Source organism: Phodopus roborovskii, unplaced genomic scaffold, assembly GCF_943737965.1.
Source record: "Phodopus roborovskii unplaced genomic scaffold, PHOROB, whole genome shotgun sequence".
In the NCBI taxonomy this organism is placed as follows: Eukaryota; Metazoa; Chordata; class Mammalia; order Rodentia; family Cricetidae; genus Phodopus; species Phodopus roborovskii.
In genome coordinates this window covers 50415183-50487271 of record NW_026126517.1, presented here as the reverse complement: position 1 = coordinate 50487271, position 72089 = coordinate 50415183, and the positions used below count along the sequence as shown (strand labels likewise).

Sequence of the window (72089 nt, the reverse complement as noted above, 5' to 3'; positions counted from 1 at the left end):
AAACACTGTCTTGGGACTGGAGAGGTGGCTCAGTGGTTAAGAGCGCTGCTGCTTTTCCAGAGGACCTGGGTTTGATTCCCAGCACCCACATGGCAGCTCACAACTTTCAGGAGATCTGGTACTTTATGCCAAAACAGTCTTAATGCCACCCACCCCCAATCCACAGAGCATGCAAGCTACCAAGTGTCAGACAAAGGACTTAACCTTAACCTAGCTAGCATCTTGGGTAAATTCATTACTGCTCACAAAGCAAGAACACTTTGCAAGCTCTTGTCTTTTTCTAGGAGACTCATGCTGTCACTAAGGAGGCCTCATCAAGTTAAGTAGGGCCAGCTGAACCTAACTCTGGGGGTAAGTCACAGCTTGTTTCTGTTGTTTTTGTTTGTGGGTTTGAGATGGAACCTCACACAAGCTGAATGAGTGCTCCTACCACTGAGCTACACTCTCAGCCCTGAAACGCATTTTAATAGGAGTGCACGTGCTGACTTACTGCACTGATTTCTTCTGTTTCTCATTTCTGTACCCCACCCAGATGACTTCGTTCTTTCCGCCACTGAACTGGAAGGCAGGGCGGTGAAATGTAAGCCCACAGCCTCTACTCAGAGCCCCAAGCTTCTCCCAGAGTGACCTCCATCACCAAGCCTCAAACCAAACAAACAAAAAGGGAAATCTATTTAAAGACATCCTTTCTGCCACTCCTAATCCACAGGCTACTGCTTAGTGGTGGAGGGGCATCGCTGCCTGCTCAGAGAATCGTCAGCAACACTGGAACACTCAGCTATTTCCCACTCACTTCCCAGCACCATGCAACACCCCCCCCCCAAAAAAAAAAAAAAAAAAACCTGGAAGGAAAGGCTGAGGACCCAGCCTCTGAGTCAGCCAGGGTATCTGGGGCCCAAGCTTGGGAGACTTGAGGCCAGACCGGGGGGGGGGGGGGGAGGGTAATTTGTTTTTGTTTCTATTGCTTTCATTCGAGATAGAGTCTCACTATATAGGTTAAACTGGAACTTAACTATTCAAGCCTGAGTTGGCTTCCAATTCTGAGTTTTCCTGCCTTGGCCTCAAAGCGCTGGCATTTTAGGTGTGCTAGACCACAGCCAGCAGAGATGGACTTTTTGGATTTGTTTAATCAGTTGTTTCTTGGTTCATGTTGAGAACACCCAGAGCCACTGTCTCCCTGTGAATCTCAAGATTTGTTCCAAACTGCACGGTCCAAGAAGCTGGGGCCCCAGTTCGTACATGTTCCCCGGCTGAGGTACTCATTAGTGGTTACAGGCACGGCTCTGAGGTTGTACATCTGGAGGAACTAAAGGCCCTGGAGACTTCCTCCACCTTCCCGCCCACAGGTGAGGCCTTTGGTAATGTTAACTCAGGACTTCCTGCTACCTATGAAGCAGGTCCCCCGGACTCTAGAGGCCTGGAGCACATGATGCAAACAAGGGTGTGCCTGCCTTTCCTGCTGTTTCAGAGTGCCTTGCCATATCTCCCGTGAGTGTGCTGGGATGTGGGTAAGAGGGTTCCAAACTGTGGTGCAAGAAGCCTGCTTTTGCGTAATGCAGGCCCTGCCTATGCCTGCTGATTGTGCAGAGCTCACAGCTCCCAGAGGCAGCACAGGAGAGGGGTGCGTGCGTGCGTGCGTGCGTGCGTGCGTGCGTGTGTGTGTGTGCATGTGTGTACTCATGTGTCCACAAACATTTCAATTTGCTCTTCTTTCTCCCCACAGATCTGTCCCCACGTGTCAGTAACGCCACCTGCTTTCAAGTAGCCAGAACAAAAATGAGCCTGCAGCATAGACACGCCTACCTTTGTCACCTTCCCTTTAAAGGCTGAAAATTCCAGGGAAAGAGAAAAAAAAAAGTTATGTTTTAAAAACTCAGTGCACATCTTTTAGAAATAAAAACACTTTTAAAGACAAAGTATCACCTCTCACAATTGACCAAACTTAAATGTATAATTATATCCTCAATACTATATAATTTGCAGTAAATGCTAAAGTCCCCCAAATTATCCCTAAAAAAAAATGTAGTGAGTTTGTGAAAACTAGGATCCCTAGGGAACCATACAATGTGCCTGTTTTTTAAATATATACCTGTAAACCTTTATGTCCATCTCAAACCACAAAGCTCCCTTTCGTCATGTTCTGACCCCAGAGGGTGCCAGGCCGCCTACCTGGCTGTGTTCAGCAGCTTCTCTGTATTGCTTAGCTTGCTTTCTCTGTTGATTTCCTGCATGCTGGAAGTTCTGTCTATACGTCCAGGTTAAGTATTTCTGAAGTGCTCCAATTTTAAGCCTTAAGACAGGATCTCATTTATGCCAGGCCAAGAAAACACGCCATGCAGCCAAGGCTGACCGTGGTCTTTGGGTTCGCCTAGCTCCACCTCCTGAGTGCGAGGATTGCAGGTGTGCAGGAATTTAATTTGTTATGGGTACAACATTCTGCCTCCATGTATGCCTGCTGCCCAGAAGAAGGCACCAGATGTCATTACATGGTTGCTGGGAATTGAACTCAGGACCTCTGGAAGAATAGCCAGAGTTCTTAACCCCTGAGCCATCTCTCCAGCCCTAAGAATGTTTTATGAGTGGAAGGCACTACACAGAAAAGCTGACCTTCATAAATGACAAATACCTAAAGTGTCACCCACGCACATGCTGCTAAGTGAGACTACATTTATAGCCCTACTCGTGGACTGTTCAGAGAGGAGCCTACTTATGACTACATTCAGAACATAGCAAGTCACGATTGTAGTCTGATATGATTTGGAAGAAATCTACACAAAAGCTACCAGAATATTTGAAACCATCTACAAGAATCCTCCTGCTTTTTCTTGGATTCAGCTGTGTGTGTGTGTGTGTTTATCTGTCTGCCTGTGTGTCTCTCGTCTGTCTGTCTGAGGAGGTAAATGTAGACTTGAATCTAAGTTTTTCAATACCAGGGATTGAAACACATGTTAGGCTACTGGTCTGTCACTGAACTACAGCCCCAGCCCTGGGTGTCTACTTTTTTGACTCACAGCCTTGACTCCACTCCTAGTACTGCTCCTGGGTTAACGTGTGACACGCCCACAAACCTGTGACATACCAGATGTGAGAGAATGCAGTAGGTGCTACTGATAAGACTTTATGGTAGTCTGAATGTAATTGGCCCTCATTATCTCCCAGGGAGTGGCGCTATTAGGAGGTGTGGCTTTGTTGAAGTGGGCGTGGCCTTGTTGGAGGAAGTGTGTCACTGTAGGGGTGGGCTTTGAGGTTCACCATGCTCAGGATACTGCCCAGTGTCTCAGTTGATTTCCTGCTGCCTGAAAAATGCCACACTCTCATCTCCAGAACCACATCTACCCGCACACCACCATGTTCCCCTTCATGATGATAATGGACTCAACCTCTGAAACTGTATGCAAGCCACTCCAATCACATGGTTTTGTGTGTGTTTTTTTTTTTTTTTTTTTTGTTTTTTTGTTTTAAGAGTTTCTGTGTTCATGGTGTCCCTTCACAGCAATAGTAAACGTATTCTCCCCATTTACAAAGTTTCTAGTGTATTTCTTCTTTTGGTGGTGCTGGGGTATAAAACCCAGGACCTTGCACACACTAAACATACACTCTGCTCCTGAGCTACATGCATGGCTTCAATAGCCTCCAATACCCAAGGTTAGTATGAAACCAGTTAAAAATATTTGACCACATTTTAGGGAATAAACGATCTGTTTGTGAGTCTGTATTGTTCCTAACACAGGCCACCTTACTGTAACCTCAGCACCTTGGAGCACAAAAGCTGGAAGCCCCCTTTGTTTCCAGAGTCATCCCCGAGCTAGGCCAGCCTCCGTACTGAGTAGTGAGCAGGGAACCAGGCAATGCTGGAGTCTCCAAGCACACGGTGTCCTCTGAGCAAATGGAGATAAGGGGTGGGGATATTCTCACACATGGACTAAACAGGGAGGGCAAGGACAGCGAGCATGTGCCACACATGTGCCTGAACATAGGTACAGCATTTCTGGGAGTGAGCTATGTAATGAGTGTAGGTAAAAGTGCTTGCCCTGCAAGCATGGGGACCTGAGTGTGCATCCCCGGCAATCTCACAGAAGGCTAAACAAGTGGCCCATACCCATAAATCCCAGGGCTGGCAAAGTGGAAATAATAGGCTCCATGGCCGCTTACTGATTGGCTAGTCCAGCCAATTGGTGGGCTCCAGGTTCAGTGAGTGGCAGTGTCTCAGTAAGGCAGAAAGGCTCAACAGTTAAGGGTGTTTGCTTTTCTTCCAGGCAACAAAACTTTAGTTCCCAGCACCCATATTAGGGGGTTCACAACCTGCCGCGACTCCAGCGTCAGGGGATTCACTGCCCCCTTCTGGTCTCTACGGATATTACACATAAATAAAAATAAAATATTTTTTTAAAAAAGAAGATGGAGAATGATATTGGTAGATACTAAATGTCACCCTAGATGACAACTAGATGTTACTAGATTTCAACTGAATGATACTAGATGTCCATCACACAGAGAATACTTCTGGGAGGTTCTATATGATTCTGATGACTGGTGGGAAGAGTGAGGGAGTAACTGGGACCTTAGTGGATGGATTAGGAAGATGGATTTTAATGAATAACTGTAAGGATTCAGGCATTATGCTGGCCTGCCCCTGTCACCTTCCAGAATGCACTCAGGCAGTACCCTGGTCAGCCTAGGATTCCATGAGTACTAGTTTTCACGCAGGTACAAAGGACCCCTTTAAAAAAAAAGACTCCCACCCATTTTACTCTCTTTCCTGCTATTCCCTTCGGGCAGACAGGACTTTTCCTGTCTCCCTCCTCTCTCTCTCTCTCTCTCTCTCTCTCTCTCTCTCTCTCTCTCTCTCTCTCTCTCTCTCTCTCCCCTTCTCTCCCTTCCTCCCTCCCTCCCCCTCCTCTCATTACCTTATTTTCTTACCTCCCCCTCAACAAAACTTTCAATACGAGTCACCTCTACAGGTCTTTGTTTCGCCATCATCCCGGGACTGAGATCTTCGAGGTCCCAGCGCAGGAGTGCAGACCTGCCACTCGACGTCCCAGCCCTCTCTGCATTATTCCTAACAATAATCTTTGGTACTGTTGGAATATTTTTTACTGTGTACATACACTGTGGTTTTTGGAAAATGACAAGTTTGGAAAACGACTTAAGGAACAAATGAGAAAAGATGATGTGGTGTGTAGTTCCTTGAACTTAAACATTTGGGGGTACCCTTTGCTACGTTTTTAGCAGTGTGACCATATGCACTTCGGAGGAGCCCTGCCTGGACTGCAAGAGGAGGAAGAGTGGGAATGGGTGGGGTGGATAATGAAGCCTATGAACTTTAACATCACTGTTTACTGGCTCATTCTTCTGTACCTTGTCACTTTAATGTCCATAAAGAGGACATCTCCTGGTAGTGATTATACATCACACAGTGATGTCACTTGCTCCAGTGTGAGCCTGAGCTATCTCATTGTTTTAAAGCTCTCTATTTGATCCCTGGTTCCTCCCAGTTTTGCTGACAAGCATGCGATCAAGTGCTGCCATCTAGTGGTCAAAATACATATAACTATGGAGAAGAAGGGCCCAGGTATGTCTAGCCATTAGACCCTGCACATGTGGTCATCTACAAAGTTCACGCTGGAGAGCGCCCAATCGAGTTCTAAAGACAGACAGACAGACAGACATGAATCACAGAATTCAATATTTTTACTGTGTTCCCCTTTCTTTCTTTTCTCCTTCCTTTCCTAGTTTCTCGAGTCAGGGTTTCTCTGTGTAATCACCATGGCTGTCTTGGAACTCACTCATGTAGACCAGGCTAGCCTTGAACTCATAAAGATCCACCTGCCTCTGCCTCCAGAGACCTGGGAGTGTGGTGCACTACTACCTGGTCTGTGTTTCCAGTTTTCATTCATTGCTATCTTGGGCTTATTCCCCCCACCCCGCCTTTTTTTTTTTTTTTTAAATCTAAAAATTTTCTCTTTCTTTTTTATTTATTCTTCTCTTATATATTACATCCCAAAGGCAGTTCCCCCCCCCTCCCAGTCCTTGAGCCACCTCCCTCACATCTCCCTCTTCCCAGATCTAGTCCTCTTCCTTTCCCTTTGGAAAAGGACAGGCCTTCCGGGGATAGCAACCAAATATGGCCTAACAAGTTACAGTAAGACTAGGCAACTCCCCTCATAAAGCTGGACAAGAAAGTCCAGTAAGAGGAAAAAGGTCCCAGAAGCAGGCAAGAGTCAGAGACAGCCCCCACTCCTACTGTTGGTAGTGCAACAAGGACATCTGTTGTAATTTTAAAGAGGGATGAGCGAAAAAGACGCTAAGTGACAGAGTTCAGGTGGAGGGGTTTTTATTAGGGGAAAGGAAAGGGGAGAGATGTCTCTGGGGATAGGAGCAGTGGCAGAGAGGAAGAGGTGGGGGGGGACAGGCAGACAGAGAGGGAGAGAGAGGGGGATGGCAGGTGGGGAGGGCCCTTTTTAAAAGGGAACATAATGAATAGGCATAGGTGCTGCTCTTAGTGGCTGCAGCTGAGGGCGTATCTTGTCAGAACTCCAAAGGCAGGTCAGTACAGACGCCTAAATCCTAACAACACCAGGCTACACAACCATAACATATGCAGAGGACACAGGACAGACCCAAACAGGCTCCCTGACTGTCAGTTCAGTGACAGTGTGAGCCCCTATGAGCCCTGGTTAGTTGATTCTGTGGGCCATTTTCTTACAGTGTCCTTGACCCCTCTGGCTCCTACAATCCTTCCCTTTTTGATTATTATAACCAACACTGTCAGAAGCATTTGTGCACTTACCTTTGTGTGACTGGGCCGCTTTTGTTCTTTTACTTGCCAGCGCAAATGGAAATATTTTGAGAAACTGTCCAGTTGGTTTCTAAGGGGCCTGAACTTTTTTATGTTCCTGTCAGTGACATAAGAAAACTAAAACTTATTGGAGGCCAGAAACAATGGCTCGGTAGTTAAGAATACTAGCTGGTTGGTACACGCAGAGGCAGGCAGATTTCTGTAAGTTCGAGGCCAGCTTGGTCTACAGAGCTAGTTCCAGGACAGGCTCCAAAGCAATAGAGAAACCCCTGTCTCGAAAAACCAAAAATAAATAAATAAATAAAAATAAAAAATAGAGAGAGAGGAGAGAGAAGAGAGAGAGAAGAGAGAGAGAGAGAGAGAGAGAGAGAGAGAGAGAGAGAGAATATTAGCTGGTCTTCCAGAGGTCCTGAATTCAATTCCCAGCAAATACATTATGGATCCCAACCATCTCTAATGAGATCTGGTGCCCTCTTCTGGCCTGCAAACAGAACACTGTATACAAAATACATAAAATCTTAAAAAATAAAACTACAAAAAAAAAAAAAAAAACAAACAAACCACAAAACCTTAAACTTCTTTAAGTAGTCTCCAATGTGTTAGTTCTGGCATTTTCTATTTCTCACCTATCTATCTATCTATCTATCTATCTATCAATCAAAATCTTGCTAAGTAACTATGGATGGTCTTGAACTTGCTATGTAGACCAGGCTGGCCTCAAATTTGTGGGGATCCTCCCACCTGTGCTTCCCCAGGGCTGTACCACAGGCATATGCCACAAAGCTTGACTTTTTTTTTAAATTTCTATTCTATTGGGCAGAAAGTGATGCTTCACTATAGTTTTGATTTTCATTTCACTAATGACTTACTGTGTTAAGCATATTTTATGTGCTTCCTGCCCATTTGTTTGTCTTATCTTGAGGAAATATCTACTCAGGTTGTCTGGCCATTTATAAACTAGTATTTGTATTTCTGAGTTGTTTTCTATATATGTTGTGCTGTTGGAGCCACTGTGTTCTCTACAATGTGACTTGGTTGTCTCCTGCTGGCTGGACTGTCTTTTCCTGTTGCAGTGGTGTCTTTTAAAGTGATGTGTAAGTTACTTTTCCTGTAGTTGTGAAACACTTATCTAATTATTCTTTTATCAATTAAAACTCAGGCATCAGAGACTGGGGTAAAAACCGGATTAATCAGAGAAGCGGTAGAGAATCGATCGGTGACCTCCTTTCTCTAAGCCCCTCCCTACTACTTCCTCTGTCTCTCTATATGTCCTGGGTCCTCCAAAACCTCTATGGCTAATTTGGTCAGCTAGTAGGAAGCTCTGCCCTCTGATTCAAGGCAAACTTTACTGGTGGTTTTGGGAGTGTCAGGGTGCGACCAAAATATCCCACAACACAGTTGAGATATAATATCTGGGTAAAAGCAACCGAAAGGAGAAAACATGTATTACAGTTGCAGGGCACCATCATATTGGGGACATGAAGGCAACAGAAGAGAGGCAACTGGTTACATTGTATCCACAGTCAGGAAGCAGGGAGATAGGAGTACATGGGAGCTCACAGACGTGCCTAGACACTTGTATCCTAGGTGTTTCCAGGTCCTTTCAAGTTCCCATCACACCAGTATGGAGGTCTTCACTTTTGTCAAAGCTGAATTCTCCCAGCTCAACTCCAATTCCTGTTCAGTTGAGCACTCAACCATGAGTTGTGTTTTCTCCATGTGATCATCATTCATAATTTGTGAGCATCAGTCAGTAAGTGAAGTTATTCTCTGTGGATGCTTGTCCAGATTCCCAGCAATGTCCTGGAACTTTCCAAGGCCGCTATGAATGTCATATTTGCCTTCCCCTTTTAGTTTTTAACTCGGCTTTATGGGCTCTCAGTGTGGCCACTGCCTCGGGCAGCTGTGATATTAAACTCTTTTCACTGTTCCTGACAAATGCCCCTAGGACATCAGGGTGAGCTCTGAGTTGGGCCAAATAAATACAATTCCTGTGAACAGAGATCTCTGGGGAATATCCAGAGTGGTCAGATAATGGCATCTCACAGAGATCTGCACTTTGGGAGTGACCAATAGCCTACTGCCCTCCCGCCAGGGTTAGGAAATTGGTTTTCACTGACTGTGGAGCTATTGGTTCTGAAGGCTACTGGAGAGATGGAGTTGGGAGATTAAGTCATTTAGTGCACATCAAAGAATCACAAAGCTGGTTGTTGAGCTAGCTGTCCTCATGCATTCATGTATGGATATGGGTGCATGTGTAACAGTTGTATGTGAAGTTCAGAAAACACCCTTGGTGCTGTCTACCTTTTCTGAGACAGGGTCTCACTGGCTTGAAATTCTCTGATTCCGCTAGGCTGTCCAGAGAGCCTGAGGGACCTCTGTCTCTGCCTGCCCAGTGATAAGCTTACAAACAGTCACCACCATGCCCAGCATATTGACACTGCTCTGGGAATTAAACTAGGGTTCTTGTTTGTGCAAGACAAAGGTTTTGCTGACTGGGTCTCTCCCCAGCCCTCTGGTATTCTTAAACACATTACTCAGAGCATGGCAAACCTGTAACTAATTTCTATCATTGACCTAATTGTTTGGATTGTTTCTGCCAGTGTCTGTTGCCATTTAGCCATGGGTGCTATGTAGAGTGAGAAATCCACAGATTCTTGGGAAGAAGACTGATTTATTAAGGGATGAAATAGGAAACACACACATTCACGCATACAGTGGGAAGCCATGCCATTGCCTCCTCGACACCAGGGAAGGATGGAGAAAGCTCCAGACCAGGTCACTGAATGGTGTGTTGTGTCAGGAAGCCTTCCATGCCCAAGTGAGAGTGCTCCCCCACCTCGGTTTTCATCAGGTCACTTATCAGAGAAGACCATGCCCATGACTAGTCACCCCAAACGTCATTGGCTAAATGGACTGAGCTCCACAAGTGTCCTTGTTGCTTTTGTAGAGGACAGACTCTGGGGCGCATCTCTACCTTCCCTGGTACAGCCGTCCAAGCTGCAGTGGAGCCCGGCTGCAGAGAACAGTGATTCTTCCAAGGCTATGTCACTTGTCCACAGCTCCATTCCTCATGTCTTTCTGCTGGAACAGAACACAAGGGTCTTGGTGTGACTGTGCAACCCAGCGGTGTGTGGGGGAAGGGATTCCACACACCCTTTCCTGAGTTCACTCCTTGTGACCATCATGGCTGTCTGTCCAGAGAGAGCTGTGCAGAGATTCTGAGATCACCTGGTCCATTCATTCTAGATAAAGCCTTGTAAGTGTCAGATCCAAGTCAGCAAAGCAAGCTGTTGGCTGCTCTCTGGCGAAGAAGTCCTCACAGGATGTCTGTCTGGATGACTCACTAAAGGGAGTTGTGGTGTGTGGGAGGTGTGTGCATCTGTGTGCATATGTTATAAGGGCATAGACCTGTGTGCATGCATTAACAGATGTGCTTAATATAAGCGAGGGGTGGCATGTTGTGCTGGACAACCACAGAGAGGGAATGGGAAACTTCCTACCTCAGAGATGGGGCATTGGGGCCAGCTGTTTTACAGTTGTTTTCATTGTGGCTATGCCAGGGATTGAATGGGACGGAAAAGACAAACCAAACCTGCTTTTATCAGATAAACTAAGAGCCATTGAGGACTTAAATGCCAGACACTGTGCTAAAGTCTGCGTTCTTTTAACCCCCATAACAACCTTGCAACCTCAGGCCCATGGTACAGAGTGGAAACTGAGACTGTGGGAACGCTTCGCCGAAGCTCACACCCCTGGATAGCACAAACTGGGCTATTACAAATAAAAAATAGAAAGATGGAGAGGTGGAGTGGTGGGTGCGTATTGGTATTGATGGAGTGGTGGGTGCATATTGGTATTGATGGAGTGGTGAGTGCGTATGCATATTGCCCTGGGAGGACTTACGGGCAGAGTAGGGTGTGAATATGGTTGAAATACATTGTAAAGATACATTTGAAACTCTGTTTTCTTAATCAAGCACAGCATTGGTTCCTGTTGCTGCGGGCCTGCTGCCTTCACCTCTACCCATCCTCCAGAGAAAATCCACGGGCTGCTCACTCAGCACTGCAGGTGGAAAAAGAAAAGAAAAGAAGAAACAAAAGAAGGCAAGGAGTGTCTAAATTTAAAGTGCTGGAAAATCCAACATTTTATTCACTACATTTCGGTGACTACACAAATGCGGAAACATTGTAACACTGGCAGCGTGATGACGTCACCACTTGCTTTTTTTTTTTTTTTTCTTTTTCTTTCTTTTCTCTTTTTCTTTAGCAAACACAGCAGATGATATTGCACGGCATAAAGAGAGAACAGTATTGAAGCTCAAAAAGATTATTAAAAAAAATAAAAGGAAAGAAAGAAAGGAACCTTAAATGCAGTACAGACCAGAAGAATGCCTAACACACGACACATTTTGTCGCTACGCACGAAAAATACAGAAGGGTCAACAGCGAGAAAGACGACGAAGTATCAGCAAATGACTGTAACTGGGTACAATAATCATTTCATCTGACATGTTGATGCAGTGTAGAAACTACCACCGTTTTCTAATTGTCAAAGAAAAGGACAGTAACATTTGTTTGTCTCCTATCAAAAATCTCCTAAGCCCCTCAAGGTTAGGTGTGTAGTTAAATAATCATGTATTCACCATTTCTGTTGATTTCTTTTTTTCTTTTTTTATTCACTGCTAAGGAAGAACTCCCCCTGCCCTTGGGAATTTTTCTACTCTACTGATCTTTTACTCAATTTTTACCTGATGATTGTCTTAGGCACCCTCCTTACATAATAAACCATCAAGCTAACTTGAACAGGGAAACTTGAGTCACACTCTTACAATAGCTGAGGTCAAGTGTGCTGAAAATAGAAAAGGGGGGGGGAAGGGACAGGTCTCAGTGAGTGACACGTGGGCTGGTTCTCATGGGACAGCAAACGAGGGGGCGAGATATGACACCAGCTAGCAAAACAAGTGGAAGGCAGTGTTTGAAAGTTTATTATTGTGATTAATTGTCAGTTCAGACGGCAATTCTGAAATGAGCCCACAATGATTATGTAATAAACGCAGAACATACTATAAAAAAAAATCAACACTAACACAGAAACGGAAGTGTGACCTTGTAAAGATAATTCTGCTGTGAGCTTCACTGCTGACCTCTCAAAACCTACCCTCAACATCCTGACTCCAGAGCACTGCCACCCCTGGCTCAGCATCCTGACTCTGACTCCCCCACCCCAGGCTCAGAGCAGACTTACTAACCTATTCACATACATAATCCATATAAAACTGTTCCTCTTGACCCTCGACCTGCACCCTCCCCTCTCCTTCCCCACCCCAAACATGCCTACAAAAGAAAAGAAGGCCAAATGCCTGTGTTGAGAGGGATGTTGGGTATGCCGAGTCTATGCAACCTATGTCGGTAAAGCTGACTGACAGAGTGATGACTCCTGTGAGGGTGGCCCAGGTCCTTTAGGGTTCTGTGTGTGCTGATCAAGGACCAGACCTGCCTTGGCTAAGGGGCCTGGCCAAGGCTCATGTCTGTGAGATGGAGAGTGAGAAAACACAAATTGAAATTGCTCTGCAGTATACTCTCCCCCTAGGACCCTTAGAGCCCTTCTCATTTGGGTAGGGTGCACATGAGAAGCCAGGATGGGGCAGCTGGAGGAGCAGGCCTGTGGTGCTCTCAACTGAATTTCCTAGATTAGAGTGATCATTAAGCCAAGTGAATTTGGTTTGCTTCTTGCATGGGCTGCTGGGGGTTGGTGCCCCCCAGCCCTGTCTTTCTCTCAAAGACAGCTTGGCGGCTGTGCGGAAGTGCGGAAAGAAGGCAGGCATTAAGAGGGTTTCCAGATTCAAGTTAGCTTGTCTCTTTAGGTTTTTATACTTTGACTTCTTATACCCATGCTTGGATAGTTAAAAAACAAACAAACAAGCAAACAAACAAAGAAACAAACACAGCGCTGGAGCAAAGTATCCCACAGACACAGGTGCTTCGAGACATTGGGAACGATCTTGAGCTGTTTTGAAATTTCAGGTCTTACCTGCATAGTAATTTTAAGAAATAAATAAATGAAAGGAAAACCACAGGTAATGCCTTCCATCCTTCTACCTTGGTACTCTCGTTTGGCATGTACAAGTTTTTGAGGGGGAGCTGGCAGTGTTCAGAGCACGTGTGGGTGTGCTCACCAAGAACAAACTAAATAGAACAGACACTCTGAAGGCAAGAGACACTCTTTCTTCAGCTTAGCATCAAGAACAAAAGAGATTGTAACATAGAGTTTTGGCCATTTCATTGTACTATATACACTGTAAAAACTACACAGTCATAAATTAACAAAGTGATTAAATAAGTTCATATAAAATGTAATTAAATTAAAACAAATCACAGCACATTATAGAGAAAAATAGGAACCAGTTTCACAAAAAAGATCATATATATATAATTTTTTTTTTACCCTGTGGAAACAAATTTTCTACAAAACACAAACTTCCATAAGTAATGATCAAAATGAATATCATTTCTTATTCCATTCTTGCATTTTTACACAACCCTTAACTTTTAACCCACTTGGGGAACATTCCCAAAAATTAACTCTTCCTTGAGCAACTGAGCAGTTCAGTCAAGAAAACAAACCCCAAACCAAAAAGGGATGGGAACACCCAAACACACAGCTACAAAATAAATAAGAATTATAAAGGTTTTGTTTTTGTTTTTTCTTTAAAGTAACCTTAACAATTAACAAACTAGTAAGTTCTGCCTTATCACATAGACTCTCTATACAACATAACCCTAAAGCTTTATTACTATGAGGTATTTGGAGGAATTGGTAAAAGTGACACACGGCCTGCCTGTGGAAGGGACTCCGTGAAGGAGTGGGGGGACTTGGGGAAGACTAGGAGGAGGAGCTTTGGTTTATCAGCAAGAATTGGGGGTGGGGGAAGTCATCCTTTGGTATCAAAGAAAGTTTCATTGCATGGTTGCGCAGAAAAAGCACCACGGTGAATAATTATTCCTTTTTTTTTTTTCATTAGTGGCCTTTCTAAGAGGCTGAGGTATTCAAAGAGTCTAAGGTGAGAGAGGTTAACAGCGGTTTAACACTTTGGTTCAAGCAAGGCACTCGTCCTAGGAGTTTACAAACTTTGCAACGTGTTTGCCTAGAGATTTACAAGAAGAAGTAGCAGTAATAAGAGTAGGCGTTCCTAATGTTGTTGTTATCGGTATTGTATTGTTATTAAGAATGAAGACAACTTTACACACTGAGTGAAGAGGGAGAAGGTGGGAAGGGAAGGGGCGGAGTTCCCTCTGCAGACCATGGCCGTGCATGAAAATATCTTTGGTATTCTTTGGTATATCAATGTGATTAAAATCACCAATGGAAATTGAGTGAGGTAGCGTCTTTGGTTCACACTATAAATAGTAGATCTTTACACTTTTTTTCTTTTTTTCTCTTTTTTTTTTTTTTTTTTTTTTTTTTTCTCTCTTTTTTTTTTTTTTTTTTTAAACACATGGAAGTAGCTATTTCTTACCTTCTGCTTCTTTGTCCACGCTATTTGGGAAGTAGTTACCAAATGCACTGTAGAGCAAACCCACACCACAGTTATAATCCAGAAGGCCAAGTGCATCCCCCCCAACAGCCTCTGGTATTTGAATGCACCCTAAACAACTAGATAGAGAAGGGAGAAGTGCTTTCTCTTTGTTTGCTAAATGCATAGTTTCATCCTGTATGTACAGAGGAGGGAGGGTGGACCATAGGGAAAACGTCCTTAGACTCTTTGGTATAGCAAAGTTGCATTTAATCTGCAAAGACGGGTTCTTCACCTGGGGTAGCAATGGGAGTTGGGTGGGTCCAAATGTAGCAAGCACTTTTATGTTGTTCTGGGAAAATAATTAAGGTTTTTTTTGTTGTTGTTGTTGTTTGTTTCTGGGGGTTGAGGGGCATGATGAGCCCTGTCAGAACTTGTGAACCTCCCCATACATTTTCTTTGGTCTTTGGAATCAATTCCCAAGGGGCTCAGAGACAGGAGTACTCAGACCCAGGCATCCAGAATTCCTCTATCTGGATAGTTACTGAGATCTAAGTTTTACAGTCTCCAGACTCCAAACATCCCTGCTGGCTTTCAGCAGAAGCTTCCTGTTTTTGGAGGATCTGACTGACTTACGGCCAAAAACACTATATGAGAGAGAGAGAGAGAGAGAGAGAGAGAGAGAGAGAGAGAGAGAGAGTAAGGAAAGAAAAAAGTATTTGAAGTCTGATAAGCTCTTGTGGTGAATGGTAGGAAAGGACTGAGAAATGCCAAATGATACCATCCATTCTGTAGAGCATGAGAGCAGCCAACAGTTAGTGTTACATGAATCAGGAAAGGAAACGTGGTCTCTGAAAGTCATTTCCAAAGCAAAGAAAGCGCTGTTCCTACAGGGTGTGAGAAGATATTGCTTAGGAAAGCTGAGTGTATCTGCTATGGTTTCTAAGAAGCAAACGTTTGGAATATGCTCAGTCAAGTAAGAAAATTGCTTTACAGGCTCTGCCTTGTGCCTCTGTTTATGAGAAAATATGTCTCTAGGCCCTGAAATTGTGTGATTGGTGCAAATTTAATGCTGGTATGAAATCATCTTTGGTGTCAGCAAGTAGGGTAACTGGTTATTTCTCAGATAACCATCATGGTGGGATTTTTAAAATGTGGAGATATATATATATATATATATATATATATATATATATATATATATGACTGTGCCTCCACAGTACCAAAATGATTGGCTTGAAAAAAAATCAGTTGGGTTAATTATGAAAATAACATAAAAGCAAAGCCAAGACACAAGTTGACTGGATCTTTTTTTCTTCTTTTCTTGGAGTATTGAAAGTTGGTGAGACTGTGTATAGACACAGTTAGGTTTCCCCTGAATTTTTAATTTCTTGCTTTAAATAATAAGGCTATCCCTCCTCTTATACTATAAATGCACCTATACTCCCCAGCCCCTCCACTATGAAGAGAGAAAATAAAGTTTCTACTTTTAGCTCTTGTTTACAATACTGGAAACTTCAGCAAATCTCGGAGGATGGCGATTTACTGGTTCTTCATGATTGAACTAGAATTGTGCCGTATTTAGAGGGAAAAAAAAAAAAAACCTTTTAAGTTGGAATGCTAGGTGAACTTTTAAACATACTACAACAAAACATGTCAAGGCGTATGCTTGGCTTAGGGGCGCCTCTCTCTGGGTTTGATCCCCAGGAGTGAGATTTTGTGTTATAAAATTTTAATCTTTTTTTTTCTTCTGGCATTTTAGTGAATCTCAATGAACAGTTTACTGTTAGGGTAACGTTTGGGGTTATATTTCTAGTTGGCTGTGATTTCAATTGAGGGTACCCCGTTTTTTACTTCCCTGTGCAGCGGGTGTCTGTTCATGTTCGCTGTAGTTCAGCCGAGTTCAGAGTGTTTCTGGATGTCAATTGATTTCTAGAACTTTGTTTTCGCTTCTTGCCTTGGTCTGCGCAGCCCCAGTTAAATGATTTGGAAAGAGTCAAAACTTTGGGCAGGAAGCTTGGGTCTTATTTTTAGTCTTTCCCTGTTAGGGAGTGGAAGCCTTGAGATAAAATTTCCAGGTTGGCTAATAGCCAGAGGGAATGTTAAAGTTCGTCTTCTAATGCTGAGAGAACCGGGAGTCTCTTGTGAGACTGGAGCTCTGGCTTTTCTATGCACTTCTTCTATTCTGCCATCTCTCAGTGGCACTTGCTATTTTTCTGATGTCTACCTGACAGGACATCTGAAGTTGGCAATGAAGTCAGTTCAATTGCTTTTTAGGATAGTTGCAAAATATGGGGTAACTAATTGTTATTAATATTGAGCTACTTGCTTCATTAGTGCTTGGGAAGGATTTAAAAAAATATTTGGTGCCAAATTCATAAAGTAAATTTAAGCAAAATTAGTCTTTTTTTTTTTTTAGAGACATTTACTAAAAATGATCAGTTTGGACAATTTCTCTAATTTAGTTATCGGCCCTGTTAAGCTTATTTTCCTAATGTTTATGTGGGGACCAACTTTGAAAGGGACTTCACATCCTCTTGGCTATGTGTAGATTACGCATTATGTCTTTTCTCTATGTAAATGACATTTATGGATCCTGTGTACACCTCCTCGACCTCTCTGTCATGGTGGTAACTGCTTCCCTGAAGCTACATTCTTCCTTGCCAGTTCTGAAAACTCATATTTCAAATGCTTCAAGAGTCATAAATAATAGTCCTGAATCTACGTGACATGTGGATTACAGCTAGATCAGTTCATATGTATAACTTTACATAGTATCTTGTGTAAAAATAGCTTTGGTTATTAAAATCATTGCAATAAAATACCTGCACTATAATATTGTGTGTTCTTTGGTACCTGGGTGATATTTTTTTTTAATGGATGGACTCTTGTTTCATTTTTTTTTAAAAAATATCTGAACATTTCTTAACAAACAAAGAGAGTGCACTGGTTTAGGCGCCATTCAAATTTTCTTTGCTGGGTTTGAATCTGCATTTAGGTTGTGGGCCTGGCAGGTTCAAACGCTAGGCTAGATGAGAGAAATCACACCTTAAATCCAACGAATTTAGAAAACCCCACTCTGTTGGTCACACTCCTACGGTGCAACCCTTCCTGAAGACCAGCCCTGCCTGAGTCCCTGATCACTGGTGGTGGTGGGTGGGTGTGTTTGTAAGGCACACCCGCCCACCCGTGATATTGAGACACTATACACCTTTGTGGTGTGGTGGAAGAGATGATCTTAAGAGACGACCGCCCGATGGCTCAGACATTACTGTGCTTGGAGCCACCAAGCAGCCAAACACAGTGAGGCGCAGGGGGTTGAAGGCGTGAGATCCAATGTTTTCCCGATCATTTTTCTTGCCAAGTCTTGCCCCGCTGAAGTATGCATCTCGGAACAAAGTCAGAATGCAGGTGAGCTTTAAGTCTTTGGTTTCTTTGGACTATAAATACCACTTTTATTTCTTCAAATATTTCTAAGTATAAACCTGCTATGTCGAGGTCCTGGTCTTTAAAAACTTTTTTTTTAATTAATTAAATTTAAAGCTTTTCCACCGAGGTTCTAGTCCGTGGTTCTTCCTTCTTCATGCTTTGGTACAGGTGCTTGATGAAGATGATGAATTGCCTGAATTGGAGCTTCCCTCATCCTGCCACTTGTCCAGACTCCTCCTCCTTGCATTCATGAAGAAGTTGCTGACAGTGCTCAGCTCCAACCCCAGCTGCTGGGAAATGGTGATTTGTAATTCTTTGGACGGACGCTTATTTTCCTTGAATATTGCATGTAGAGTTCGACGTTGGACGTCTGTGAAGACCAGCCTGGGCTTTTTGGGGGTGTTGCCTCTGTCCTTCCCATGTTCTTGCTCTTTCCTTTTGCAAGCTGCAAAGACACATGGAAGATGTTTAGGACAGATTCCCTGTGGGGGATTGGCCGGCCGTTCCTCACGGCCTACATTTTATCTGATGACCCCTGACTGAAGTATCGAGGATGGCTGGGAAGGAGTGTAATAAAGGTACAGAAAGCTGAGGTTTGGTGGAATTTTGTACACCGTGGGTGGGTCCTGGCATCTATCAGTTTCTGCACTCTGTCCTAGGCTCCACCAGGCTTGAATGAACTGGTAGGTTTGAGTTTTTCTACCAAAATGACATTTAATTCTTTAAAACTTCTATGTGTGTCTGTGTGTGGGTATGTACACATGAGTGCAGATGCCAATCGAGGCCAGAAGAGGGCGGCAGATCCCCCAGAGCTGGAGTTAACAGGCAGTTGTGAACCACTTGACATGCTCTCAACCACTGAGTCATTTCCCTAGCTCCTAATTTGTACTTTAGTTTTTTTAATTACATTTATTAATTTACTTGTGTGTATGTGTGTGGCCTGTGTGTGTGTGTGGCCCTACCTCACTCTGCTAACTTCACACTTCCCCCGCAGTAGGTACTTTTAAAGGTACTCCCCATCTCCTCCCAGCATGCAATTCTCTGAAACAGAGTCTGTCTCCCAGAAACTCTGAGCAGAGACAGAAGCCAGGTGACAAACTCTGTAGGGAAGACCCAGAGTTACACGGTGGCAGCTGAGGAGTGGAATACACTTCTCAGGAGGAGGAATCCGGAGAACTGACAACCTGGCCTGGTGTGTGTGTGTGTGTGTGTGTGTGTGTGTGTGTGTGTGTAATGAGGGAGTGGTGGGCTCAGTAGAAAAAGTTTAGAATACTTTCAGGTTTCTGGTTAACTGGTGGCACACAGAAAATGGAGTTTTATGATGGTGTAATTACTTGTATATAGGACAAAGCACACTGGAAGTGCTGGCTGGGCACTCTGCTAAAGATCTCCGATAGGTAACTTGTTCAGAAGACAGCAGGATGTATGGAGCCCTGAGCTCAGGGGAGAGGTCTGAGCTAGAAATACAGCCTGGGAAGTCATTAGGGCTGTGGATGATAAATTATACAAGGAATACTTATAGAAAAGTAAATAACAGTATTGGGTGAAGTCTCAACTTATCTATCATTCAAAAGGCAGAGCGAAGGAAAATCTCTGCAAAGAGATGTCCATTTTTCCAGCTATTTGGGAAGTGCATTTGAAGGACTTTATGAGGTCCTGGGTACCTGGCAGGATTCTGTGGACTGAAGCTACCCACAGTCAGTGTTTTCCAAGAGGCATCAGGGCAGCAGGAACCTCTTCCATAGAGGTTCTTTGAAAGGAGGGTTTACAGGACAAGGGCACCTAGAGAAACCTTTCCTAGATAGCCTCTCCCTCAAGATTCACAATGTATGTTAGCATACCCAACTATTTACCAAATCCATTCAACCTCAAACCCTTTGTGGTGGAGTATGTCTATTCATAAATCATAAGCTACTCATATCAGGGAAATATAGGCTAGCATAGTTTGCCTCAAGGGTTCAAGTGCTGTAGATACTGCAAGGTCAGAAACCTGGAGGTGAAACCTTGCTGGGACAAGGACCTGGCTAGCCTCTTTCTCCCCCACCACCCCTGCCCCAGGGCATCCTGAAAAGTGCAGGATGGAAGGGGAACTCAGAGTCTGTGTGGCTATTAGAGATGGTACCCTTAGGTGCATGTGGTTTGAGAGAACACAGCAAAAGCCGGAACCGTCAAATATGAAGGCCATGGTATCAATAGACTAGAGAACAGACAAGCTCATTTAGGATCATGAGGTTACCTGCAGAAAGGAAGCCATACATCTGGAAGTTTACATAGAATTGTTGCTGTTAGAGTTCTTGAGGCACATATGAATGAGAAAAATGCTTTGGGATGTCTGTGGGAGACATTGTAGCATAAAGACTCCCCAGGCCAAGGTAGGAAAGCAGAGGTCTAAGTCTCCACACCTGTATGGGGGGGGGGCATTGGGGAGAGGCCTGTGAACCGGGAACAAGGGCCAGCAGTCACTGCAGTGCAGGAAGTCCTCAGACATGAAGGCACACACATGATATGTACTGGTGGTGGGAGGGAAGGAGGGAGGTAGAACTGGGTTTGGAGGTTACTGCAGATACATGAGACCCCCCACTATGAGTCCCCTTCAGGAAGGAGGTCAGCCAACATGCTTTCAGGATTCTGTGGCAAATTGTAGTGAGAGATGCCTCAGCCATATGGGTAGCTTTGGTCTGCAAGGGTGTGGTCATTCATATGAGTACTGGGCAGGAGGCAGAAGTAGGCATGGATTATACGTGTTGGAGAGAAAGGAAGAAAGAGAAAAGAGCCAGGTGGCAGGTGGCCTGTATCTGCAACTACGGCACCCAGAGAATGAAGGCAGGAGGACTGGGAGCTCAAGGTAGGGAAAGGCCAGAGACATAATGCCTGGGGTATTGCCTTACAATATGCAAAGCAGAACCAAATGTGTTTTGAAAAACATGAGTCTTCCCGGTGTTTAAAAAAAAAAAAAAAGATTCTGTGAAGAGAGTTATGAAGTCAGGTCAGTTTGGAAATGCTAGTTGATCAGTGCAGTTATTTAATTCAGACACCACCATCTTCCCAAGCCTGTGATTTGGGAATGTGCCACAGCTCAGTTCCAGGAAGCACTCTCTGCAGGGAATGTTAGGACTTGTTTCCCTTGGAGGGGTGGTTCTCAACATGTGATTTGCTGCCCTCGAGCTGGTCTGTGAGCTGTCACTGATCTACAACAAGATCACAGCAGGAAACGGAGAGTGACCAGGAAGAACTGTCTGTCTATAAATACTTGACATTGCTGGGGTATTCAAGCATGACTGTATTCCTACCAGTACATTATTTCCTTATTATATTCTAGAACTGCAGGTACACATGCAGATTAAAAATAAGCCAGCAAGTAGTGCTCTACTAGCTAGATTTCAAAGTGCTTTTCCCTGGAATACGCTTTATAAGCATGGTGTGTGGTGATATTCCAGAACCAACTCTGAGTCAGTGTCTGAACACAACCTTGTCCATCTTCTTTCCTTAATGATACAAAGCTCTATCCAGCATCGAAAATGTTGACTAATGGGGCTGAGAGATGGCTCGGGGTTAAGAGCTCTTACTGCTCTTACAGGGGCTGGGAGTTTGGCTCTCAGAACTTTGGGTGAGGATTGCCTTTAACTCCATCTCCAGGTGATCTCTTTTGGCCTCTGCAGGCACTGTACTCAAGCATGTATACCTACACAATACACACATTTATCACAAGAATTAAAAATAAAGTAAGTCTGAAGCATTGGCTGAGTGGGGCAAAAGTTTACCAGGAATCTGTCTGGTAATACACGGGCATGGATATGTTGGCCTAGGAGACGTTTACAAAGCCAGATGGACTTGCTAGATAAATCTGGGCTTAGGATATACAGTGGATAGTCCTGGCACCACTAGAGAGATGCAATTCTGTGCAAGTCTCTTACCAATTTTTTTTTTTTTTTTTTAGCTTAATGTTTCCAGTTACAATGGGTTTTTTACTTCCCGGGATGGTAATAAGTTTTAAATAAGAACACACGTATAGATGTGATTAAAACCTTAAGTTCTTCAACAGTGCAGGAGTTTGCAAATTAGGGACTAGACATGTATAGCTCAGTGGCAAATACAAGGCCCATCACTTTTGCCTGTGAATTTACCAAGCTTTCCTTCCTCTTTTGGTCCGTATGGAAGTCAGACACTAGGCTCAGGTCTTTGCTGACTTGGACTTCTGTTATGAAGCTGACAGACCCTAGGGACCTCTTTAACTAGGCAGAGAGCATTGCAAGGCCTCTGAGGACCCTGAAACTCCCACTCAGAGCTGAAGCTCCTCTTCTGGTCTCCAAAGTCTATTATGACCTTAATTACATAATGTCCAACGTAATCCTTCTCTCTGTCAGGTGTATAGCTACTCCATTGACTTCCATTGTACCATCTCTGACCTGTATGGATTTTTAGTCTTTATTCTTATTGTTTGCTTGTTTGTTTGGGACAGGATTTAATTTCTCAGGCTGACCTGGAATTCACTGTGTAACTGAGAATGAGGATCAGGGGGCCCCTTACTTCTACCTCTCAAGGGTGGGGTTCACAGGCACATCGCATCTGATTTATATGATTCTGGACATTGAACCTAGCTTCATGAATGCTAGACAAACACTCTACCCACTGACTACATCCCCAGACTCCATTGTGGTTTTTGAAAAAGAGAAAACAAGCCATGAGTTCTGTGGTACACATCTACAGTCTATCCAAGGCCATACTGGGCTATGAAGGGAAATCCTGTCCCCTCTGATGAACAAATGACAATAGGGACAACAAAGTAAACCAATGATGGTTCTGCAATCAACGAGTCCAGATTCAATCTCATCCAGATGAAGGTGATGAAACAAACTCTTGCTCCTCGTGAATCATGAATAGAAAAGCTTAACTCAATGACAAGTCCCACAGACTCCATTAACAGTTCAACATTGTGTCTCCCTAGACCTCTGAACCATTAAAAATAGAGGCTGGAGAAATGACTCAGCAGTTAAGGGCACATGCTGCATTTGTAGACAACCTGGGTTCGATTCCCATTGTTCACACCTGCAAGTTTAGCTCTAGGACAACTACACCTACACATAGACATACATGTAAACCTAATTAAAGTACACAGGTATGTGTGTGCACTTGCTTTTTGAAGCTCAGTTTCTACATTTGCATTACAATTGTCTGAGCTTGCTGGCTGGTGTTCTTAGTGTATCTGTCCCAGGGCTGGCTGCTTCACACAGAGAAGTTGTAAGTAGAGAGGAGCTCTTTCTAAGTCGTAGGAGCATGGGAGGTCACATCACAAGAAAGCATCACTCTGACAATAGCTTTGATTTTTCTGCAGAGCTAATAAAATCCTTCCACCAACCTGGGCCAAGTTCTTCAAGGGAAAAAATGAAGTGTAGCTCCATAGCCTGATGAGGCCAACAACAACTATGATCTCAGGGCATGGTAGGCAGGGCAGACCCTGCCTATGACTGTCAACCTCTGTGTAAGATTTGGACAGCTTGAGCCAGGCCTGGTGGCACATGCCTGGAATTACAGCTCTTAAGAAGCTGGGGTATGGAGATTGCTGAGAGAGGCAAGACTGGGTTACATTACAAGATCCTGTCTCGATCCTGTCCCCAACCCAAAAAAGAAATGGACTCCTCAAGAAGTGTGGGTTGAACTGTCATCTCTCAGGTCAGCTGGTCAGACTCTCTGTTTCATATCCCCTTGTCTCACTGTTCACGTAACTCAATTTCCTCCTTAGCCCGATAAGTAGAGATGAGCATGAAATGGGAGGCCCCCTTAGCTTCCATGTGGAATAGGAGAGATGGGGAACTAAGGGCTTCATGTGGACATGTCCACACACATATGCATAATTAAAAAGTATTAAAAAGCCCTTTGATCACATGGAGTCCAATAATTGGTATGGTTCTACAGTTAATGATGTTTGTTCTACAAGCAAGTCAAGATATATAGCTGATCTGATGAACTACATGCTTAGTTTGCATTTTAGCTCATGTAGGCCTATTGTGAATTGTAAAATTTATTGATCCACCTTTTTTTTATAACAGCCATATATCTTATAGTATTCATAACAACTAAAAGTTATAAAAATAAAAACACCAGAACTATAAAAATCACAGTTACCTGGGAAGGGAGATGACTCAGAAGGTAAGAGCCCTTGCTCTACAAACATGTGGACCTGAGCTTGAAGCCCCAGCACTCACATAAAAAGATGAATGTGGCTGCATATACCGGAAACTCCAATGCTGTGGAGTCAGGGGGATTGCTGGGGCTTACTGGTTGCCAAGTCTAGCTCTAGGTTCAGTGAGAGACTGTCTCAAGGGAATAAAGAGTGATACAGCTGGGCACCTGATGTCTTCTTCTGGCTGTGCAGACACATACAGAAAGGCATACACCATATACACAAAATGTAAATTAAAATAGTTTCCTATAGTGAATTTCAAATGAGTGATGTCTGCCTTGTTTGTATTTCTGGAAAAATGCTTATATAGCCATATTGATCATTTCTATAACATGCCAGTAAAGTACAGTAAAAATGAACTTCACAGAGGTCTCCTGAAGCCCAAGACGAAGGATCAATGGCTGCTCTACCTCAGCATCCAAGGATCATGATATGCTGACCGCAACTACTCTTCATCTTTCTCCCCACTATTGCTCACCACTCTCCACCTACCATGCCCACCACACCCACTGCACTGCTAGCAGGCCTTGCCTAAATGCACTGAGCACATTCATGCTTCTACATCATATTTACCCACACTATTTCCTCCACCCAGAATGCCATTCCTTCCTTCTTTCCATATAAAGAATTCCTTATACAGTTAAGACCAAGTTCCAGCATTTCCCTTTCTCCTGTGCCTTCTCTGTCCCAGGGAAGTTTTGTTCATTCCTGTGACGACAGAGCACCTCCCATCAATCTTTCCCACTAGAGTGGAGACAATCTTTTCCATGGTGGGGGGGGGGACAAAGAAAGAAAGAAGGAAGGAAGGGAATAAAGAAAATAAAAAGACTAGACCACAGATTTTAATTTTTTTCAGCATTCTTGTTATATAAATGAGCTAGATATGGGCCTGTACAAAGTAGAGACACGCAAGATAAATTTTAGTATCAAATTACAAAAATTCCTTTTTCCGGGCACAGGGAACACTACTAAGGAGCTATTTTTAAAGTGGCGTTGGAAAGTCAGTCGGGGGGGGGTGGGGCTGGAACATTGTCTCAGTGCTCAGAGCACATGCTGCTCTTGGAGAGGACCTGAGTTTGAATCCCAGCACCCTAGTGGTGACAAAACTGTCTGAAACTCCAGTCCCCTCTGACTTTCGACCATCCTCTGGCCTCTGCAGGCACCAAATGCATATATATACACACATGCAGGAGAAATACTCATACACATAAACTAATAAAATAAGTTGGAAGATGGAAGAAAAAGCAATCAATGGAAGTCAGCTGAGTCCTTGTGGGAAGGAAGTTGTGATACTCTGACTCAGAAGGTGATACAGGGCCAGGCAGGGAGCAAGTTGGAAGGATAGAGCTTGAAAAGCAGAAAATGCAGAGGAAATTAAGTTGGTCTGAGACTTGAAAATGAGTTGAGAGCCAAGTACCCACACCTCTCATGGACAATTGCTGTGCAAGTTGAAGCTCTGTGCCCTAGAAGGCTAAGATACATTGTGCTCTTCCTTACTGAGTCTGGAGTGTAACTGATCAATATATCCCTAGTTGAGGGTATAGAAGAAAATAATTGGATTTTTTTTTCTCCTAAGCCAGGGACTTGTAGCTCGGTCTGACCTCAAGCTTGCTATGCATCTAGAATGACCCTGAACTTCTGATCTTCCTGCCTCTACCTCCCTAGTGTTGGAACTACCATGCCCAGTTTATGTGGTGCTAGGAAACAAACCCAGCACTCTACCAACTGAGACCTATCTTTAGCCCAAGAGTTGGGATTGGGCATGTGGACAGCACACATCTACCTCCTTCATAGTGGAAACCATAACAATAAATTCATGATACGGTCCCTGGAAAGGAGTCTGGGAGAAATTCAGTCTCTGGGACTGAAGTGCTCACATGGACCATGTGCTGGAAACAGGTGAAGATGTCATTTTGCCTCTTCCCTGACAGCTACATGTCACCAAACATTTTACCATTTGGGTCTCTCTGGCTACTGATGCCCCATATCCATCGTTGATAGTATCATGTTTGTCTCCTGAGCCCTAGGACTAGTTTGCAGTAAGAAAGGATAGAGGAACCCTCTGGAGCCCTTAGTGGTGGCTAGAATTTGCAACCAACTGAGAAGCATTGGAAGCTGGTACTCAGGACCCAGCTGTAGGATGCACAATGTATTCAGTACACCGAGGACCCAGGTGATTCAGTCACATGGCTATTGCTCAGATGCTCTAAGCCAGTATTTAGACTTGAGTTATGTGAAGATTCTGCCTGAGCAGGTCATGATGTGACCTGAGATTCTGAATGCCACCCTGGACCAGGTGCTTCTGATGAGAGTGAAAGCTAGGATGCTCAGATCCACAGCTTGGAGCTGTGCTGGCTTTTGATCCTGGGTATCAAACCCAAGGTACACCATGCTGACAATGTACTCTATCTTTGACCCAGAGTCCAGCCCATGGCTGTGAGGCTTTCATCACTAACTAATGGAGCCTCCCCCACCTTGCCAAGCACCTAAGGAAGAGAGAGAGCAGGGAGACTAGAAAGGAGCTTCTTGTGTGGGTGCATATTTCAGGACCAGAGGAGCAAAGAACAGTTTCAGAGTGACTATCATTTACCAGGCTGGCACCAGAAGAACACGATGAGTCCACATTACAATCTTGAGCTGTGCTCCTCCAAGTTTAGCATATGTTATGGTCACCTTGAAGCTTGTTAAAATGTGGGTGAGTAGGATCTTTCTCAGAGCCTCTGGTTCAGTGGGGTTTATAAGAAGCCAAGTGATGTGGGACGTGTGCTTAAAGGAAGAGCTGGGAGTTATTCCTATCAAAAAAACAGTTAAGCCAGTATGTTTGCAGAACTGCTACAGGACTGAGCAAGTGTGTGTGTGTGTGTGTGTGTGTGTGTGTGTGTGTGTGTGTGTGTATGCGCATGCTTGCATGAGAGAGAGAATGATCACTGATTACTGGGTGCTAGGCTTCTGACTGCAGACTGAAGGATATACAAATAGGGTATGAGGAAAGGCAAAAAAAATATCCATGGGAATATTTCACAATTGTGTGCATACAGGTATTAGTACAAACTTCTGATTTTACACACACACACACACACACACACTTGCTCAGTTCATGAGTACCAGCACATACACATAAAAATAAATAAATGTAACACAAATGTAAATATTAAGCATGTTCATGAATGTGCCTATGCATATCTGTGTGTAAATATTTATGTATATGTTTCCCAGATTTTTCTAAGTGAGTGGAAAAGCAAAGCCATGCTAAAAGCACATGCATACATGGTACCCAGCTCTTCTCTGTCTCTAATGCCTTATCCATCAGCATAAGCCACGGCTCACCAGGGAAGGGGCAAATCCAAGGCGTGGTCAGGGAGGGTACCAGATGAACTTGGAATATCTTTTCATGTTGGAAAAAATGTTTTAAAATAGGGTAACATGTCATGGGACATAGAAGGGGCTCCTATCACCCAAGGATGTTAAAGAGCCTCTCATCAGCCATGTCTGGGACAACTTGAGCTCCAAATACTTAAAGCAAGTAACACATTGCAAATGGTTGATTGAAAAAGAAAAAGAAATGTGTGAGTCCACACCAAAACTAAGTGGCTAAGTAAATAAGTGAGAAGGAGAGAGAAGGCTGAGGACAGCCCTCCAATGTGGAGAAATGCTGAGGATGGAAAATTAGACCAGGCAGAGATCAACAGGTGCTAAATGGATAGGGGATTTTGAGGAGAAGTAGAGTAAATGCATGGTCTTAAAATATCTCCCATGGATTGCTGTTTTGTTGGAAGGAAAGGGAAAATGACTGATGATTACACAGCATAGTAATTAGACAACACTTTGGGTAAACAAAACACTCACCAGGTAAGTGAGGAACAGACAGTTGGGGGCCTCCAGATGAGATCCTCAGAGAAGGCACACTGCCACCCATGCCGCTTTCTGGGTAAAGAGCAGAAGCTCAATGGAAACACGAGGAAACAACAGGCACACATAGGAGAAGGAGCAAATTCTAAGGGAGGGGCAGCTGAAAATAAAGGAAACCTGACCAGAGTTCCATTTCTGGGACCCACATGCTGGAAGGAGAGACCCAACTTCTGCAAATTGTCCTCGGACCTCCACATAGGAGCTGTAGCATGCTCGCACCCCCACACATTCACACAAGCATACACACCCACAAACAAACAAATGCACAAATGGAATGAAGTAAATGAAAATTTGAAAGAGAATTGCATTCGTCAAACATGCAAGCTTTGTAAAAGACAGAGGAAGGGTTGGGGAGATGGCTCAGCCATTAAAGGCTAGGCACTCAACCAAAAAAGGCAGAGGAAAGGCTGAAGAGATGGCTCAGCTGTTAAAGGCTAAGTTTACAACCAAAAAAAAAAAAAGGCAGAGGAAGGCAGGGCAGGGACCTCTGACAGTAAATGAAGCAGACGAGCTGTGACAGCAGAATCCGAGACGGAATTCTGTCCTGGAGAACCACACTCTAAGGACATTACTGAGTCACCTCACAAAGCTGAGCATGACCACACAGGAGAATATCCCTGTCCTCAGGGAAACACTCAGGCACTTTGAGGTAAGGGGGCCATGATGAATGTAGCCCACATGGGAAGAGAGCAAACATGAAGCAAGCAAGGCCCTAGCCACTGGCCAGTGTTCACCAGTGAGGAGGGTACCCTGACTGCCTTTGTTTTATTTTATGTTTGCAGATTTTCATAATTTGAAATGAGTTGCAAGTAAACAGCTTCTGTGCTTCTGGATGGTATTTAATGACACTGAGCTGTGCTTGATTGTAAATACTCAATCAAGTTAATTTTGCAATAAAAATAAACTTAAGGTATATCTTATATACTCACCTTTATTTTTATTGCATTTATTTATTTACTTATTTATTTAGTGTGTGTGTGTGTGTGTGTGTGTGTGTGTGTGTGTGTGTGTGTGTGTGTGAATGCATGTATGCCTGTAGAGTCGGAGGACAACTCAACATGTGGGCGTTGGTTTTCTCCTCCCACCATGAGGGTCCAGGAGATTGAACTCAGGTCATCTGGCTTGTGGCAAATGCCCATTTATTTACATATATGCCATCAAAAAGCTAGAGAGATTGAGAGAGCCAGAGGTCAGGGAAGACTAGAGTAATACAGTGTCTTCTGGACATGGCAAACCCACACCCATGAACTCAGACAGCTATGGTCACCAAGATAGGACCTGCACAAGATCAACAAGTCAACTTTCCTCCTAAGCCCCCGCCCCTAACTGAGGCTCCATTAATCACTGATGGCTTCTGGGGGAGGGAGAGTCTGTTTCTTTTAAGTGTGGGGTCCTTGGTTGATTCATTACCTTCTAGTGGATGGTGTCATGCCTATGAGTATGTGGGCAGCATAAAGTGTGGAGCAGAAGGAGGAGAAGGGAAAGTGGGCCTGGGTGAATATGATTGAAATACAGTGTGTGGAATTCTCAAAGGATTAACAATATTATTTTTCAAGCAAGACAGAATTAAACCAGTATATAGAAAGGTATTATCTCTTGGTTATAGAATAATGAGCAATTTTTCCTGTTTCTTTGTCATAATCTTGTATATTCTAAAGTTTCTATTTAGGCATCGAATGCTTAGAGGGAAAAAAATCTTTGAAAGAGAAAATCAAATATTTGGTAAGACTTCATCTAAGACTGCAGGCTGCTGTGTCATTCAGTAACAGCAAAATCAAGCAAAAGCCCCAAATACAGCGAAATATTCAAGGATAGGAATGGTTGTTGGCGAGGACATGTGAATTATGATACTTCTAAAGTATAAAACCATAAAACTTTATTCCCCTGAGCAGTTTATAGACCAATGTAAGTGTCCAAAAATAGGGGATTGATTAAATAAATTATAGCACAACTATAAAATAGAAGATTCATAAATGTTTTCTGTCATTAAGCTCTCTGAGAGCAAAGGTAGAGTGTATGCTTTGTCTGCTGCCTTCAGATGGTGAGCATCATATGTCTACTTATCTACAGAATGAATGAATGAATGAATGAATGAATGCTATTCATAATAGTTTGGGGAGGGGTAATGGTGAAACTACTAGGGCTTATTATGGCCTCTGTTATTCTTTCTTATGTTTTCAAATACTCTACCATAAATGTAATAACATGAGAAATTTTTATTCAAAATTTTTTATAGTTAATTATGTGTATACCTCTGTGCCCCCCCCGTGTGTGTGTGTGTGTGTGTGTGTGTGTGCATGTGGATGCAGTGCTTGTGGAGGCCAAAAGGGGGCAAGATTCCCTTGAGCTAGAGTTAAGGTGGCATGGGTGCTAGATGTTTGACTCCTCTGCAAGAGCAGTGTGCTCTTTTAGCCTGTGAGCTGTCTCTCCAGGCCACAAGTTACTTTTCAAAGATGACCTGGAATGAAGGACACTCTGCTGAAGTCGGGGCCACCTTCTATCTCCTTAGAGCATGATCACTCTGCACTGCTTCTCTGCTTTATTACTCAGCCTGCTGCACTGGCACACTGCCCAATGCAGAAATAAACAATGGGTGTTTCTAGAGAGGTAACTGTCAGCCAAAAGAATTAAAGCAAGAAGCATTCTCCATTTTCCCTAGAAACTTAGTTTGAGGGATGAAGAAGCCTTTAATTATTTACAAAGAAGACCATCCACCCTACACACACACACACACACACACACACACACACACACACACACACTCACTCAAACACACATTCACATACTTTAAAAGCCATAGGTTATCTTTGAAGAATGCAGAAAACTCCCTCAGGTTTCAGAAGTTCCCCCCACCCACCCAACCTGCCAACCCCCGCCACATCTCTGTATGCATAACCCTTTTTGTGCATGAATATCCTCCCAGCCTATTCCTGAAAACATACAAAAGTATAGTGGCAACTTAACAACAGAGAACAGGTTAGGTAGAAAACTTTGTATGACTATTTATGTTTAAGTTTCTAAAAATTATGATTATACGGTGTATAGTAAAATAAGTATTTATTAATTGGAAAAAATCCTTAATTTTGGAGCTCATGGGACAGTCATGCAGACGACTAGTGTGTTTGGTAGTTTTGTGACCCAGACACAAGCCAGGGTCATCTAGGAAGACAATCACGGTGGAGAAAATTCCTCCATCAGGTCAGGCTGTAGACAAGTGCGTGGGAAATTCTCTTGATTAATGGTTGATATGGGAGGGCTCAGCCCATGGTGAGCACATCTGGTGAGGTGGTCTTGGGTTGAGTAGGAAAGCAGGCTGAGCAATCCATGATTTAGTGATGAGCAATAAGCCACACTCCTCCACGGCTTCTATTCCAGTGTCTGCCTCTAATTCCTCCCTTGACTTTCCTTCATGACACACTGTAAGCTGTAGGATAAAACAAACCATTTTGGGGCTGGAGAGATGGCTCAGCACTTAAGAGCACTGGCTGCTCTTCCAGATGACCTGAGTTCAATTCCCAGTACCCACATGGCAGCTCACAACTGTCTAACTCCTGCTTCTCCTGTAGGAAGGGTCTGATGCCCTCCTACAGACATACCAGCAGGCAAAACACTGATGTAACATAAAAATAATAAGTATTTAAAAACTTTTTTTTCTCTCCCAAGTTTATTTTGTTTGTAATATAGGCGGGGCTGGCCTGGAACTCACAAGAGATCTGACTGCCTCTACCTTCTAGGTGCTGGGATTAAAGGTGTGCACCATCATGCCTGTCCCAATTTGATTCTGGACAGTTTTTTATCACAGCAATAGAAAGTAAACTAAGACAAATAGGTTAAAGAAAAGTAGGGGTCTCTTTCTTAGGGTTACTTTTGTTCCTCTAACAACATGTGTGGGTATATTTGATCCCTCGCATTGGTTCTCTAGGGGTCCTATGTCCTTGGAGGCAGCAATTGGCTGGGGTAGGAGGGACTGACTACCACACCATCACAGTTGCTCTGTGGGTAAAGGTGTGAGTTAGTCTCCACCAGACCCACCCCCAGGAGATAGTAGCTCTCACATTTTACCACCTCCATGCTTGCAGCCCATCTCTCTTAGCTACTTCTTAGCTGTTCATCTGCTCCCTCCATTCCAGCATGCTTTCAAAACCACAAGCCATTTCATTGCACAACTGGTTACAGCTGCTTTTAGCACCTGCTGTCAGAGGCCCTTGGCTCATTCAGACACATGAGGCCTCCATCAGTACTTTTAAGGTTCCTCTTTTGTGTGCCTGTACTTTGCCCAGTGCTGGTGCATGAGAGTCTCTAGCCAGCCAGTGTTTGGGCAAATGAAGGACTAGGAACATGCTGAAGGATTTTCTCTAGTTCGTCTCAGACTGTACACATATAGGAACCTCCTGGGGACCCTGTGACAATCCAGATTTAGATGCAGGAGGTCGGGACTGAACCCAGAGTTCCTGGGTGATGCTGCTCATCTCTGAGATTCTTTCCAAGAAGAAAATATGCACAGAACCTCGATAGCTTTCAAGTTGAAAGAGTGGGTATTTGGAATAAGCTCTTTCCACAAGGATCTCAAAATCTTGAGTGAACTTTAGAATTGAAAGAGATGAAAAGAAGCTAGAGATTTTATATACAGACCCTGTGCACACTGAGCAAGGCTATGGGCTATTCCAGAAATAAGAGAGGAGTAAATAAATGTCACTTGGTATTAAATTCCCAGTACCATTTAAAAATCAGGGTCTTGTGTAGCTTGCTGACCTTGAACTTCTTTTTGACCCTCTTGCCTCAGCCTTGGACTGCAGGGGTTACAGACCTGAATCACTATGTTACCCTGCACCTGGGACTCTTTCCTCTCCTCCCCCTTTCCACCAATTTTATTTTCTCTCTTGGAGGAATGTGCAATGTATGGTGATTTGCTCCCCGTCACTGAGATCAGAGCCTGGAAGATGCCTTTGTTTCTGATGGGGAAAGTGTTGCTGAGCTGCAGGAAGAGAGAAGCTGGCAGCTTTATAGTAATTCAGATCCAAGAAATCCACGGAGAACAAAAGGTATGGCAGCTCGTGCCTGTAGTTTCAGCTTTGGGGAGGTGAAGACAGGAAGATCAGAGGTTCAAGGCCAGCCTTGGCTACAGAGTGAGTCAGAGGCCAGCCTGGGCTACATGAGAGAAAAATTATTTTAAAAACTAAAAAAAACAAAAACAAAAAAAAAAAAAAAACCCAGCAACAATAACAAGAACAACAAACTACAGAGCCGTCTTTTAGCCCTGGCTCCATGCGTTCTGTTCCTGCTGCCCTGACTTTGGACTTAATCCCATCTCATTCTCTGGGTCTTTAGAAGTGTTTTTTTTTTTTTTTTTTTAAACCATGTCTGGTCTTCCAGTAGCACACACTGAGCTAAATACCCTCAGCCACTGGAAGAAGCATGTGAACCCCCGTTGTCTCTCTGGACAAGAGTGCAGGGCCTTTGGGTCTGCCCTGAGCAGACTGCAGTAGAGCAGGGGCTCAGGTAAGGGAGGAAATCAGCCATTCTTCCCAGATCTTCTGTCTCTCCCTGCATTCTGCCCACAAAGGACTACTTTTCCCTGACAAAATTAGTATCTAGCAAGGATCAAATCTTGAAAAAATGACAATACAGAATGTTCAGGGTGTGTTTGAATAAAAGTAGGTTGGGGGACCAGACCAGAAAACCACCCCAAACAAACAACCTCCTCAAACCACCATCTTCTCCCCTCCAATGTTTAAACTATTTAATACTTAATGTTTTCAAAAAGACTCTGCATAATGTACATGAGGTCTGAAAAGGTTACAAAATGAACTCTTAAACTCATCCATCACCCAACAGGAGAATTTGAACACAACTGTTGTATAAAAGCATAGGGAGTTTGTTCTCTTCTTTGTGATGACAGGGATACAACCAAGGGCTTGCTTATACTTGAGTAAGCACTCCGCTACTGAGTTACATCCATGCCCATTGTCTATTTATCATCTGTCCATCTGTCTGTCTGTCTGTCTGTCTTTGTCTATCATTCATCTATTTTTTATCGTCTATCATTCATCTATCATCTTCTACCTTATCTAACTATCATTTACTTATTTTAGTAACCCTTTGAGACAAGGACTCTGTCTGTAATCCCAGCTGGATTTGAATTTATTATTTTCCTGCCTCAATCTTTCAAATTCTACCCATTTGTGCTTAAAAAATACTTTGTCTAGCTATCTAAACATAGTTGTTTAATCTTGCTTGCTTTTGAGTTTTGCCTTATGCTGTACACCTATCACTAAGCTGTTTCTGGTTTTTTTGTTTTGTTTTGTTTTGTTTTGTTTGTTTGTTTTTATCTTCTGAATAAAGTTTCCAGGAGCAGTCTTTTTATATCTCCAGGAATGCTGTGAGTTTAGAATTATACAAGACATGTGTGGATCCATAGTGATATGATGATGACTAATTTGTTGTAGCAAAGATGCTAATTTACACTCCCACGGTAGTGTATAGGTAGTGTATATGGTCCATAAAAATCCATGTTATCCTTGTCAGTGTCTGTCACTGAACACAGGCAATAGAATCTTACACTGCAGTACTTCTGGGCCAGGTGACAATGCTCCTGGCCGCATGGGTTGTTAGCTCCTGAGCACCTGGCTAGAGAGGCAAGCCTGAGACACTGCCATCTAGATTGAGCACTATTCCTCACATCTTGTTTAATCCTAACATAAGTGGACAGGACACTAAATGGAGATAGGAGATGAAGGTACCCACTGGGCTTTGCCATGGTTACACAGTCATGATAGGAGGCAATCAATGGCAGGATGAGACCTGGAAGGGACCCGAAGGCCAGATCCTTCATTTTACGTTTAAGGAGATGGAAGCTCACAAAGGTTAAATTACTTGACAAGGTCTAAGAACTAATTACTTCATGAACCTTTCTCTCAGGCACTTGAGTCTTAATCCACAGTTGCCCACATTTAGTAATTTAAGGCAGCATGATGTCATGTATGAATTTCTTAAAGAATTAATAAAAATATTATATTAAAAAGACAGCATGATGTGATTCATAATGACCTTAAGTATTCAAACAATCGATTTATTTTTAAAGGCAATTGTTTAACTTGGCTTTGTTAACGTGCACTCCTTTGCTTATGGAGTAATATTCAATGGGATGAATGGAAGACAGAGACAACCTCCTCAACTATGGCTTCGATATGCAAATTTAACTGTGCTAAAAGACAGGGGTCTCTGGAAGAAAAGAAAGTAATCTCCAATTATCTCATTGATGATTCTTATTCTTGGATCACCTCCTCAGGAAAATGTGAGGCACCTCCTTAAAATGTGTGTGTGTGCGCGCACGTGTGTGTGTGTGTGTGTGTGTGTGTGTGTGTATGTATGTATGTGTGTGCCCGTGCGCACGCGCAAAGCAAAGCAAACTTCAAATTCTTAAGTTTCAATTTAACTCTCCTTTATGAACTTTCATAATTAAGCTATCCTAAGAGGGTGTGGGCCATGAGATTATGGTAGGACAGCCTCAGTGAACTTCTGCATTATAATAAAAGACTACTTTACACTGGGACATGGATAATAGAAATGAGACCAATTTGTAGCAGATACTTAGTGTTTTTCAGAGTGAGTATAATAATTGATAGTGCTATAACCCAGTGCAGAAGACTCTGACCCACCCACTACAGCAAAAATAATCCAACTGGGGAAGGGGGGAAGAACACTTAGCTACGGCTAGGAATCTGCATGGGAAGCAGCTCCTGCAGGCTACAGGGGAAATGCTGGTTCATGTTGATCTTGGGGATTCTCTTCTGCTCCCTCTCCTGCTCATCTGCCTTGCTCCTCTCCACTCCAAGGAGCCATTCTTCTTTTAAAAACATTCTTCGGGGCTGGAGATGGAGCTGAGTTGGTCATGTGCTGCCTCAAATGCTCAGACACTCTGGATTTGATCCCCAGTACTACATAAACTGGACATGGTAGAACACCCCAGAACCCGGGAAGTGGAGACAGGAGGATAAGAAGTTCAAGGTCATCCTTGGTTACATAGTGAGTTCAAGACTAGCCTGGGAAGCATAAGACCCTACTGCCTTTTTTTTTTTTTTCTTTTTCTTTTCTTTTTCTTTTCTTTTCTTTTTTCTTTTTCTTTTTCTTTTTCTTTTTTTTTTTTTTTTGAATGTTTAGATTTAATGATGTCTTAAAAGCCTTCTGTGTGCCACCCCTCTTTCAATGCCAGAATATAGCTGTCTAGGTTTATTACTTTGGGGCAAGGGCTTGGAGGGAAAGAACACCTATGATTTTGCCCAAGAATGCTGACTATACTATACTGAGTTACTTCTTGTTCAAGTTTTCCTCCTGGCAGTCATTTTAATCAGCACTTCTCCTATTTAATGAGCTTGTAGTGCCATTACATAATCACCCAGCTCGCCAGATTAATGATGAAAAGAGGAACTGATTTTTCCAGCTGCATCACTTGAAGTAAACGTTAACTTTCTTTCTGAGTCCTTCGCTTAACAGCATTAGCGTGACAAATATGTCTTTCTCTAGCATAAGTAATTAGAATTTAATCACTTTAACTGCATCTTAATTACCCCAAATGAATTGAAAGGACATTTAATAGCAAAGATTAAATTGCCTTAATGAACGATTTTTGTGACTCCATCAATACTGGAATCACGGTAGCCGCTTCCCGCCCACTCATCAAGATGCCTGTGATGAGCACCACTGTCACTAGGTGGCGGGCTTCACACGCTTGTACATTTAGCCCCTCCCATCCCCATCCCCCATTCCTCTGAAGGCAAGAGGAAAAGATAATGCATGTTGTGTTCTTCTGACAACCTTTCTTTGAGACTATGAAATCATCATCAACTGTTAAAGGAATTAGTGCAGGAACTGCCCATTCTCTACACCCCATGCATGACATGTACAAAGAATGAGGGGTGGCAGGCACATCGATCGGTTCCTTACTGAAACTGAGTTGCTCTCAGACAATCACCAACATACATGCAGAGCTTTTTGTCAGTTTCCAGTGTGTGTGTGTGTGTGTGTGTGTGTGTGTGTGTGTGTGTGTGTGTCCTAAAGTGTGGATAATAAGCAGGTTTTGGAAGAGTAGAGCCAAAGGCAGATAAGAATATTAGCCTTGGAATCATGGGTGGCCCTGGGCCTTTGGGCCTTCCTCCAGGCATGGGTCCCAGAGGGCCAAACTTACCCACAGAGCACATCTAATGAGATGGGCCTTTCCCATCGATAATTGTTTAAGTGAACAAGTGGGGCAGGGGGAGAGATATGTGAGCTTCATGTCTGTTACCACTCTGGCTACTTCTTTGGAGCAGAGCAATTCAAAGTAATTTTGCTTATACATCTGAGAAGAAAGAAGGTTTCAAAAACTTTCTTTGAGAGCCTGAGACAAAAGATTTACCCTTTAATTTCAAGAGCATTGTGATGCATGGACCTTGTTAAATGGACTCTTGAGACAGAGAGTAGTCAGGCTAGGTGGTGGCACATGCCTTTAAAACCCAGCACTCAGGAGGCAGAGGCAGAGGTAGAGGCAGGTAGATCTCTGTGAGTTCAAGGCCAGCATGGCCTGTCTACAGAGTGAGTTCCAGGACAATGAGGGCTACACAGAGAAATTCTATCTTGGAAAAAACAAAACAAAGCAAAACCAAGAAAGCAAAAAGCAAAGCAAACAAACAACCCAGAAAACAAAACAATAAAAGGAAAAAGAAAGAAAGTGGAAAAAAAAAGTCAGTGAGTTAGATGCCCTCTTTCTGGGTCCATTGACTGTGATCTGGGACTGGCAACAGAAGTCAGTGGTGGAGGAAATGCTTGCCCAGCACCCTTAAAGTTGGGGAAACAGTCCAGGGCATCAGTACAGTCCAGTGATGTGACCACTACAGAAAGCATCTGAGAAAGCAGCAGACATAACAACTGCCACACACCATATAGATTCCCAGACCTCCATGCACATTAAGATCACCTGGGAGCCCGAGTCACACCCCACTCAATTAGATTGGAATATCTGGGGTTGCAGCCAGACATTAGTTGTTTAAGTCTTTAAGTGATTTATATGTGTAGAAAGAGCCACTGGCATAGACAGAGTATTAAATGGGGATGCCTACCACAGCATGCAATAAATAGGTGAATAACCAAGTTAAATTCTCTCCTTTTTCATTGGAGAATTGTCCTCTAGGGTTGGGCTCTGGTCAGCTGTTGTAGTATTAAAACAGAACATTAAAGAAGCCCAAATGTTCCAGAAACTATTTGTTCCATTGCACCATCTTTGGGAAGAAAACATATGTAGATGATAGAACAGTAAGACCCCGATAAATAATTGTTTGTATCAAATGGCCAGATAGTCACATGACTGGTCTAGTCACCTGTCACCTCAGCAAGAAAGGAAACTTTATCAGAGTGCATATACTTGTTTTAAAATAAAAGTATGTAAAGAGGATGAGATAGGAATGTACGGTTGTATACTAAACTCATTTACATTAGAAATAAGACCTTCCTTCTTCATGGACTGTGAGACTGACATTTTCCATATAGAAAGAATGTGGCTGTCTTCTGAAAATGCTCACTGTCTTTTTCAGATGTCGACACACAGAAAATGATCTGTGATGTGTATGGATTGAATTTTTTATTAGAAATGTATTTGATATCAAGCATAGGTTCATGAGATCCTCTTTTTGTAGAAACCCTTGGTTTGGGGGGCATTCAAGTTTACCAAGGTGTAGGAATCTTAGTATTTAAATAGTGTCTGAAATCAAACCAGTTATTTCACTTTCAGGTCACTGGTGTCGAATTACAAAAATGAGCATGTGTTTAAGTGCCCCATTATATGCAGTTTACTAAGAACAGTGGGCATTACCACTTCAAGGACGTGGTTGCCACTAACGATGGAAGTCAAGGAGACACCTGGGAACCTCCTTCTAAATTACCCGCAGCCATTAGAGTTTTTAATATTTCCTTTTCTTTACAAGAAAACCAAGAATGGATTTTTAGCAGTATGCTCTGTAAGAACTGTTGCTTTGGGAGAACTTTGGGGACCAGCGTATTTGATTAGCCGAATTTGCCACGGATGTGGAAGATGATGACATCAAACAGCCAGTGTAACAACCTCCTTAAAGACTTCGTAGATTAGAGATGACTATAGATTTTCCCCAGCACGGATCAAAGGGACTGAATTGAACGTTTTAGCTTAATGATCCAACTCTTGTCACACCCACAGGGACGCAAATTCCGATTTTATATGCTGGTGTGCACGTGCCATGCCACGTAGGGACAAACCAATCAGCCCCTGATCTTTGACGATGGTTTTGATCTTTTCGACGACCCGACAAGGCCAGTGTTTATTTTGGGAGAGGCCTCCGCTCTCACAAACTCCGTAATATTAGCTATTAGTGTTTCTTTGCTAAGCGTGGAATCTTGTACCATCCCATCTGCCTTTGAGAGTCCAGCCTTAGGCTGAGAGGCGGTGGGGCTCTGTCCAGGGTCCTGACTCTGAGCCAGGGTTCTATGCCTGCAGGCTCCTACAGCCCCTTTCACTCACCCCACGGGAGGGCAAAACAAAGGCTTCCATGCCTAAGGCTTGAGGGCTGCCTTTTGACTCACTTAGGCCAGTTTTCTGGGAGGCAAGCAAAACAAAGGAAACTGTTTTTCTGTGCCGACTATACTGGTCCCAGCTTCCGACTTCAGACTGCCAGAGTCACTTCTGCACTCATTGCTCTCATTAGGGAAAATATGTCAGAGAGCATAATTCGGGCATGTAAATGAAGCATTCACCCTTTGTGGGTAGGCTAGAGTTCCGGGTGTAATTGGTAGGGAAGGATACCGTGTCTTCCTCGATGGGGCTTTTGTTAGGCATCTTCTTCCTCCTCCACACCTTTTTCCTATCAAAATACTGCTTAGAAAATCTTTTGGACAACGATGCTCTAAAAACAAAGCCTCAGCCAGCTTAACAGCTATCTCCTGTTCTCTCGCCAGGTAGCCACTAGGGGGCGCGCGCAGCGTCCTCTGCGCAGTCACCCCAGCTCAGGAAAGCGAACCTAGGTTCCCTCCGGGAGCAAAGCCAGTACTCTCTGCTTCTGCCGAGCTCACAGGGGGCTAAAAGCTTCTAAGATAGTCACGCTGTAGGCTTTGGATGGCTTTACTGCTACGGCCTACCTTGCACTATTATTGGTAACGTCCTCTGTCAGTTCTAAGTGTCTGGGTCTGGAGTGACCGCAGTACCCCAACTCTGGGCATTCCGGGGGTGACACTCAGAATTACCCAAGGATCTCCAGGTTGCATTTTGGGGAGGGGTTAGGAAAGCACCTTCTGAACATGTCGTGGGGTTTTGTCTCTGATAGATGCCCTTCTGTGCCGGCCACGAGATCACCAGACCGAAGCCACCAGCTCCCCTTAAGCCTCAGAAAGCAGTCTTAGCCCGCTACAAAAACTACAATCGCTAATTACCGCCACAGGCACCTCTCAACCTCACTGCATTTCCTCTCCTCGTGGAATGTAGCTACCCCAACGAAAATTGCACAAAGGTGACTATTGCCCCACCTAAGAGACAGAGTCTGTGAGAAAGATGTCGCTCAGAGCCTTCTTCTGGTGACTGTCCCTAAGTCCTGTTGACTTCACATCCGGCTGGTGTGTGTGTGTGTGTGTGTGTGCGTGTGTGTGTGTGTGTGTGTGCGTGTGTGTGTGCGTGTGTGTGTGTGTGTGTGTGTGTGTTTCGACTACCCCAGTTCACCCCCACCATTCATCCCTGGAGGCTCTAGGACTCTCGGTTGCCTCCAGATAACGGGTTATCCCTTAGCCACGTTGGGAGAAAGCCTTCCCAGGCCTTGACCCCAGCCGCCAAGGCAGACACGGTCGGTCGCGCCCTGCCGGCCCTTTGTTCAAGCGGCAGAGGGTTAGGAGCAGCTGCACCACTGGAGAGCCACAGCACAGGGCTCCAGGAAATCGTTGTGGCGCTGCTGCCTTCTCTTCCCACTCTGGAGTCCAGGAACCCTTCCAGCCCTGGCATCTCTCATGCCCAGTCCTGCACTCCCCCCCTCCACCCAGAATTCTTCAGGGGTTGAACAAATGCGGTTCCCAGCCCTAGTCCAGCCTAGGACTCCTGCCTGGCTTTCGCTGCCGGGGCAGCACCGGACACTTGAAATGTCACCGGTCGGGATAAATATTAACACAAAAGCAAATGGACGTGTGCAGGGCCAGTTATCAGTCAACCAAGTTATCAATCAGCAAGGCCACTCACAGCAAACACGGCCCAGGTTGGATTGCACAAGACTTTCTCAGGGCCACTTCCAGGTAGAACCCCCCCACCCCCCGCCCACCTCCCGCCTCCTAGTTCAGGTACGCCACTAACACCGAGGGGCAAATACCCGACCACAAGGGGGCGAAGTACCGGGTGTTGAAGGGCAGGCCATCTTCATGTAGGGCCCTGGAGGTCTCTTCACCTCTGGCAGGGTCTGCGTGCCCAGCAGCATATATTTGCTTGGGCTGAGGACCTGAGCGATACCACCTCCTGGGTGCACACTGCTAGAGTCCACTCACTTGTGGGTGTCTCTTGCAGTCTTTTCCCATGCTGCCAAGGGGCCAAAGCCTTCTGGAGTATTTAATTGGAAGCTAATCTCCTCCTGTCTTGATAGACGCCCACATCAGAGGCGGGGCACCCAGCTTAGCTTCCCCACCCCACTCGGGACCAGAAGCTGAGGGCGTCTGGTCACACTGCGTTTTAATGAGCAGCAGCAAGCATTACATTGAGGCAACATATATTGATTTTTAAAAGGTAGTTAATTTGGTGAGAATTTCCTCCAGTCTTTCACCAGCGCTTGTAATTTATACACCCTTCTGGCGCCTCCCCAAACATACTGCCACGTGCGGAGGATTTTGACTCTCCAAACATGCTACGTGGAACACACAGGGCCCAGGAAGGCAATTGAAGAAACCACTCTTTCCACTGGAGAGTGAAGGAACTCGGTCGGGCCTTAAGAGGGGGTTGAGAAAAGATGAAGGGTTAGTGTTAAGTGCAACAGCTAGCAAAGCTTCAGTGGCTGGTGCTGGGGAGCAGGCCCTGCGGTTCCTGCAGTTGCCATGCCAAAGCATCAGGCTCCATCTCTGAGGTACCATCCCAACGACCAGAAACCCATATCTCTTAAGAAGAAAAGAGGAAGGAAGAAATAAAGGCGGGAAGGAAGGAAGAAAGGAAGGAAGGAAGAAAATAGGCTGCGACTTCCGTGGCAGAATGGATGGTTCTGGGTACCTTGCCTGAGCACCCACCCCCTCCCTGAAGTCCAATCCTTTTCCTTTATATTACCGAAACAGAAATGAAAGAGGTGGTGCTCCACTCTATCTCAGGACATCCAGGGTCCTTTGGTTTGGTGTCTGCTGGAGCCTCTTACTTTCCACACATTCTAGGAAAAGGCCACATGCCTGGAGCCAAGAATAACAGAATCTGGTGTATACACACCCTTTGATGACCTTTTGGATCCCCTGAGCACTCAGCACCCAACTCATGCCTTTGGTGTGAAGGTTCTAGAACTTGGTCTTCCTTCACAGAACTCCCCAGCACCGAGCATTCCCTCCCCCAGCTCAGTTTTCTTATCTGGAGGTCAGAGGGCCTTGCACAGGATAGACAGCTTAGGTTTTCAGGACTGGGCACTCAGCACAGGTCCTATCAGTTGGTCCTTCCTTCCAGGATGTGACAGAATACCACTGGGGTGTCACTGGTGTCTGGGGTGTCTCGACCAAGTGGTGGGATGAGACTTTTGTGAAGGAGCATGCTTTTCACTACCTGCCAGTAAGGTCAGCAGCACTGGCTTCAAGCGAGAATGGATGGAAGGTTCTAAAGGTGGAGCAGTCGGGAGAGCAGCAAGGTCAGCTGCCTCGCGGGGACTCAGTGGGCCCACGGGGGCTCCAAAGCTACCCAAAGTCATAGTGGAACCTTGAGGCATTCGGTGGCGTTTGGTTGGCCCAAGTCCCCTTTTCCTTTGCCTCACCAGACCCCTGGGCGCACTAACCCGAACATGCCTTGAGAACTTTGGAGCAACGGACTGGCTGCAGAGGCTCGAAATTCTGGGCGGTCAGAGGCTGAACCAGGGCGGCACCTACCACCGGAGGCCTCTAGAGCCCAGAGGCAGGGAACACTAGGGTAGCCTCGCTGACCAGGATCCCAAGCTCGTCTGCACCTGCCTCTCCCCAGCTTCTCATTGGCAGGCACCGGGTGGGGGGAGGGGGGCTCAGCCTCATGCTTTGATTTTAGTCCGTGAAACGGCTCAGTGCCCTCGGCTCAGAGCGGATTGACTGTCTCTCATTCTCTAGGGACGAATTAATGGAGAACGATCAGTTAATTAACAAACCCTCATTCCAGCGTTTACCTTTCTCTTCACCAAGACTCAGACCTGGGCACAGGGCTCAGATGAGGCTGTGTGTGACTTGAGGCGGGGGATGCAGAGTGGGGGGGGGCGTGGACACGGGAGTCAATCAATGCAGCAACCTCCACCCGGGTCTCAGGCACAGAGTCTGCCCCTAGGCTGCCCCCTTCTCTCGTCTTCAAGAGTCGCCTGAATCCCTGGTGCGGTTCATCATCTGGGCTCAGCTGTCTACTAGGTCTCTTGGCCCACTACAGGAGCCAGGCCTGGTGCCTGCATTTGGCAGCTGAGACTTTCAGCGCTCGGAAATCAAACAGCCGGCTAGGGATTTTGAACTGGGAGACTGGGCGCGCGTGGGGAGGGGGTATTTACACACTCCCACCCAGTAGCACAGAGACTTAAATGGAAAAAAAAATCACGAAAACGAAAAAGCAAGTTTGTCCGCAGTGATCCCTGGGCTCAACCGGGAGGTTCCTGGTCACTGTCTCTGTCCCTCTCCTTTCCACAGCCGGTTACACGCGCAGCGCATTGTGGTAACCCTTCCAAAGCAGCCCGCCATACATACATCGCCTGCAGGTTTGGAATCTGTGTACACACCCTATCGAAGTGCGGTTCCCCGGACGCGCGGCTGCAATAAAACAGGGCAAGAGTGGGTCGCCGAAGCCAGCTCAGCCAAATATTGACTGGCAGCTTGGGTAGCGCCAGCCCGGCGCCGGGTATGTGCCCTGAGCAACCCGAGCTAGTTTTCGGCATTCTTCGTCCCTTCTTAAACCCACTATGTTCCGCTGAGAACCACACACCCAATGTTCTACCAGGTTCCAAGAGTCGCCTGTGGCTCAAAAGCCTGCAGTTCTGTCCCCGAACACAAATGCGACCCCGAAGTCACCGAGGCCGCCTTGTTCAGCCTTCAAAGCCTCCCACAACCCAAAGCCCTGAGCCCCCTAAGGAGAAAGTCGGCTGCCTAAACTGGCTCTTCCAGGTCTAGGAGAGAAAGGGGAGGCGGAGCGGGACGAAGAGCGCCCAGCCTTCTCTCATTCCCTCCCACCCTCAGTCCCTTATCTAGCCCACGCGCCCATCGGCTCACCTGCTAAGCGGAGCGCGGACATGCGCTGGAACTCCGGCTCCTGCAGCCACTTCCACATTCTCCGGAAGGTCTCCCGGCCGGACTTGAGTTTGCTCCAGGGCTTGGGGTTTCGCAGCAGGTCCGAAAGGGTCCCCTGGGAACGGCAGAGCACCCTCTGTGCGAAGATGGCCTGTGGGATGCTGTAACGTTTGAGCTCAGTGGTGATACGCTGCGCCACCTCTTTGGTATTGATCTCTTCCATCTGCCCTGAATTACTTCCATTGCTGACCTGCGAGCCGGTCACCGAAGGGTTGGGCTCCCGGGCTGTGCCCAGGAGCTGTCCGTGGCCCTGGGCATTCAGGTGGGCATGGGGATGGTGCGGAGGAAGGCCGTTGATGGGCACCATGCCGGCCGAAGTGGGCGTGAGGTGCTGCTCTCCGTGGCGACCGAGCATGGCAGGGTGGTGGGCTTCAAAGCCATTTGGGGTGAGCATCTTGTCAGTGGGCATAGCCGCTCCGGGATGAGCATAGTGGGGAAGCCCTTGCTGGGAGTTGTGAATGCTGCCCAGACCGGAGCCTGAGAGGGGCGAGAGGCTCTGGCCCATGCCAGCCACGTCCTTGTGGTAGGGGGTATAGAGGTTATTCATGGAGGCCAGCCCGCGCTCATCCCGCATAAGTGTGAAACTACCGCTCACGTTGCCCGCCAGGCGCTGGTGGTGGTGTGGGTGGTGGTGGTGATGGTGGTGGTGATGGTGGTGAGGAAACTTGTCGGACACGGTGGAGATGGGCGGCAGCGGCTGTAGAGGGGTTAAGGTGGTGTAGGTGGTGGGCATGCTCATACCTGGGGGAGTTTCACAGGCCATGGTCATAGTGGGGTGCAGGGGGCCAGCCAGGCTGTGCTCAGGGGCGCGGTGGTGGTGGTGGTAATCGCTGCCTCCGCTGCCGCCGTCCAGCAGGGACGCCATGCCCATGGAACGCGGGTGCGCGGGAGGCAGGTGGCTGCTGCGATGCCCCACAGAGCTGCGCGCGTGAGGGCTGCCGCCCAGCAGGTCGGCAGGGGCGGGCACCGGCTCATGGCTCACCCCGTGCAGCTCGCCGATCGCCTCCATGGTCAGCTGCGCGTTCATCGTGGTGCGGGCGAGCGGGCTGCAACATCGATGTGGCCGGGCAGAGGCGGCGAGGGGTGCACGGAGTCCAGTCTTCACATCGGCCGCCGGAGACTGTGGCCTTTCTTCCTCTCACTGTGGTGATCTGTGTCTCTCGCTCTTTCTCTGTGTGTCTCTTCTCTCCTCCTCTCTTGCTCCTACCTTCCCCTCTGCTTTTTTTTTTTTTAATATTAATTTCCAAAAAGGACCCGCGCTGTTGGGAGAGCGCGGTGTCCCTAGCCCCCCAGCCTGGCCCCCTCTCGCCCCTTTCCTTCTTACAATCGTGCTGCCCCCTGCTCCCTTGACGCGGCCCGTGCGACTGCCGCGGCTGCTGCTTGCCCGCGCCGCCCGCCAGCTCGAGCCATGGCTCGGTTACTGTTGCAGACTGTGGCCGGGATTCGGTAGCCGCCGCCGCGGCCGCTGCCCGCCCTCACTCCCGCCGGGCGCAGCGCGCATGCGCTCTCTCAGGCCCCGCCCCCTCAGTCCCAGCGCACTGGCTCCGTGACGTCCCAGTACAAATGAACCCGGGGCGGCCGGGGGTGGGTGGGGTGGGGTGGGGAGGGGTGAGCTTCCTCGGCGGCGCCGGGTGGCCCCGGAGCGGTGCGCACGTGCACGGGACGCGCGCAGAGCGCGACCTGGAGCCGCTGCCACCGTCCCTGGAGGCTTGCTTCCCGTTGGTCTTCCTCACTGCCTTCCTGTCTCTTCCCTGACTCTCTTGCCAGGCTTCTGTCACAGTGGGCCAGCTAGGTGAGAGAGTTAAAGCCCTTGGATCTGAGTGGCTATTTCCCGGTGCAGGTTACCTGCAAGGAGCCGGGGACTGTGTCTTGACCCTCACCTACTCGCCCACTGCACTTTATTACTTGGATGCTCGCTGGAGGCCAACCCATGCCCCAACCTTAAATGCCTTGGCCTAAGGGGCTTGGGAGGTGTATACCTTAAAGGCCTATGTCAGCGTGACCTATAGGAGGGCACCTATCACCCTCCCGGGTACTCCTAGATCCACCCGAGCTTTGGCAGAGGAGCCTTCAGTGTCTTGAGTCCCACTCGAGGCCACACCTCTCTGTCCCAGACCTCTGAGAAGGTCTCTTCCACTACGCTCCCCTTTAAGGCAGCTCTCCATTTCGGTTAACTATGCTAGGGGGATTGTGAAGGGCACAGAAGAGAGTGCTTGGGTGGGCTTCCTGGTTAATACTGGGGGCTGGTCTCTTAGTTACTCCATAACCTCCCTAGAAAAGAACCTAGAGGGTGATGCTCTCGGAAGGAGTACCCACGCAGGCAGGGTGCACGCAGCCGCTCGGGTCTCGGCTTGGCCCGCAGGGACGCTTTCCTCTTCCTGGCGTCCCTGCAAGAAGCCTCCAGATTTGAAAATCAATTCAGCTCTGGGCATAATTGCGCCCCTGTCACAGTCACGCTCCAATCCGGAATTGAACCCGGGTCTTCAGCCTGGTGGGGACGCGTGGGGAGGCCCCCAGTGTGGGACACACACCCGGCCGCCACATGCCGCGGCTTTCTTTTATTTACAAAAGAAAGAAAGAAAAAAGTCCGTAACAAAAGGCAGAGCCTTGTCTGCTTAGGTGCTTTTATCCCTTGGAGAAAGGACAGATGTGCCCATTGTCAGGCCCTTGGCAGTTACGGCCGGGTCAGCGCCGAGCCTCAGCCCCGGGCTAGCGGTGTTCACAATGAGGATAGCCTCAGAGCTGGCTTTCAGGGCTCAGCTACTGAACAAAGTGTCTGAGGCCTGCTATGCGACAAACACAGAGCCCACCGCCTGTGTTTCTTCCCTGTAACTGTTTTTCAGAGAGGCTAGGATTGAGTCGTGGTGGCAGGGTCTATGAGAAAAGTTTGATATGGTGAAGCCTGGGGCTGAAATCCCAACAGCTAAAGCACAAAAATGGGCTCATCTCCTTAGCCCAGGTCTCTGCCACCGAGGGCGCCAAGATCACACCAGGTCAGTCAAGGTCAGTGGGTACTCTGGGACTGACTAAAACTACTGGATCACATCATCAGAAAGGCCCCCTACGCGTGTGGATCCTCCTTCTTGTCCACTTGGTCATGATCATTTAGGAATCTGGAGCACCCCCCACCCCAGGAAAAAGTCTTTTTTTTTGCCGGGGGGGGGGCAGGGGAGACACACTGACTAAAATCAAAAGTACACTAATTTAATTTATTTTTCATCATCTTTCCAAAACATAAAATATTTTCTATCCACTGCTTGAGCTTCAGAAGCCAAATCCATCTTTATTGTTTTTGAACGCCTTTCCTGTAGTACCTGCCTCTCATATAAGATCAAAGGATGAGTTAAAGTAAGGTGCTTCTGTCACCTTATTTTAATCCCGTTGAAATGATCGATTTGCCCTTATGGTCATCTCTTCTTGAAAGATGGATCATTTTACAAATGAAAGACATTAGCAAACAGATTGTTGGTGCTATTCTTCCTCTAGTCAGTTAGCGACTTGGTCTTGGAAGTCCTCCTTCATGCAGAGTCTCTGGAACCACCTGAAGAAGGGTGGGGTTCAGGTTGCTCAACTCCGCCTGTTCAGCAAGGGGCTTTGGTTCCCAAAGGAGAAAGGAAGTTCTGCAAGGATCTTTTTGGCCTTGCCCACTCTAGTGTTTGACACCCTGCTCCTTACAAACCCAATCTTACACTGCAGGACTTGGCTCACAAATCTTGCTTTCTTCTTCCTCCTCCTCCTCTTCCTCCTCGGGTTCCTCTACTTCACACCTTTTATTGAAATACTCTTTTCCTGCAGTTGGTGAGTCAGAAGCAAGGTGTTTTTGATCTCTCATAAACATTTCCTGGTTTGTAAAAAAGGATCCCCCCCCCCTGCCTCTGAGGGATTGTCAAATGCTAGGGGACTGGGGTTACCTTTTGTTATCTTCTTTTCTTCTCAGAGTGCCCAGCACAAAGCTTGGCTCATAGGTGGACTCCAAGGGCTAAGAGAATTAACTTCTGTGGATGAATACTTAAAGGCTTCAGTTCTAAGCAACTGCAGAGAATTAAAGAAAAAAATAATGTCAAAATTATATGAAAACACGCATTTAAAAAGCAGGGGCTAAAGGCTCAACTAGATGCTCTTTACAGTATTTTCATGTTAGAAACCAGCTTTTGTGCTACTGGGGTTTGAACCTAGGGCCTTCAGCTAGGTATGGACTCTATCACTGATGCTTATTTTGTAAATGTCTTAAGTGTCTGGGAGTGGGTAGGTAAGTGAAATTTATCCTCTGCTAAATAGGTATCAGTCAGCAAGAAAACAACATCAGACTTGGAAAAAAGGCCATTCTTGTAAATGTTGGCCACACAAGGTTCTCTAAGAGTGGCTTAGTTTTCTTTGTGGGCAGTAGAGATATAACATATAGAGCATTCACAAGAAGTGTTTCTAGGCTCTCTGGTCCATCAGGTGCTCAGTTTCTGTTTGGTATCCAGCAGTCCTGGGGTTCAGCAAATGTTCCTGCCTGGGGACTTCAGGCTTAGAGACCCTTGGCTACAGCTTCTGAAGCACTCCAGCATCTCTGAAGCTTGCAGAGGGTAGCCTTAAACTCCTGGGGAGGGACATTTGGGTGGCATCTGGCTACAGAAGAACCTTTGATAAATGGAATGAAGGATTTGATTCTAGATGCTTTCATCAGGGTTCTACCGTCTTCCTCTGGAGTCTTTCCATCTCTGGAGAAAAATTGATTCAGAAAATTGCTTTTGGTGCTTAGAATAGACAAGAATTTTAAAACAAGTGGTCTGATGATGTATTGTTGAAAAATTAAAACAACAAATTAACTCTCAGTTCCATGCAATGTGACACCCTCTTCCTAAATTATTCCCCCCTAATCCCTCCCCCCTTCACCTGGGGGGGGGAATACTAGTAATTTCTCATTCGGGTGGAGGAAGTGGGAACCAAAGCTTCTAATGCTGTCTTTCAAACTTTGCTTCTATATTTAGTGCCTGTATGGTTTTCATTAGTCTGTCCAGATAATCTCTTTCCTTTTCCTTCCTAAACATTGTTTTGCACACGAAAATGATTTTAAGCCCAGCATTTTGCACCACCCAATCTTTCATCTCATACCCCATCCCCTTATTTCCAAAGATGTCTGTGGAAGGGCGGCCAGTTCTCTCCAACCCCACCTAACATGAAGTTCCAGGAACTGCTTGGAGCCGTCTTGGTGGCGGTCAGAGAACTGACGACCTGAGAGCCTATCTGGTTACTTCCTGGGCAAGGAAGAAAACCTCCTGCTCTCCTGGGGCTCTGGGTGAACTATCAACCGATTCTTCTGGGTTGAAACTCTTTCTGGGGGTCGCCTACTTTGGCAAAGGCTCTTCAGTCTTCAAGACAAGAATGCTGAAGGATGTCACAGTGGCTGTGGGACTGGTGGGTGGGGGGAGAGGCTTCTAGCTCCTGGGTGATTGACAGGTGGCAGGGCCCGGTGCAGGACAAAGTTAGCCTCACTCCCTGGGAAATTGGCTTTCTGTAGTCTGACCTTCAGTGGGTTTTCTCTGTGGGTTAGAATTTTATATTAACGGAGGAGAAAACCTGCCAATGATTGTGAGGGAGTCGATGGGGACACGATGAATCTTCCAGATTTGGGGCAGCGGTGAACATGATTTTTTTTTTTCCAGTCCTCATCTTTTGAAGGCCCGCGATGGATTAACAGTGGCTCTCTGATGATGGAGAGTTAAAAAACAGAACTGAAAAGGAAAGGAAGGCGTGAGAGAGAGGGCCCTCATGTCTACATTATTCAAAGTGACTCAAAGTAAGGAAAACTCAAGGGTGGGGGGAGGGCCAATTGTACTAGCGATGCGGTGCTCTCTAGTACAATATTATTCTCTGACGTTGGAGAGAAGTCATCAGCCATCGCCCAGACAGGAGCCTCAGATGCGCAGGGCTTGGTCCAGTCAACCTACCCAAGCTGGGCGGATGCACACCCACTTGGGGAACTCCACTGTCGCCCGGCAACGCCAACGCAGGCCCAGAACAGCTGCACTTGGAAAGGAGGAAAACTCTTTAAACAAATCATTTTGGTGTCTAATCAATTAGTGTTTGCGCAGTCAAGTACCATAGATTTAACAGAATAATCGTTATTGCCCTTGTCTTTATTTGACCCGCAGACACCTAGAAGATTTAAAAATAAAACGCAGGTGTTTTGAGTGCCTGCCCTGTTGCCTGCACATCCTTCTTTGGCCTGCTCCGCCGGGTTTGGCTTTTGCTCTTTCTAGAGGGGAACTCATATTTTTCCTTGTCCTTCACTTTCCATACTTCATCTCCCTGCCCCCATTTCCATCCTGGCCTGCTTTTCACAAATCAGCCACCCTCTCTGTTCCCACCACCCTCGGTCTTTGACCCAGAGACTCTGTGTCCTGGTCCTTTAGCCTGGTGGCGTAGGATTATGGACTGGGCCAGAGCCCCATGCTCCACCTCAACCACCAGACCTTAGCTCTCATGCACCTTTCAGAACCTCTCCAAGACACAAGGCGTCTGGTACTTGGCCTCCAGTTTCTATGGAGTTGGGTAAAGATCTTGGCCTGGGCTGCAGTGGGGATGGGTGGGTGGGGCTTGCATTCCTTAAGGGTCTTGTCTCATAAATACAACCCGTTGGGTTCTCTCTGTCTCTGTCACTGTCTCTCTCTGTGTGTGACACACACAGTCTCTGTATCTCTCTCTGTCTCTCTCTCACACACACACAGAAAGAGAGTGAGAGAGAGAGAGAGAGAGAGAGAGAGAGAGAGCACTAAAAGGAAAAAGGAAGAGGAGTATACAAAGGCTTTGGTTCTATGATATTGCCACCTGACTGGGAAATAGGGTGTGTCAGCCTGCATGCGGGACTAAAGAGCCAGGCCAGAGGCTTGCTATGGAACAGGGGACTGTCTATCAGGTTCAGGCTTCTCTAGGCCTATGAGTCTGTTTATAGAGTCTCCAGACTCTTGTGTCCAACCCCTGAGTCTTTCACAGATTTCACATGCATGGGTCCTGTGTGTGTGTGTGTGTGTGTATGTGTGTGTGTGTGTGTATGTGTGAAGCTGGGTGAATACACTAATGCTTTGCTACTGGAGTCCCTACACCTTAGATGAGGTCCCACATTATTGAAGGGATGTCTGTAGGACTAAGAGACTTAGAGGTGCTGCTGTGGGAATATGGACATGCAGGTAAGAAACTTTGGAAGACCCAGGCGGGCCCAAAGTCTTGCTGATACACTGGGTTGCAGTTTTGTTTAGTTCGGAGGTGAAACTGCAGGCGGATCCACCTTCTCACTGCCTTGCTGGCCCCTGGAGTTCCAGATGCCCCAGATGCTCCAGAGTGCTCTCACCTCCTTGCAAGGGCCTGGTGCCCCAGTTTCCAACATCACTGAGAAGCCTTCCTCTCAACAATAGATGATTATAATGTGCTTGACTAATGCCCGTATTTTCCTGTTTAACATACATTAATCCAAGTAACAAAAAATCAATATTGCTAACAACATTGCAAACAAATCCTAGTCCATCTCACACAAAAACCTCAGATTTCAATCACTCCTATCCCCTTGAATTTCTTAATCTCTAGGAATACCAGTAGCTCCTGACTGCTGTGAAAATCAACACTAACTTTTCAATAGCGGGTCTCTAAGGTTCCACCCCCCCCCCACTCTTTTATCATGGTGATACTCTAGGCCCTAGCCATCTTTCTTCTGGGGTCTTGAGTTCTCTTAAACTTGCCACACTGGGCACCAGCAAATGCCTATGGTCACCAGGCAATATTCTGGGTTTGCTTTTCTCTCCTGGACAAACCCCATAGGTGTCAGATTCAGGCATCTTCTCAGAGTAGGGGATCCCACACTTTTTTTGATCTTCTCATGTTTTGTGCCTGACCTAACTATCTGAATCTAGTGTTAGCTGGTGATTCTTGTTGGGAGTTTAGTGCAATTATTATTTTTAAAAACTGCTGTTTTCCACCTGGAAGAAACAAACTAGAGGGGCCGGCTAATGAAGGAACTTAGGTTTGCAAAACACCGTAAATAATTTATTATTGTATTTCAAGGGAAAAAATAGCTTTCTTAAATCATCCCCGCAATGTAAATGGCAGACTTACAGTATGGTCCTGGTAAGTCTAAATTTTTAAAGGAGCAATATTCAAAGAGACATAGATGTCTGTATTAATTATTTATTCGCCGGTGCCTTCCTTCGTTTCTGACTTATTATTAATTAGGCGCCTCTAGTCTTTCACAGAGCGCTCCACTGAGCCGGTTGCAGCTTTAAATATGAATTAAAAGCAAATCCAAGCTACTGTAATGCGAAAATTATTCCGTGTCTTGCATGGCAGAGATGAATAGCTGCGTGGATCAATACCGTGAAACTCGGCTCCCAACGACAAGGTTATTGATAGTTCGTAGTAATGACATTAATGATGGAAAAAGGGGAATAACCGCCCACCCGCCTTGGAAACTTTTTAGCCACTGAAACCCTCCCGCAATAAAAAATGGGAAGGGGGCAGGAATCGGTCTTAAGTGTAAGAAGAAAATTATTTATGAAACCCGGATAAACGACTTCGGAACCTTGATGCATTTGAACCTAAAGCCCTTGGCTTCTGGCGGCCCTGGCTCCATCTGGGGAGACCGCGAAAACCCCAAGCTGTGGAGAGCAGTGGGGCCGGTCGCAACAGCAGCCTTAGCCTCCGGTGTGCAGCCCCTCTGCCCGGTTCCCCGCTGGGAGAGTTCTGTGGAGGCGCCAAAGACAGAAGCATCTGGAAGTGGGCAGAAGGGGATTGACGTCCCCTCTGTCCAGGCGGCAGCGACCGGAGGCCGCATCTTTGTGGCCCGTACATTGGCCTGGGTTTTTTCTCCGGTTGGTTTGGCGATAGTCCGCCAAACGCTGCAGCCTCGCGGGGACCCAGGGCCCGCTGGACAAGGCTGTTGTGAGCAGCTCGCTGCGGCCCCGAGTGAGGGGAAAACTGTTCAAGACTCTGCACCTCACTCCCCTCCCCGCCACCCTCTGGGTTAACCGGGCCTTGGCCTGCGGCTGCTCTGTGATACTAGGCGCTCCAGGCATTCATAGCAGGCGGACTCGGGTCTTCACCCATGTCGGGTCCTGTGTAGTCACCGAGCCTGTCAGTCCCAGCATCGACCCCTCTCCCTGTCCCCTAGCGGAGGCCGCAGCGAAGAGAGGACGCGTGCAGCGGAGATGCGAAAGGTTACATCCTGACCCTGCGGGGCTGCGGAAAAGGTCAGCCCCCGAAGGACCGTGGCAGGCTGGTGGTCCCCTCCCCCTCTGCAGGGCGCTCAGCCGCCCAGTTCCCTCCCCCAGCATGAGGACCGGCCTCTGGGGGCTAGGTCCTGGTGACCCTGACAACTACGCAAAGGGCTGTGCAGGGGCTGCGGGTCACTGTTGGCTGGTAGGCCTGGCTGAGTTTCTGTCACGCGTCCTAACAAGTGTTTTGGATTAGAGTGGGGAGTTGGGAAGTTTGCTTGGAGAGTTAGGACGACCGCAAGGTTTCTCCCCACCCGGAAGTATGGGTGATTTTGTATTTTTGCCTATTCAGTATCCCTTCCACTGTTTCCTCCCTCTTTCCTTTTATCCTTCTCATCCCTTACACCTCTCCCATTTTCTTCTTTGCCACCCTCTGTCCTTTCCCTCCCTCTCCGGTGCCTCTAGCTTCCTTCACTCCCTCTCTTCTGCAGCCTGCTACAAGCCTCGTTTCACCTCTAGACTTTAATAGGAAAGTAGCCAGTTATGTATAGCACCAACGTCAAGGAATCCTGTTTTTGAAGAAGGAAGGGCAGGTGAGAAGAGACCGTGAAGCTTTTCAGCTAGGTTTTGGCTAATGCCAAGGTTCGTCTGACTGGAGCCTGGGCCTTTGGGCAAGAGTTGCTAGGGCCTTGCAGTGCCTTCCCGACCTCCTGACACCAGTGACGCTTCTGTGTGCTTGTTTTCCTTTATTTTATTAGTAAAAGGGGGAAATCAAAATTAATCTCAGAGGCCATAGCCACTAAAAATCACCAGTTGAGCCTTAGTAGCTCTATTTCAGAACAGAAGGGTGGCTAAGTAGTAACCCATCTCCAGATAGTTTTGACAAACCCAAACTTCCTGCTACTGAGAAAAGTCCACAGTCAAGTTCATGTTTCAGAGGAGCATCCCTACATACACACACACACACACACACACACACACACACACACACACACACTCTGAATGCATGGACTTCATCTCCACAAGGTTCACAAGCAACAGACCTCCTTACACATATTGATTTCATGGACCTCAACCTCATAAGGTCCACAAGCAATGAGTCTTTTCAGAAAGGAAACACAACAGATTGCAAAAGAAACACACACACACACACACACACACAATTCTGGAAAAAAATCAATATTGAAATTAGATTTATTGTCTGCTTATGCGATTAAAAATGACAAAGTGTTGGCTTTTATTTTCATAAAAAGACAGAAGGCCGAACAAAATAATTTACTATTGAGTTCTTTTTGTTTCATTTGCCTGGCAAAACCCTGAGGGGGCTGATCAGGCAGTTGGGAAGTACAGTGCCACAATCAGGGGCTCCGTGAGGAGATTCAAGGGAGGGCACCTTAACCGAGGGGGGGGGGTGATTTCTGTGTGCTAGCCACAGGAAATTTCCCAATCTCCAAGCCAAAGAAACTGAGTCCTGCTGAGAAGTTCTCAGCTCTGCTTGGCTCCGAGGAAATGCTGAGTGACCCCAACATGACCTTAACCCCAAGTCTCAAGTCTTGTTTCTCAAGGTGTCTTCCAGTTCAGGATGATCTGCTCTGCTTTTTTAGGACTCCACAGCTCCAGAACTCAGCCAGTCACCGGTATAGGAACAACTGCTTGAAACGTGCTTCCCCTCCTCCCCCTTGGGTGTGCTTGTTTTTGTTTGTTTTGTTGCTGTTGTTTGGTGTTTGGTTTCCAGAGCTTTATACTAAGAATCAGCAAATCGTTAGTTTGCTTGTTTTCCACAGCAGTCTAGGCTAGTAGATATTTTAAGTGTAGTGTCTGGGAGCATACTTGAGGAATATACTACATTGGACATGCCCGTGGTGATTACATTAACAGCCTGGCTTCTGTTTGTTTTTTAAATGTTTTTAAAAGAAGAACAAAAGAGCCCACAGCGTGTAATCTCTACACTCGCCAAATCCTCAAGTTGGATGTCTCTTCACTTCTACTCCACCCTGAGAATGCTGTCTTCTGTGCCCACCCATATACCTTTGCTGCTTTGTTCTGGAACAACGTGGCTTCTTGACAGTGGCTTCACACACATTTAACAATACTCCAGCTAGTTCCCTTAGTGCCCTTACGTTCACTTTCAGGTTTTAAGCCAGTACTCGTTGGAGGTGGCACATTCTGGGACTCATTTAGAAAATCTTTAATTGCTCCTTTCGGTTGTTGTTGCTGTTGTTCTGGAAATCAGCCCAGAGGGCTTAGCTTGTGAAATGAACAATGCACTGCCAGGCACCTCTTCCATGGCCCTTCCGGGTGTCAGAGCTGAAGGAGAAGGGTACAGACTGGATTGCTTGTTCCTTGGAAGTCTGATGGACTCTGTGGACTGATCCAGCTGGGCTTGTTCTCTTTTGAGTGGGGGCAGCTTTCTCCCAGGTGGAGGCAGAGAGGAGGTGAGGTGTGGGACCCTCATTAGGCTATGAAGGAAATGGGCAGGCAGCCTTTGACAGGTTAAGTCTTCAGGTCCACAACCAGCTTCCTGAGGAACTCAACTGGCTTTCCCACTGCCCTCCAAGACCCCTTTCTCCAGCTTCATTTTTGGACCAGTCTCTCTCCAACAATCTGGAGCTGTGAGTTCCAGGGTCAAAGATCAGGTATTCTCTAGGCACACACTCTTTCTTTACACAGCTGGACACCATAGCTGTCGCTCTTGTCATGGAAGCTGGGTGCCAATTGCCAACCAGACTCATTTCAGATTGTTCACTCCACTTTAGCCACCCTATAATGCTGTGGAGTCTTGGAAGACAGGGAGGAGGTTGAAATTTAGAAAATGGTATTCATATAACAAAATCAAGAATCTTTTGTTGAGGAGACATGATTAAAGCTTCTTTAAGTGTTCCCGCCGTGGGCTAGCTTTGACCAAAAGGCAGAGGAGAGAAATCTTCCATTGTCTCATTTTCTTTCTCAGCCAGGCTAGAGCTGCAAAGAACTTGCCAAACGAATACCCAGCCTTCCGAGCAGGCATATCTGTTCCAAAGGGGCTGACCTTTTGCCTGAATGGGGGCAAGGCCAGCAGAGTAAAAAGCAGGTTTCTATGCATGCCCATGTGGTTCCATGTCACCAACACATGTCCATCAATTTTGCAGGTCAGGGCTGGGTTTCAGTGTTTCCAGCCTCAGCTCTGAGCTCAGAGCAGCCAGTACTTAGAATTCTCTTTCCGACGAAAGCCATGGTCAATAGAATTCTGGGTATCAAATGAGCAATAATTTGCTGTGGCTACATGCTGGATAATGAAAGATGTTAGTGGGATCAATAAAAAATGAAAACACTTTTACTTACATCTTGAGTTACAGTTTTAGGAGAGGGAGTGAAGCTACCAGACCAACGCTAGTTCAGAGTCTCCTAAGTCTGTCCCCAGAGCCACCAGGGTTCTTCACCATCTGACTGGCCTTTCCTGACCCCCCGGGGGCTTCTACTTTCTCCAGTGCTGACAGGAGAGTAGACTATTTGCATTAAATTAACTCCACAGGAACCAGTAATAACTTAACTGCCAGGGCTTTCTTCTCCCCCAAAGGCAGAGATAAAATTAAAATAGTTTCCCGCCAGAACTAAAGGTCCCCTAATTGGTTGTCGTTTATTGAAAATATATGCAAGTGTCTCAAAGTGAATCTGTTTTTTGACATCCTGGGAGTGCACACTTGACCAAGATGGCTCTGGGCAGGCCTCTTGTCTTCAATTAGACACACAAGGGCAAGACAACGGATATAATTCCTTTGGCTTCGTTTTGTGTTGTGAGTAAAGTCTAGAAATTTCAGTTTTTAAATATGCTTTCCCCACAGATATAAATTGCTCACACTTTTTTCACAGTTTCGTTTCGTCCAATTTGCTTTTAATTCTGTTGGACTCATTCGTCCCAGCCTATCTGCTTTCCTCATCATTCAATCTCAAACACACATTTACTGTTTTGGTTGCTAAAGAATCGATTAGGAAAAGGACACAGAAATTACGTTTTCCAAAGATATAACAACAACAACAACAACACCCAGAAAATTATTCCTTGCATTCTGCAAGCATTAAGCAGGCACCATGAAGCTTCCCTGCCTTCTTTCAGCACTGAAGTAATGTGAGAATAACATTTGAAAATGTGTTTGGCTATGTCTGCTGGTTTAAATAGCCTATGTCTTCCCCTATAAGTTAAAAAAAAAAAAAAGCCAAAAATCAAACAAATCAAACAGATCACAAATTTAACCATTGCTGAAGTGACCAAGATGGTTATACCACAACGTTCTAAGTGTCAAGGTCAGTGGCCCCGTTGTCTTTAGAAGGGTTGGGTTAGATTCCTAGGGACAACGGAATAACCTGGGCGGTTACTGAACTGTCAACAAGACACAGGGAAGGACAGACAGATGCCAGTTGGAGGATTACTCGAAGGAGTGGATCCTGCCGGTTCGGTTTTTATAAAATGCACAAAGCAGGTGCGTGGACCGCAGCGCGGAGTAGAACCATGCGCAAAGCTCAGCCGCGCGCTCGCGTGCCTGCCACCAGCCACCCGCCACTCGCGTTTACACTCTGCTCCAAGGCCAGCTCTCCGTTCTCATTTGCTGCTTTAAAATCTCGGGGAGGACCTGTTACCCACTGTAGCAGGCAGGCAGACTGGGAGGGGGCGCCCCCTTTCCGCTTCCCGGGCGTGACGCGAGCTCTGCCCTCCTCCCCCGGCTCCCACGCTATATGCGTGGCCACGCGCTCAGCCAAGGACCCGCGTGGCACACCCTGAAGCACCTGGCTGCGCTGACTCCCCATTTTCGGTCCATTACCGCGTGGACCTACGAGGTTGGCTTACCGCGGAAGGCGAGTCGGTGCACGTTAGCGAATTTCATGGCAGGGTGCTTCTGACACGCGACCAGGTTTCAGATCTGCCTCCTAGGAACGAGGGAAACCCGAGTCAATTTGCATAATTTTAAATAAGAAATGAGGAAATGAGGAGCCCAATTTTAAGCCCCAATCCCACCACTCCCCTATAAATCACCCCTCGACTTTTCCGTGCAGAACCGAAAAAGTATCCAGTGCGGGTCGCAGGTACCTTTCTTTGCGTTCATTTTAAAGACTGGGATGCAGCGGCCACCACTTTCTCCACAGCCCGAGGCCAGGCCGCTTGAGGATTCCAGCAAGGTCGCAGGGATTAGGGAAACGGGCAAGAAAGCCCACCGGCTCCATATCAGCACCCAGAATCTGAGTCCCACTCAGAACCCCAAATCCCCTGCACTCCTTCGGCTTCAGCTTTGAGTCCCGGTAAAGATCAATTCCCTCCCTCGCGATCTGGCTTGCTGGCTCACACGCATTTGTAGCCGTAAATGAACAGCTAATTCAGGAAGAACGAAGGGGGAAACCGGGGCAAATAAAAAGAGGTAACCCAGAACCCCGGCGCTGGTCTTGGCTCTCCCGGCGTCGAGCAGCTCCTTTTGCTCAGGCCAGCGGCGCATTTGGGGACGCAACTTGCATTTGAATAACTGCCTGCGCTTGTTATGGACCCAAGAAAGCTCTGAAAGGGAATCACTATGCAAATTGTCCCAGTTACAATCGAAAGGTTCGATCTCCCGGAGCTGCCTGACGGAAGTTGATGTCAGCTATCTGTGCATTAGGCTAGCGTTACCGCCTTCGTTGGCCGGCTAGCCACCCCCCGCTCACGCCTGCTGGGAGGATTTTTTTTTTCTTTTTTTGCTTATGTGTATATTTTCCCTAGTAATTAAAAAAAAAGCGTTAAAAAAAAGAAGAAGCTGAAGGTGGTTGTCTAGCTCAGTCCTAGGAGTCCCAAGGGCACCCCAGGGAGGTGCGACTGGGCCCCTTTTTCTTTTCCTTTCATTTCCTTCTCCTTTTTTTTCCTTCTCCTGCAGGTGTTAATAGTGTGTCTGAAATCAAACATTTAGAAACGAACACACACACACACACACACACACACACACACACACACACTACACGCACACACACTTAAAGAGCTTTGCAGGACCAGGAGGTGGAGGGGTGGTGGTGTCTGGGCTGCATGTCTGCCTTCGCCAGTCTGCTTTATCCTACAATGCAGGCTGCGGATCAATACCCGCTCACTGTAATCCCAGTAATTGTAGGGCTCGCAGCTTTTATTTTAAAGAAATAGGACAGTAGAACGCGGGCGGGCGGCAGAAGCTCTGGGGTTGGGTTGTGGTTCCTCCAGGATTCTCTGGTCTGTCTGTCTGTCTGTCTGTCTGTCTGTCTGTCTGTCTGTCCGTCCGTCCGTCCGTCCGTCTATTACCTACCCACCTACCTACCTATCTCTGCAAAAGCAGGGATTCCTGAGAGCTCTCCACAATAGGGTGGTGGCAGCCCATGGTCCCCACCCGGGACTTGCCAGGCCCTCGTGGTTTCTGTCTGGGAAAGGCAAACCTGGAGGTAGGTTCAGCAGAGCAAGCAGCTCAGGGTCAGCCTTTCCGCAGATCTGGTCCCTGCGGGGTCCAGGAGACCTGAGCCTCTTGGCCCTGGGAACTGAGTCCCAGAAGCACACGTGCTAGATCTTGTCTACAGAGGACCCAGGACGCCAGATTTTGGCCCAGAAAAGGAGGGCCAGAGGCCCAACCACTACCCGGACTAAGTGGAGCTTTTCTCTTGGCAGGCAGACAGGGGCGCTAGGACCCGGTGAAGCGGCCCCCGAGGCCGCGGCCTTCTGGAGCAGGGGCAGGGCAGCGTGTAGCCGCTGAGACCCACCCCGAGCCCCCAGGCCCCGCAGGCCGGCCACCTTGGCCGCCCACCCCCGGCAGGCAGAACCCAAGCAAGGCCGCCCCGGCCTGAGCCCCTCTGCTGGCCGGCGCAGCTTCTGGCGCCCCCGAAAATGACCATCTGTCATTCAATTAAGGTTTCAGGGCAGCTGATGGGGGAGCGAGGGTCAGCGACCCCAGGACAAAACGGCCTGCTGCCTCGGATAGGAGAAGTTCAAATGTTAAACGCAGAACATTGTGTCCTGTCCTGGTCCCGGCCCCCACCGGGCCGCAGGTCCGGCCTATGGACAGCAGCGAGGTGAAGGGCAGCGGTCATTAGACTTAGATTTCAGCTCTGGGCCGGGCCCCTTCTGTTGGGCTATTTCGACCAGAGAACCTTTAACCCTTTCCCGCCAGCCCTCCCCCCTAGGGTAGGACAGATTGTGGGAGAGAGAGACAGATGTAGTCCTATAAAGGGATCTGCTCACTAATCTGCAGGAAGTGCAAACGACATACCTAGAAGAGAGACTAACATTCACTACAGCAGACTAATTTGAGGGTCTCTCTAAATCTCTCTCTCTCTCTCTCTCTCTCTCTCTCTCTCTCTCTCTCTCTCTCTCAGAAAGGGATATATCTATTTGACCATGATCCTGTATGTGTGTGTGTGTGTGTTGTGTAGTGTATGTAAAAATTATTGCAAACTTCCTTTTAGATGGTGCTTACCTTTACATGGATGAATGGAGATGAGCTTCAGCTAGCCAGATAGCCCCTTCTGGTGAAGAGATCTCCTGTGTAACTAGTCTCCTTTATACCTGAAAATGTCAGTTGCCTTTCTTGTTCTAGACTTCCCCACAATTAAATAGATAAAGAGGGGCTGGAGAGCTAGCTCATTACTTAAGAACACTTGCTGCTCCTATAGAATTCCCAAGTCAGGTGGCTCACTTCTTTAACTACAGCTCCAGGGGATCTGATGCCCCCTACTGGCTTCCTTGGACACTTACACTCATGTGCACATACACATACACAAGCAGGCATGTAAAAATAAATAAATTCTATTTGTTAAAGATGAGATAAAGAATATATTTGCTATTCTTCATAAGAATAATACACATTAAGCATCCAGAGGCTGTGGGCATTTAGGCATTCACACTGGTTTCTCCACACAGGACAAGGGAGAAGCAGTCACTTAGCAGATTCAGTGGGAGATCGAATTATGCCTCTTAATTACTAACCATGAAACCCTGTTATCACGGTACCATTGCAAGATGTGGAAATATCTAGGTTCTTCAGCAGCCTGGCTAGCAATAGAGGATTTCAGCTTCTAGTACCCCATTGTGCATATGAAATCTAGCCTCTACTTTTTGGAAGTAACTATCAAGTAATCAATTAATCAATCAGGCATTCAGCATGGAAGTACCTTAGCAAATTTTTCATTAGGTAACAATGAATAATACATGGCACTCTAGTATATTGACTGTAGTAAATGATTTAAGGTAAGGTGTTGCAACAAGTACCTTTAAATAAAATCAAAATAAAAAGTTTACCACAATCATAATCAAGTGTTCAGTCATCTTCCTATTGACCCATGTAGCGTCTTTCTTCAGGGACATTTGGAGTTATTCCTCCCCCTCTACAAACAGACCAGAACAAATTGATGAATTGAGCTTTTACTATGCTAATTTAGATACTATAAATATTTAATTAACATCTCTAATAGCCAGTCATAGAGGGCCTCCGATCTACTTTACAGTTTTAGTAATCTAAAGTAAATGCTTTTCCCATTAATAGTCTGATGCCACCTTAGCAGCTTCCTCACTAAGAAGGCTCTGTTTAGCCCAAAAGGAGAGGGGTACTAAGGCAGAGGCTTATTTCAGCTTACAGAGGGTCCTGAGGACATTGCCAACTCTGTAAAAATTCTACATTGTCTAGTTTTTACATGAGGCTGCTTGCTCTAAGAATAGGGCAAGTCTTTCCATTTTCAAGGTAAGCCAATCATTTGAGGTTGAACTAGGATGTACATTTTACTTTATGCATTTAAATTGTATTTTTATTCATATTTATATATGTGAGTTTATTTGGTGTTTTTCGTTTTTCTTTTTTGGCCTGTGCATATGTGTCTGTACCATATCTGAGTATGATGCCCATGAAAGTCAAAAAAGCATGTTGTTGGATCTCATAGGATTGGATTTATAGATGCTTGTAAGCCACCATGCAGGTGTTGGGAATGAAGTGCCCTAAACCATATCTCCAGTGACCTGTATGCATTTTAGTAAGGCACATACTAAAATATATTACAGATCGGGTGTGACAAACTTCCCAGGGTGAAATACGCTAGTCTCTCCAGTGGAAAGTGGTATTAAAAAGAAATCTGAATCTCAAAGGATCCAAGTTGAAGTTCAATGGCACTCACTCTTTCCTAAGAGCCTTAATTTTCTCCTTTAAAATAGAGATGGTTAGGGCTGGAGAGATGGCCCAGTGGTTAAGAGCTCTTGCTCTTAACTGAACCGGAGTTCAGTTCCCAGCATCCAGGTTGGACAGCTCATGATGCCCTGAAACTTGAGCTCCAGGAATCCTACTCCACTCTTCTGTCTCCCAGCAGCACTTCTACAGTTCCAAGTGGTGACTGACTCATCAGTTCCTTCCTTGTTTCTATGATGTGAAGCAGGGAGAAACCAGGAGGTTTAAACTGACTGACAGGGAGCACAAAACCAGTCATGGAATGTTGATTCAAAAGCTTCCAGGCACTGAAATATCCTTGCACAACAGCCCTGGGTGGTTTAGGAAGACTCCGTAAGTGGCATCAGGTCAAAACTGAGGACTCAAGAAACCAGAGAGTCCTTGGAATGATCTGACTCAGGCAGAAGAACCTGGCAATGTCAAGCCTGGAGAAGCTGACCTAAGAAAAGAAAGAAACCTCAGAACAGGAGTGTTCAAATCAGTGGGAGCCATCCCATGTAGAGCATCTCTCAAATAATTTGATACAAAACAGAATTGATTTATTGGATGTCGTAAAATAGCAACCCAGAATTGTTCTTTTTGTTAGCACAAAATAAGCATGTGCAGTTGTAATATATGCACTAGTGCTGACATAACAGATATTTGTTTAGATGGAATAAATATCCCAGTAAAATCACATATATTTTTTGTTTTCTTTTAACAGAAATTTCCCAGAGGGAAAGGCCAATGAGGAAGAGAGAAAACAGGAGCTGTGAGCTGAAGATGACAAATTCTGGTCTTGGACAGCATCACTTCTGTTTTTGTTGTTGTTGTTTTTTTTTTTTTTTTTCCCTGAGACAGGATTTCTCTGTATAGCCCTGGCTGTCCTGGGACTCCCTCTGTAGACCAGGCTGTTGTGGAACTCACAGAAATCCACCTGCCTCTGCCTCCCATGTGCTGGGATGAAAGGCATGTACCACTACCACCCAGCCTCCAATGTCCTTTTTAAAGGCGAGTCTCTTTAGCCTAGGCTAGTACTGAATTTGCTATGTAGTCAAGGAGAGTCTTGAACTCCCAATCCTCCTGTTTGCTTTCACAGCACTGGGATTATAGCCATATGCCACTATGGCCAGTTTTATGCACTATGGGAGATCAACCACAGGGCCTCATGCATGTTAGGGTAATCACCCTACCAACTTAGTTACATCTCCAACTCCTATTCACACCTTTTCTCATGTAAAATCTTAGCCCACTAGTGGGATTTAAAAAATACCCATGTTAAAAAAGATACATTTTGTTATCTGTGTTTGTCTGCATATATGTATGTGTACTATATATGTGTAGTATGTTTGGAGTTTGGAGTCCAGGAGATGGTGTTGGATCCCCTGAAACTAGAGTCAGACAGGTGTGAACCTCCATGAGGATGCTGGGAACTAGACCTAGGTCCTCTGCAAGAGCAGCATGTGCTCTTAACCATAGTGCCATCTTGGATGGTTTTTACAATAAACATTAAGAATGGCTATACATAGTTAAGGTAAAGGCTTTTCTTTAGTAAGACTTGTAAGGAGTAAGGTTTTTCCTCCCGCCGCTGGTCTGGTCCTGCCACCACGCCAGCCCCAATTAACACACTGAGACTCTGTATTTGATATAATTCTGTTGGCCTGTTACTTGTTTCTTATCGGCTAGCTCTATCTTAAATATTAACCCATTTCTGTTAATCTAATATTTCCACATGGTCTTCTTACCGGGGAAAGGAGCCAGCGTCTTGTCTCCCCAGTCTCGCCATCTTGACTCTCTTTCCTTACTACTTCCTCTTTCCTCCTCATCTCCTAGTTCTGCCTATCTTGCTTTCCTATTGGCCAACAGTTCTTTATTCATTAAACCAGTATGAGAAACATATTTACAGAATCGCATCTCCCATCAAAGACTTAATAGTAGTTAAACCTGAAGACTGCTTACTTTCTATTTAACTTATAAAGTAATTCATGAGGAAAATCATAACAACTTGAATATTTTATTTGTAAAAAAGAAAAACCTCAAAAAAAAAACAAAAAACAAAAAAAAACAAAAAAACAAAAAAACCAAACACACACACAAAAAAAAAAACAAAACAAAAACATTGAGCCATCTGTGGTGGTTTGAAAGAAAACGGTCCCCAAAGGGAATGGCACTTCTGGAGGTGTGGCTTTGTTGGAGTAGAGATGGCCTTGTTAGAGGAAGTTCCTCACTTGGGGGGTGGGCTCTGAGGTCTTCTGCTTAAGCTTCATTCAGTATAACAGTTGAATTCCTGTTGCCTGCAAGATGTAGGATTCTTAGGTACTGCACCAGCACCAAGTCTGCCTACATACACTCTGCCATGCTCCCCATCATGATGATAAGAGACTGAACCTCTGAAACAACTGTTTTTTTTATGAGTTTCTGTGGTCATGGTGTCTCTTCATAGCAATAGAAACCTTAACTAAGACACCATCTTTGCAGTCCCTAGGTCCATTTAAAAAAAAGGTAAATGTAGAGGAACAATAGTACCAAATTTGGTTAAGCAGGATAAGGTTTTACTGTAGTTCTGGCTGAGCTGGAACTCATTAACTGCCTGAACTCATAGAGCCACTGGCTCTTTGTTGAACTTGATTTACTTGGGTAGTACAGACAAACTTGTCCTGGCAATGTGAGCTGGCAATATCCCAGTGAAACACAAAGCACCCACATCCCCAAAGCCTTGAAGAGGGCTGGTGATGTGTTACAAACAGCTGAGTGTCCCAATGAAACTACCCCTGCGGGCTTTGAAATACATTCCAAATCTGTTGCCCTGGTAGGGTATATCTGCTTTTCAGATCATCTGGTCACAGGTCCTGGTTTTCTTCTCTTTGATCAACTATAATTTGTTGATATGTAGTGGTTAGCATTGATCATCAACTTAACAGGGTTGAGGACACCTAGGAAATAAGCCCAGGAGGGTATTCCTGTAAGGGAGTGTCCAGACAAGGTTAACTGAGGTGGGAAAGCAGTGTACTCTATCTGCATTGTGTCATCCCATGAACCGAGGTCCTGGACTGAACACAGAGAAAGTGAGCTAAGTACCAGCCCTCCTCTCTCTCTGCTTCCTGACTACAGATGCAGTGCAAGCAGCTGCATCAAGTTCCTGCCACCATGGCTTCTCCATGACCAAATGTAGCCTTAAGTTATGAGCTGGGATAACTCTCTCTTTCCCTTAAGATGCTTTGTCAGCAGTGAGACAAATGACTCATACATGTGGCATATTGGTTGGTTCTCTCTTTCTATTATATCACATACAGGCATATATGATTTCTTACTACTTATCTGAACTCTAATTTTGTTCTTTGATGGATTCAGACATGTATATGCTGTATCCTGGTTAAATATAATAAACTATTATAATATTAAATAAAATCAACCCCCTTCCTTTTTATCCCCCTCCTATCCCTTCCAGTCCTTCTACCCTGTAAATTTATTTCCTATATCCATGAGTTTTTGTTTCTCCTGTGTCCCACTGAGTTTAATGGTGGTGCTGTGTGGCCATTGGTTTGAAACTATCTGTTGGAGCCTGGTGTGCTCAGCAGTGGACACACAAGTGAGTATCATGCCTCCCTCTCTCTCAGAATCTGTTGGTTGCCATGATGAAAATCTCAAAATTTTTATTCTATGTCATTTTCCCCTCAATTGGTTTCTCATTAGAAGTGGTTTTGGGTTTTCTCATGTTTTTTAAAATGAGGTTGATTTACTATTGATCTTTGTAGGCTTCCAAATACTCCAATAGGTCTTCAATGTCATCATGCCTGAATATTTGCATCGAGGAGTACATAATCTTAAATAAGAGACAGCTTTTGTCCTTGCTGTCACTGTTGGAGTCACGTGAAATACATATACCTGCAAGTTGCATTATTAATGAAATTTACTTCATGATAGTAGGCAACAGAAATGTTTATTAAAGAAGTGTGTTGGGTCAGAATTGTGTTGAGTGATGCCCTTCAGATCCAACCCATAGCAAAAACTCTGCTAACCCAGGCTGGCAAGCTGCTCTCCGAGGCAGGCCTGCATCCAGAGGAAGTTTAAAGTGATAACAGAGACTTCAGCTTCCATTGAAAGAATTGGACCTGGTAAGTAGAAAGGTCACCCTGAATGACCTTGGCCAAAAGGCAAGGCAGTAGGATTTTCTCTTGCACTTGCGTTTGGTTCACTTATTCTTGTCCATCTTGAAGCACATGGCATCATTTTCTCTCTACTGTGACTAATGCTCTTCATCTTAGATTTGATATAAGCAGCAAAATCCCTAAATATGTGGGGAAATGCGCCTATGCACTTCTTCCTCTTGCTCCCATTTCTGTCCCAGAGCACTTGGCTGTCACTGCTGACTTGTATTGAGTGGCACCAGTCACACTTTACATCAATGTCTTTCTTGATTTAAAACAAAGTTGTGCTGCTAAAGTCAAAGGACCGAATTACATGAAAAATATTTGTTCCTTTCTCTTTGTGTTCCTGAAACTCAAAACTCCAGCTGGAATTATAGTGTAGACATAGAATAAAAGCAGAATGAGTTATAGAAAGCAATAGACAACTTGATTAGTGTTAGGTATCTAATTATTTAAGCTAGAACCCAAAATTTAGCATATTGCTACTTACATTTGTGTTATGAAATTGCTCATTTTCAATATGACAAAAGTAAAATTCCAGGGACTTCTGTAGGAGTGAAGCACCACTCCTAGACACTTAGATTCTCAGGACTGGGTGAGGATAGGGCTTGGCAAGCAGAGTATTTAGCTTGTCCCTGCTCACACACATTTTGGGTATTAATTACTCTTCATAGAGAACTCTTCTTTGGAAGCCATAGGAGTCATTGTGTAGTGGCTTTTTTGTTGAATTTAAGCAGGCAAAAGCAGTTAGTATTTTCACCACTTATATGTAATCTAAGTCTATTATTATTATTGAAAACTTGTGATTACTAACAAATAATTACAATGAAGAAAAAAAACTTTTAAAAGTTACATCTTATGCTGGGGATATTGGTAGATTGCTTGCCTGACATGCACAAAACCCTGGGGTTCATTCAGTCTCCAGCATGGCATGGTGGTTCATGCTTATAATCCCCAAATATGGGAAGCAAAGGCAGGATGGTCAAGAGTTCAAAGTCATCCTCAGCTACAAACTCATTTGTAGTTCAAGATCAACTTGAACTACATGAGACTCTCCCTACTCATGAAATTATCTTTAGCATTCAAGCACAAATATAATTTGACCCATATTGGTGGAAATAGTTCATTTGTCTCTGAGTTTGTAGTTTTGTTTGAAATGTCAAAGATCCTTACCTAGGTATTTGACATTAGAAAATTAATGATAGCTCCTTTTGTGACATGGACGGCTGATGTATTTCAAAAGCTTCTTCACCATTACGACAATACAAATCCAATTTCACCCAGGGATATAATCTTGAATTGGAACAATGGTGCAATTTTCAGAGACATTAGATGATGCAGACATTTAAAACACTTAAAAAATTTAATAAAAACAAATGTAAGGTTTACAGCATTCCAGTTCTTAAGACTTCTGCAAAACAAGTCATGTGTCTAATGTTGACTTAATATTGCTCTGTAGGATGAATTACATCCTGGGGCACCGTTGATGCTCAATTTACATTTAAGGTGAAGTAGATACAACTGTCCCATGCATCACAATTTATGCATTTCAGTTGTCATTGCTCACTTGTTTCCTACCTTTCACTATGAGGTACAAATGTGGGGCTAGAAATAACTGACTGAAAAGGCAGGTGACCTGTGGCATGGTTACAGGCCTCAACAAAGTTGAGATTCATTTATTCAAAATGAATGCATGTGTCTACTAAGATGGACTACTTTGGTACATAAAGCCCAATAGCTGAGACCACAGTGGCACAGACAGAAATGAAGATTTGGGAAAGGGCTCTGAAAGTGAGGTTGTAAGGATGTCACTAAACCTAAGATAAATGATAAATGGGTGTGTATTGGGGAACAATTACACTGAAAAATACAAAGAACTGCAAGCTCATTTCCCTGCCTTTCCTATCAGATGGGCTGACCCACGAGGAAGATGCATAAAGAAAAGCCACACCTCAAGCCTCCCTTCTTCCAGCTTCTGTCCATCTGAAGCCACACCCAAATGGGTGTGGCTGCTGTTAGAGGTTCACAGACCAGATGCCTACAGGGTTCGACTGTGTTGAGTCTTTTGGGCTGTGACAGAGACACATGTGTTCTCCATTTGGTAAGAAGATGGTTGGGGAAAGTAGCTGTTGGTAGAGTGCTTGCCTTGCATGCATGCATGAAGCCTTGGATCCCATCTCATCATGTAGTGATGCTTATCTGCGATAGGGAGAAGGAAAGATGGAAGTAGGACGATCAGAAGTTTAAGATAATTCTCGGCTGTGTAGTCAGTTGACCAGCCTGGGGCTACAGAGGTCTTGTTTGTTTATTTGTGTGTGTGTGTGTGTGTGTGCACATGCTATACACACACAAACACACAGAGCGAGAGAACGAAACAGAGAGAGAGAGAGAGAGAGAGAGAGAGAGAGAGAGAGAGAGAGAGCACATATAGTGCAGGAGGAGGACAAGTTGCAGGAGTCAAAGGCAGTTTTCCTTTTCCACCATAATAAGGATCCCAGGAATGGATCTAGGGCTGCTAGGCTTGACAAGTGCCTTAATCTGCTGAGCAATCTCACTAGCCCACAGCTCATCTTCTAAAAGACTCTCCTGGCTGTCTTCAGTTGCCAAATAGTGGGGGATTAAGAGCGGAACTTGGTGGAGAGCTGTTGGGAAGCTTTGCAATTTTAGATGAAGGAGGATGGTTTGGTGGAAGCAATGTTTAGAAGATAAAGATGACACATTTGACTTAAGTGGCCAGGTTGATGGTGGGATGAGGCTTCTGGGAAGGAGAAGAAATAAACATTCCCCACTTTGTATTTGTAGTTGAGAGAGACCTTTCATTCCTCTTAGTTTCTCCCTAAGATGACAGAAGATGGAGAAGCTTTCTAGGGCCAGTTCAGTGCTGTGAAACTCACAACATGGATGTTTTGAATTACAAAATCATCGTATGACAGGAGCATCCAGTTTATTTTGCCAAAGGAAGATACTATATTCAAATGCATTTGTTTATCGTTTTAAAGGAGTTTGTTTGTTATCAGGAGAGGAGCATCTGGGAATGCCTGTGGGAATTATCTTCTTTGGGTTAGCTGAAGTGGAAAGACCAGCCCATTGTGGGTGGTGTTATCCCTTTGTCAGGGACCTTGAATTGTGTAAACTGGGAAGCAGCATGCATCTATTCCTCTTTTCTTCCTGGCTGCCTATACCAGGTGGCCATGTAACTGTCTGCTTCAAGTTCCCACCTCAATTTCCCAGCCATGATGGGCAGTATTTTAAAACTGTGTATTCATTAAAACGTCTCTTCTTAAGTTGTTCTTGTCAGGGTGTGTCATCAAAGTAACAAAGTCACATTTTAAGAGGTTCTTTCACTCTTTACAATATGAGATGACTGTAGCAAACACAAACTCCGAAGTTCCCCTCTGCAACTCTGAGTCTTTTCAGATATCTAGTGTGGAATCTTGAGGCTTGCAGTTATAAACGAGGTAGGGAGTTTGAGCATATTGGCCTTCCCCAACGTAGTATGTAATTTACTGCTGTAGACAGTTTTTTTTTTCCATTGTAGCATAGGTTTTCCTGATCTAAACATATTATATTCCTGTTTTTATTGTCTATTGTTCTTGTAGCATTTTGGCAATAGAGTACAAAATCAGTAAAAGCTGTCTTTACATCTTAGTTGAGCCTTATTGTTTTAGTTTTGCTTTTTTCCCCCCTCACCACTTGGAGTAAAAATGATTTATTGAAAACACCCATGTACCTGTGGCTTGGTACCTAGATTGATCAGTTAATCCCTGCCCCTCCCCCCAAAAAAACCCAACATGCTCATGGCAGTATGATGAGAATCTTGGCTTTCTTTTCTGTAGACCAGAAATAAAATGCAAACAAGTTACCCTCGACATCTTTGTGATGTGTTTGCATGCCTTCAGCATGGGGATCACCTGGCAGAGGGCACTGTAGAAAAGGCAGAGGGCGGCATGTTGTGCAGTAGGGGAGTTTTCATCTGTAGGAATCATTGCCCTCCACTCAGCCTGTAAGAATTAATTTCTGATGCAGTCCTTACAAACAAGCACCCCAGGGTCTCACTTAGACTTTGGCAAAAACAAACAAAGCCAAGTGACCTTCAGTTTGATAACTCTAATCTTTGTAGTTCCGGCATGTGAACAAATCCTCGATGGTGGGCCACATGGATAAGATCTTTTCTACACACATCCTCACTCTAGATCTCTGTCTCTTAGCCATAGTTTAGCTGCCATTCCCTCCTGTCTCACTGTCTAGATCTGTACCGTGTACCCCGGGCTTTATTCTTTTGGAACAGAGAGAAAGTAATATTTAAGTGAGCTTATTGTGCTTCCATTGATAGGGAAGAGACGGGATATTATTAGGTGCTTGGGAAATATTAGTTGAATAAGTGAATGAATGCTGATAATTCTTAGGAAATTTATCCTACATTTCATTAGTTAAAAGAAGATCAATGAATTTCATGAAATGTCAGTTGTATCCTGCTCTCAGGAGAGGCAGAATCCATCTTAAGTTGACTCAGTTGAAACCATCTTGGCTGGCATGTAGAATGCAGAGCATTTACAGTTTTGACTCAGAGAATGGGATATGGGAAATAGTATACTTGGTGACTAAGTTGAATTTGTACTACTTTCATTAAAAACAACAGAAGACACAGTAACAATCCCAACTTTACTGTGCAATGTTTATTATATATAAACCAGACTATAAAGTCTGCCTATCTATCTATCTATCTATCTATCTATCTATCTATCTATCTATCTATTTAATCTAGTATGTATCTGTTTCTGTCATCTGTCTATGCTTTGTTATGTATATCTACTATCTATTTGTATCTACTTACTATATCTATAAATTAGCCATCTGTATATTTACTATCTATCTTCCTATCAATTATCTATTTATCTAATATGCCTATCATCAATTACTGTAGATCATCTCTATATTTATATACATATTATCTACTTATATCTGTCTACATATTATCTGTCACCTGCTCTTTCTCTCTCTGATTTAGGGTGACTAACTTGAACCATTTTTCTTGAGATTGTCCTGGTTTAACACCAAAATTCCATCATATCAAGAATGCTTCCCATTGGCCCCAGACCCAGGGAAACTGAGCAATTTGTGAATTATATTTAAGAGCCTATGATTTTTATTCTAAGAAAACTTTAAAAAGATAGCATACATCATGACAGCATATATTTTTGTCTATTTAAAATTTACCTATCTATGAATTTATTTGTTTATATGCAGGTGTGTGTGTATGTCAGAAGCCAATTTGCATATAG

At 45.3% G+C, this 72089-nt stretch overlaps 1 protein-coding gene across 1 annotated transcript; it reads right to left on the bottom strand.

Moving 5' to 3' along the window:
- Positions 1-17554: 17554 nt before the first annotated feature.
- Onecut1 (one cut homeobox 1) lies at positions 17555-45517 on the bottom strand. Its single transcript, XM_051197947.1, has 2 exons — positions 44254-45517; positions 17555-18189 (listed from the first exon to the last, which is right to left on the bottom strand). Exons 1-2 carry the CDS (start codon positions 45356-45358, stop codon positions 17897-17899), a joined length of 1398 nt encoding a protein of 465 aa, XP_051053904.1. The 5' UTR covers positions 45359-45517; the 3' UTR covers positions 17555-17896.
- Positions 45518-72089: the final 26572 nt, after the last annotated feature.

What these genes read in the sequence shown, in the direction of transcription:
- Onecut1 (XM_051197947.1), bottom strand. Translation starts at nt 45,358, where the DNA reads ATGAACGCGCAGCTGACCATGGAGGCGATCGGCGAGCTGCACGGGGTG. An exon ending in GTCCGCGCTCCGCTTAGCAG is followed by an intron (nt 18,190 to 44,253) that starts GTGAGCCGATGG and finishes GTGTCTTTGCAG; the next exon opens with CTTGCAAAAGGAAAGAGCAA.